Here is a 69,385-nt window from a genome sequence, read left to right as displayed (position 1 = left end):
CGTTGTTCAAAGTTTTTATATCTCTATTGAGAGCTGTTATATTCGTTGTAAAAAGTTTATCGTGTATAGACTGAAAGTTTCTAATATTTCTATTTGATAGTTTTCATATCTCCTGTTCAAAGTTTCATATCCGTTGTTCATAGTTTTCAACATCTCTATTGAAAGTTATTATATTCATTGTTCAAAGTTTTTCATGTATAGGCTGAAAGTTTCAAACATCTCCATTGATAGATAGTTTTTTGAAGGAAATTAATAGTTAGTTTTCATATCTCATGTTCGAAGTTTTCCGTGTTCAGACTGAATGTTTCATATCCATTGTTCAAAGTTTCCAACATCTCTATTGAAAGTTACTATATTCATTGTTCATAGTTTCTCATGTCTAGGCTGAAAGTTTCTGACATCTCCATTGATAGAGTGTTTTCATATCTCATGTGCAAAAAATTTCGTGTACAGACTGAATGTTTCATATCCGCTCCTCAAAGTTTCCAACATCTCTATTGAAAGTTATTATATTCATTGTTCAAAGTTTCTCATGTCTAGGCAGAAAATTTCTGACATCTTCATTGATAGATAGTTTTCACATCTCATGTGCAAAGTTTCTCGTGTATACACCAAATTTAAATTTCAAGTTTTTCAAAAAAATATATTCATAATGGATCTCATATCGTGCAAAAAAATGCCAGCAGTCGATTTTAAGGTGCACGTCTGTGTGAACAGTTATTTAGAAAAAAAGAAATGAAATCACTTGCATGCATGCGTCAGTAGCTTTCTCCATCCCTATGCAGCTTAGATATGGTGCATGCAGAAAAGAGAAGGGGGAGGCGGTGGTCACGTGGGGACAACTACACGCGCTGCTACTAGTAGCAACCCACGCCCGCAGTGCAGTTGCCAGCCTGTTCTCCGCCACCTGCTAGCTAGGCTTGTGCGCCGCTGACGCTCTTCGCTGCCAGCGGACGTAGCGAACACGCGCCAAGCAGCGGCCCCGGCCTAAGTGATACATAATTAATTGACGAGTACATTAGTGAACTTATTTTTACTCCATACATTCATAGATGATAGTCTTATTTCAAAATCTGAAAAATTCAAGATCGAGTCTTATTTGAGCCCGCCCACCCATTGCCTCTCGAGCCCACCCCCTATTAACTGCGTATGACTAAATTCGTGCCTCGAGGAACAATGCAATATTTCGACTTCGCGTACCTGTGGATAAAAACCGGCTGCATGCAGGAGGGGCATTAAAGACGGTTTGTTTTCATGAGGTTTAAGCATTAATACCATCGTTCCTGGTGGGAGTTTTATGGGTATTAAATAGAATATCATGTCAGCAATTTTGATGATGTGACAGTGTATTAATGAAGAGAGAGGTGAAATATGTTTCATGGGGATAAAATCCTATATGTATACTGTTACCTAGGTGAAATAGGTTTCATGGGTCTTGCATGTAATAATCTAGGCCCTGTTTGGATTTTAGGGGTAATGATTTATCCAAAGGTAAATGTTTTACACCTCACATTTTCCCCTAACTAATTTACTCTATGGGATGTTTGAATTTAAGGATAAAAGTGGTTGAAAATAGCAATTAATGCCCCTCGTACCTAGTTTTGCTCCAATTTGACACCCTTCAAGGGTAAAGGGGTAAAGAGGGGGCAAATGGGTAAAGGGGCACATTTGCCCTACATGTTTGGATTTTTAGAGGTAAATGGGAGTCAAATTTACCCCTTTACCCCACCATCCAAACATGGCCCTAGGAAACAGTAAAACTATGCATCCAGGGGAGGCGTTTCATCCTAGTTTTAAATATTTTTAGATGATATGTCACTACAAGTAATCATATTTATGGAACTTTCACTGAAAATGACCTAAGTAATGACATGAAAATGACCTAAGTAATGACAGGATAAGTAGAATTAATAAACAATAATGTTTATTTTCCTTGGTCATTGACCACTCCAAATAACCCTATCACCTGTGAACGGAGGAAGTACGACCTAGCTTAGCCCTGTCTTTTTAAAAACAATACATATGATGAATATGCGCGCGTACATCGTATTACCTTTGAGAGACGAGGGTGCCATATATCGTTTGCACATAGTGCCACAATATTAATACGTGTATCGTGATATTCTGAACTAGTGGCTTCGAAAGTTTAGAGGCCAGATTCAAAAATAGCAAACCTGCTTGTGTGATTATCATTGAAATTGGAACCGACTTATGTTCCCGCTCACCTCAATATATAGGTCCTTCGTTTCAAATTGTAAGTCGTTTTAGCAACTCTAGATATATAATTTTTGCCATGTACCTAGATAAACACTATATCTAGATACATGGTAAAAAAAATGGGAACATATCTGGTGCAAACCACAATTTCGTGAAAACCCGTGCAAACCACGGCAAAAAGGTCGTATAAATTCATCAAATAAAAATCACACATATAGATGATATGATGATATACAATTGTGTAAAATATCTTGTCCAAACTCGACTTTGTTTGTTATTTTTATATCTCACAAACGAAATAGAGTTTGGACAAGATATTTTACAAGGTTGTGTATCATTATATCATCTATATGTGTGATTTTTTTTGATGAATTTAGATGACTTTTTTACCGTGGTTTGCACGGGTTTTCACGAAGGCTGTGGTTTGCACTAGATACATTCCCCAAAAAAATTATGTATCTTGATTTTCAAAATGAACTACAGTTTGAAACATAGAAAAAAGTAGCAAATATGGTAAGGAGCCTTAGCAATTACCACCGCGCTAGATCCATGCGGCTTCACTCGTTTTGTGAAAGTTGAGCTACTTTCCACGAATTTTCCGTTTTCCAAATTACAAAATTTAACATCAGAACTATTGCTTAATGTTCTTACAACCACATGTGACAAGCAACTTTGATCACTAACATATTGATCTGGGCCATGAGATCAACATCCAAGGGTGGGGTGCAGAGAGGTGGGAGGGGGGATTTGCAAAAGTGTCATTATCTAATCCAAGGGCCGGTCCAGATTGTAAAATTAACCAATCCGCCATACCCCTTGGATGTTGATCCAATGACTCAGATTGAAGTTTCCATAGTTTGCACGGAGAGGTTGGTTTGCACCTGATACGTTGCCTTTTTTAGAAGCCATTATTGTGCAATTGTGTATCGCTTTCCATATATCGAAACCAAATACGTATCTCCATAATTTTGCATGTATCCCAACGCGTCACTTTTTTAAGCGCAAGAGGGTAAACAATGGTTCATTACGTTCTTGGCAAGCAAAAATAATTCAACCAAAATACTATTCTACTTTTTGTGATTATTCTAGGCCAATAATGCACTTGAAAAGTTGACATTTGAATCTATCAGACTCTACTGGCTGCAAAGCACGCCACAGGGAATTAAATGGATTATTCCTCCTTCCAATCCGAAGCCGCAAAGCACTTGTTCAATGTGCTTAGTCATCCCAAGTCAGTGGGTACGTGTCAACTGGATGGTTGGAGACTACTGAGTACTGATAATATGTGTTCCAGGACAGTGGTTGCTTTGATAAATGAAATACAAATCAAAAGGCAGCAGCAGAGAGTTGGCTTTTCTTCTTGTCTTAATATACTCACATATACATGTGCATTATATGCTGTGTACGTTTATTCTTCCGATGTATGACGACCTTGCAAAACCAATAAATTCAAAAATCAAAACTGAGCTTATAAACTGCAAGCAGAACAATATATAAGCGCGCTCAAATAAACCTCATGAGCTGTGGCAGCTTATCATCGTGGCACAGTTGCAATAAATTAAAGATCCGATAAGAACACCCCATTGCACATGAATAAACAACATCAACTAACTCTCATGGTTTGGTGGACTTTGGAGACTTCATAGGAGGTGTACGTTTCTTTCACGTTTTTATTTGCCATCTTATGCATGCAGCGCTAGCTAGCTGTCCCATTGACGTCTGTGAACCGAGACTATATTTTGTGTAAGGTGCAGAGTCCAATCTACGCACTTCACCAATGCAATTAACCATGCATATCAAACATTGGATAAAACCACATCTTGGCTTTGCACAAATGAATTTGACCTTGTCAACATTTGACTCGCAAGAGGATGTACACAATTAACCAAGAAAATTAAAATTCAGGACACCGACTTAGCTAGACTTGTCCAAGAGATTCTTGCCGCGACTCCAAATGTTTATCATGTGTTGGGTATTTCAATTCAATGAGTAGAAAGTAGTAAAACTTTGGCAAAGAAGAACCAAATACTTGTTTACCTTTAATAGACTTTTTCTTAAGGGCTCTAGAGAGCTACGGCAAAGGTTACATACCCTCCAACCAAATAACTTCAAATCACTAGGGGTCAAATTACTCCAGTGCTGGAGCATAAACCTTCAGCAAATTTGTCATGGCGATATAGAACAGTGGTCCTGCTTCTTTTTCGAGAAAACAAATCAACCAAACAGAGACCCAAATATGCACATAAGTACAGACCACACAGATGGCTCAATTATGATGGCTCAATTATTTCAGATGAGGATGGAAACTAAACTATATCAATATTGAGTATATGAAATGTTTTTTTCTCAAAAACAAAGAAAATATGAAATGTTTAATACTAGGAAAAAGTCCGAATTACTCCACTCAAGTATGGATAAAGTCCAGATAATCCCCTTAACTATCTTTTGGTTCAATTAGACCCCCTAAACTATTTCATTTAGTTTAATTTACCTTGTAATATAATTTATCATTTTATTTCTCCACATACAAGTGGGCATCACAATGTGTGTAAAAAAATATATTATGAATTTTTCATCATTATTCTTTAAAAATTTTGCACATAAGTGTTACTTTATAAATACACCCTATCAAAATAATGATGAAAAATATTTTTCTAAAATATGTTATGATGTATGATATCCTTGCAAAATTTTAACTTAAAACTTCACTTGGTCATGGATAAATAAAAAGATTAATCTTGTTAAGGGATAGATGAACTAAATGATATAATTTAGGGGGTACATTGAGACAAGAAATAATTTAGGGGTTATCCGGACTTTGACGATACTTGAGGGAGTAATATGGACTTTTTCCAATACAAGAAAAAAAAATAATACTACAGCAAGCATCATCCATTCCTTTCTTTTTTCATTCCCCCTTCCGATCCATACGTCTGACTTTGCAAATATAAACTGAAAGGAAAAAAAAGGCACAACAACCTAATAATAGAGTAGGAAATACGTGCACATACCTATTGGCACAACAACCTAATAATATAATCACGCTTGCGGCTTGCGCACTAGCTAGCTGGCAAGTTAGTTTTGGTCAACTTATATATCCATGTTATAATTAAGAAGAAGTAACACAGGTAAGGCTGCCCTCCATTATTTCTAGAATTTTGATACTATGTACCTAAGATGTGCTTTGCTACAATACTCTATGATGATTATGTTTATTTATATTTTTTTAAATTTTATAAATAGAAAAATAGGAAATATCTTCCTATATATTAGATCTAATAACTTCCATGTATGAATGTGTTAAATCTAACATGGGAAATGACATGGCTATTTCTTCATTTTCCCTAACGTGAAAATGCGTGCATATTAGGAAAATAAAGTGTGAGAGGTGACATATGACCGTTTTTTTTCACTAAAGTGAACGTGACATGGGTGAGACGTGAGATGAAAATACTCCAGCATGATGTTTTTCTCTGCTTGCTACATCATGTTATTAGATATATTATGATCTTATAATGACATGTAATATAAAATTTTTTCTCCTAATGTGACATGGGGTTAGTTGTAACATTATTTTCCCTAGTGTGACATGAGTGAGTTGTAACATTATTTTCCCTGATGTGAAATGGGTGAATTGTAACTTTTTTCCTAACATGAAATGGCATGTATTTAGGATCTCGAAATTGTTTTATCTCTTCTAAAATTTAATAGATCATATTTATTTCTTTTTAGCTCCTAGGAGGTGAGCAAAGTACTGTTGCAAGAGCCAACTAATAAGATTAAATAATATTTCGTAACAGTGCATCAAAATGCCAAGACATAGTCGCAAGACAGAATAAAAGAAAAAATATGTACCATAACTTGAATTTTTTACTTAAATGGTTGGTGGTCAGATTTCTTTTTGATGATAAGGATGAACTGAATGGCAAATTGCCATCGATAATCATCTGATGATATCATAGTCTGTATACTTCCGGCTCCTAATAAAATTATCCAGTGCTGTCTGAGGTTTGACTTTGGAAATAAAACTAAGAAGCAAAACTTAACAACTGGATGACAGATCGATGAGCAGATGAAAGCCAAAGGTTATCTAGAGAGGACTCAGAGGAGCATTGGTTAACCGTGTCAGCTTAATTATATATCAACATGACAAGTAACACACATGTCTGGATTCATGTTATATATAGCATGATTATGACATATATAATACTTAAAAAACATGTAAGAATAAAGGTTAACTAATACATAACTAAATATTTAATACTATACAAATAATATTAAATAATATTTTGTAATACATGCAAGGCGGCGAACTCGCGGCAATCCAGCGCGGGGCGACCAGGCGAGGCAGGCGGTAGCACTGTGCGGGCGGATAGTCCAGGGGTGTGGGGTTTGGGGGGGGAGGGCGAAATTACTACTGTACCCTTCCACACATCAAATTAATTAAATTAATTATTTAGGGGAGGCACCGGGAGGCACCTCCAACCATTGTAAAAGACCTCATATTTAATACTATATAAATAATATTAAATAATATTTTGTAAGAGTGCAATAAGGTTTTTTTTTCTAATTAATCCTCTCGAGATGCCAAGGCATAGTTGCAAGATGAAATGAAGGCTAAAACACCAGAACTTGAAGAAAATTTGACTTTTGTATAGTTGGTCGTTAGGTTTTGTTGATGATAAGCTTTAAGCTAGACTGAACTGAACTGCTAGCTTGTTTACTTCACGTTCAACCGTTCATAATAAAATTGCTTAGTGAGCCTGACGTTGCAAAACCAAAGAATGAAAGAAACAAAATTGAACAAAATCGAGACAGATCGATGAGAAGAACATTATCCCAGTCGTACGACGATAGGAGGTGTACAAATAGTCAGTTCATTATCACATTGTTATTATTGTAGATGTCATTATCTCCTTGGTGCAAACATGGAGATGTATTATCTTTTTGCAGGTTCAGTTGATGTTGTGTCCTTAGGTTGGTGGGTTGAGCGTGTTGTCCTCCTCGTGCTGCTTGCTGCTGCCTGTGTTGTTGGTGTGAGTTTTTTCTGTGTTTGTGCTTTTTTTCACTGTTTCTCTGTTATTAGTCCTTTGTGCTATTGTGTTGGTCAAGCTCTGTTTGGCCGCATTAAGATTGTGTCTGTAACTGTTTTTTCTTAATGAAAAAACATGCTAAGGCATAGTCGCGAAAAAAACATTGTTATTATTGTCACCAGTCGGTCGGTACGGCTGCGTGCATATATAGCATATACACAAGAATATCATGCCACACGGGTTAGGGTTTATAGGACTCAAATCCAACACCCTCCCATACATTGAGTGACATGGTCAATTCGCAAGTCGTACACTTGTATGCGTACGACAGGGCTGGACTTTTTTTGGCGTGCAGCGTGGCGGCGACATCATCCCCCTTCTGACTTTGCCTCCTCAAATCCGACGTGTCTTCTGACCTTTCATCTGCAGACAAGGCGATCTATCAAACCGACGTCAGGTTGTGCATCCTGGATAATTGTTGCTTGACAGAAGGAATTGCTGCTTATTATGATGAGCTAGCGTTGTTCGATCAAGACGATGTCAACCGTCAATGGATCACAACATGTGTCGCTTGGCTCTGTACTTGACCTTTTAACAAGCACACGTGGCCAGGTCTAGTCAAGGTAACCAGATGATCATCGCAAATCAACCGTACGTTTGGGTTGCCAAAAGAATTAGCTACCCATAAGTAAATGCCTTTATCATCTGCCGCCGTATTCTGACTTCCTAACCTCTTCTCAGGCCGTTGCATCATCATAGTACCCTTCTGTTTCTGATCAACAAGCTATCCACTCTTTTCTATTGGATGATGTGTGTATCTGTCCTGCACTTTGTATTTGCTTGCTTCCATCCTTAAGGAAACAAGCAGCCGTTGGATTAAAGAATTTCTCTGAGGTGGAGCATCTGCTCATGTATCATGCATCCTTATTAGTGATGTGTGGCTAATAATAACGAACATGTCTGTTGGTGAGCACAACTTTTGCAGATAAGCATCTGACGTACTGTATACTAGAAAAACAATTAGCACACACTGACAAACGCACCTTTTGCGTTTTGTGCATGGCCATACACAGGTGTGGAACCATGCATCTTCGCATCACCAGATTTCTGAATGTTGAGGACTATACGGAAATGAGTCTCTCCATGGCGTTGCTATATATATATATATATATATATATATATATATATATATATATATATATATATATATATATATATATATATATATATATATATATATATATATATATATGCGGCAACTTCGTCGTAGCCGATGGGATATTGCCAATCCGTTCTCTCTCTCTCTCTCTCTCTCTTTGAAAAGATCCAATCCATTCTCTTGGCTCCGGACGGCCGAGCGAGGTTTTCATGAACGCGCACGCTCGATTACCAATTAAGTAGATCTCAATCAGCTTCGCTGCCGCCGTCCGGCTTAACGTCGGCAGGCCTACGGACAGGATCTCAGGGAAGCTGAACTCGGGGGAAACCAAACCATGGCGGCGCCTGTCCGTGTCCTTGTCTCCTTGATGGGCGCATTAATCTTCGGGTGTTTCGGCGTCGCGCATCTCTACTGCGACGCCGATGGCCACAGGCCACTTGCTCTGAACAAGTCATGGAACGGAGGCATCAAAGTCTGAACAAATACAGGCATATCTCACACCTTGACTCCAACCGATCTGTGCTTGTTTGCCGACTGCACGACTCCCAAAGTCTATGAATTAGATGGGCACTGATTTTTCTTCATTCTACTTGAGCCTGTCGCTGCAAAAGTTCAGTGTCAAACTAGTTCAGTTTACGCAAGGTGACCATCACATTCTTTGTCCTATAAGGCTGTAATGAACGTCTTTCAATCTCTACTGACTAAAGGTTCCAGGCTCAAGACAGGATTTAATTTTCCAAAACATGTGCAGATTCTGGTTTTAAAGAAGAGCTCTTGGAAACAGCTTTGCTGCTTAATGAACTCCGCAGTTGCGTTGTCTGAATCTGTTAGAGTAGGTATGCTCGGTTGGTGTGCTAGCGCTGAGACTCATTTTGCAGATGTCTCTCAATCAGTTGCTGCAATCTTAATCTCAGAGACCAGGCCAATATCGATTATGTTACCTGAAACTCTGTTTTACTGTCACGTTGATGCCCGACATGTAATCCCTGGAAAAGCTACCACCACAGCTTGCGCAATGACCTTTGGTCACCAATCTGAAATCCCTGATCAGTGATCGCCAACATGTAATCTGAATTCTCATATGCAAATACCATGCCTTAGTGTTCAGGTTTGTCTGTGTCAAATTACCTAGTGTTCAACTGACGAAGAAAAGGTAACAAATGCATCTCATCACAGCAACAGGCGTTTCTGATTTGCAGCCATCCAGAATTCCAGACAAGAGCTAATTTCCCACACAAAAGTTACAGATCTCGGTTGAAAAGAGAAAGAAAAACCCCCGTTACCTCTAAAAAAAAGAAAGAAAAAAAAGCCTCTTGGAACAACTTTGCTTCTTCATGAACTCTGTTCTTGTGTACATATAGGCCATAGGCCCAGGGTATCCTAACGGCATACGACAAATGTGATGATTTGCTACTCCAGATGACAAATGTGAATTACTCCAGCTTCCAAGCTAAGCAGTAGTATCAGCCTAAGCATTGAGGTGTGAAGGCAAGAGCATCATGTCAGATGAATCTTGTGCCAAACAAGCTACGGTCTGCAGACTTGTCTCTGGGCCTAAGCACATGCAGCCTCGAGTATAAGCTTGTCGCATTGTTCCACCCCAGCTCCTTGTCCCTGTTCTGCTGCACCCTTTGCCAAGTACCGCCACTCACCGGTACTCGCTGTGCCTTGCGCACACCATCAGTGCCCTGTGTGGTGGCGATGACACTGGCTTTCCTCCCAGCTTGTGCAGCCAATGACGGCCTGATGATCACCTTCGTCTGCAGGCTTTGCCGCAGGATGCTGTTGATCCTCTTGCTCCGGCTTCCCTTATCAATGGAGACAGCCGGAGGAGAGTACAGCGGTGGTGAGGACAAATGCTCCGTGATATTGTCAAGCGGCGGCAGCACCGCTGCTGCATTCTTGGCTGCAGGCAGCGGCATCAGCGAGTTCCACCGCGGAAGTGGTATCAGCGGTGTCCTAGGCGGCGGGTAAGCTCCACCGTTGCACAATGAGACTCGTCTTGCTTTTGCCGTCTGTGGCAGCTGCAGCACCGTTGCTGCATTCTTGGCTGCAGGTAGCGGCATCAGCGAGTTCCGCCGTGGAAGTGGTACCAGCAATGTACTACGCGAAGCTTGGTTCATACCATTGCACAATGAGACTCGTCTCGCTTTTGCCATCTTTGGCAGCTGCCCAGCTTCAGGGTTATTCTCCTTCTCCCCGTTCAAGCTATGCTGCTTCTGCAGATGGTCTCGAGCAATCTTGCTGTCGACATGCTGCCGAGCTCTCTTTTTTTCAAATAGCAGCTCTGATTCCAACTCTTTGATCTGGAAAGAGTTTAGAAGTAACAACAAATATATCAATTATTTATTCTCATTTCAGTTTTCAACACACACATCATTTTTTTCGCGACCGTGCCTGAGCACGTTTTTCATTAAGAGGAGAAGAGAATAAAGTACATCAAGCGAGTTGGCTACAGAGAAAGGAACCAACCCGGCACACACTCACTATGAAAAAGAATAACACCACATTTCACAAATTTTGTGGAGTAATTGAATGAATTTTCCCATCTATGAAAAAAGAATAACAAGTCCTTCGCATTTTTCTTCAGAATAAAAAAACAAGTCCTATGCATAGTAATTTCAAGTTGGCATCCGTCAATATTAGTAATGTTGGGAACCTTCTAGGGTCATCATGGCAGCAAGGTATGGCATAAAAAGATAGGGTCATCATGCCAGCAAGGTATGGCATAAAAATATAGGTCAAAAGTATCACATTCATAGAGGCATTCAGGTACAACATCAAGTTTTATGATACTAAGCAAATTACTACTCTCGAGCAGGTGGTGCAAAAGGAATAAGTTAATGGCATCATTGCATCAAGAAGCACATTCATAGAGGCATTCAGGTACAACATCAATACTAAGCAAATTACTACTCTCGAGCAGGTGGTGCAAAAGGAATAAGTTAATGGCATCATTGCATCAAGAAGCTATGCCTGGGGTACCTTTTCTTGGAGATTCATAGTGAGCAAATCTTTGGCCTTGTTCTGTGCTTCAAGTGATTGGATTGTTTCTTCCATGTTTTTAATCTGAGCATCTTTGTTCCTAATATCCTGCTTGGCTCTCCCATCCTGGCAGAACCAGTAGCTTGTTAGAGTTGAGTAGACTTAAAAAAAGCTTACATAACATGTAGATATTGGCAGAATACTACTGTACCATGAGCTTGTATCTTGACAATTCTCCAACATCAACTTGCTTTCTTGCTTGGCCAAGCTCTATTCCTCGCACTCTGCTAGCGAAGTTGAGTGAGCAAAGAGTTTCACCTACATCATTCTCATTTGGGCTGATTTGAACGAACATCAGGGTTTTGGAATCTCCACCTGTATTTCTAACGCTGAATTATAAAACTAAATAAGAGCAAATGATTCCACCATCCTAATAAAGAAATAGCTTACGTACTTAGTGAGTCTTGAAGCAAGTGTGTCAGCTTCGAATTCCTGAAATTTGAAAAAAAAAACAATCATATAACCAACAATGAAAATTTCAGTTGAAGACTAATTTTAAAAAAGTGCTAAAATTTAAATACCTAAATGGGATATGCCGGGTCTTTTTTGCAAGAGCAGATATGACATCACCAAGTGCAGAAAGTGATTTGTTAATGAAAAGTGCTTCTTGCAACCTTTCTCCTTGCACATCTGTCTTTGCTACCCGCTCACTTCCGGCAAGGTCAATTAGCCATAATTTGCTATTTGTGCATTCTCCATGGATCAAATTTTCTCCTTTGACCATTACACAGTGTATGCTGAAATGCAAAATCAGTTAAGAATTTACGGTAGAATCTACAATCTACAAAATAACAGAAGTGGGTGAAATTTTTTAGTCGCGAACCAGTGTGATCGACTGCTATGTTCATTAGCATTTGTCGAACCAACAACTCTTGCTTTGCTTCCTGTTTGCAGGACCTCCCAAGCCTCATTCATGTTAGTCACCCGTACTTCAACAAGTCCAGGTACATGGTGAACACCTTCTGCAGATTGTCTTATTTCTAGTCTACAAAATAAGGTTTCATGTCATACTAGGATATTTGTTGATACACTAATACGGTTCATGTTCGCGAGTATCATTGTACCATTTACCATTTCTTACTAGGACTTTAGATTTTCGATACAAAAATATAAAACCATTTTACCTTTTGGTTGTTGCGCCTGGTTGAGACCCTGAAAGGAGCAAATCATGGATCTTCTCATTGTACGCCTCCAGAGCACTTGCAGTAACCTCGTACAAGAACATGCCCTCTCTTTCTTTTATTATCCGAAAGAGTTCCTCTAATATTCTGTAGTTGACCCCACGAGTACCTTCAATTCCTTCCATGGTAAATGTTTTACCAGTGCCGGTCTGTCCATAAGCAAAGATGGAAACATTGAATCCATCTAGCACCGAGGTTGCAAATGGTGCAGTTTTCTCAAACACCATTTCTGCACATAGGTTGAATAAGATACATTGTTAGAAGTATGGGATACATTTATACAAAGCATGCAAAGTGAATAATTGCCTTATAAAATGAGTTACCTTGGTCATCTTCAGGGCTGAAGACGGCATCGAATTTGAATACTTTTTCGGAAGATACATGTCCTTTAACAATGAGCTCTCCATCTTTTGCTGACTCAAAATCAATGGCCGTCAAAGCTCCTTCAGCTATTTCTTCTGCAGTCAGTGGTCGGCACCGGAAAAACACTCTTATATTCCCTAAGCAATATGTAATTTTCTGTTAGTTTTGTCCTCACCATATCTTGCCGTGAAAATGTGTACGGATAAAATAATAAGCAACCAACTAACCTTTCAAATCAGTAAGTTTATTGTGCAAGTTCTTGCGTTGCTTTGACTCCTGATTAAACTTTTCTTTGAGTTTTTTAGACTCACATTCCAGAGTTTCATATTTATGCACTGTTTGAAACAATATATTATGTTACAATCATTTCCAGTAGGTGGAAATAAATAAGAAAACTGAAGAATGTAGATAGGACTAACATACCATATTGCTGGATTGTTTTGGACTTTTCAGTAGCATCCAACACACAATTTTTGTATTCGAGTGACTCTTGTCGTAAATTCTGGTTCTCCAACTTCAAGACCTGTAGATGATTGTGATAAATATCATACCATTTATGACATAAAGTTCCAGCCACAGTACTGGTGGTTGTCTACAGTATGCAAGCAGTGTGTTCTTTTAACAGAATACCTTGGATTTTTCATCCAATTCGTTGACAAATTGACACGATCGGCTCCTATCCTTCACTTGTCCTTCAACTGCAGAAGCTGCAGAATCCACAGAAAATTTAAGAAAGCGAAAGCCTAAACTACTTGCATGATCTTTGTGTGATTCAAACTTAGTGAATTGGAACTATGCCTAGTTGCAGAATTATCGATGCAAATTCCGGATGTAGTCTGGCATGGCCCGCAACTGCGCCCCCTCGCACGGGACGGCGCCGGGCGGTGACGGCGATCCCACGCCGCCGGCGTGGTGACCCGGAGCCCGTGCTGCCGCGGAGACCGACGAGCCCGTGGCCGAGCCCCTCCAATACCGCCGCAACGAAAACCAGCCTCGAGCACATCGAGATCCGCGAAGGGGGAGAAGGAGAAGAAGCGCGGGCTGGGCGCGCGGCGCGTACGTACCCTCGGCCTCGGCGACGGCGCAGCAGCCCTCGTGGTCGGCGGCGCGGGAGGGGGTGGTGAAGTTGCGGGCGTCGGACACCCTCGCCGTCTTCCTGGCGGGCACAACCGGCGAGGAGGCGGCGCGAGTATCGGCGCGGCCACGGCCGCCGCCGCGTGCCCCCTCTTCCATCGCGCGGCGTGCCGACCCGCGAGCCCTCGAAAACCCGCGCGGAGGAGGAGGGGTCTTCCTGGCGGGCACAACCGGCGAGGAGGCGGCGGGAGGATCGGCGCTGCCCCGGGCGCCGCCGCTTGCCTCCTCTTCCATCGCGCGGCGTGCCGACCCGCGAGCCCTCGAAAACCCGCGCGGCGGCGGCGGAGGGGCGGATGGGCGGCCGCGTGGTGGTCGACGGGTCGTGGACTGACTCTTCACATTCCTTCTGTCCTATACTGAACATGTCTTTCAATCTCAACTGACCAGGGTTATTTCTGGTCGGTAATCGCATGTGCTCACTGCTTCTGAATAAAGAAAGACTATGGATCGCAGTCGACATGTTTCCAGTGATCAAGACAGGATTTAGTTTTCCACAAACATTTGCAGGTTCTGGTTTGAAGAAAGAGCTCCTGGACACAGCTTTGCTTCTGAATGAACTTTTAAGAAAAAAAACTAGACCTGCGGAGGGAGACCGCCCCCACAGCATTACACTAAGAAGAAGACCTCACGCAAGTCTAGAAAATCCCCGAATCCCTGTCCCACCCATACACAGTGGTCCGTTACCCGTGAGAAAGGCCGGACCTCAACTATGCTTAAGAATAGCAACGGGTCGGGTTCGGATCGGGTGGAGTTTCCGTGCACCCAAAACCGAAACCCGAACCCGAAACTGATTCGGGTGGAAATTCATCACCAAAACCAAACCCGGGAATACCCGAAACCCGAATGGATACCCGAAACCCGCAGATAAATATACACATATTCACATGTATAAACAAGAGGCAACAAATAATAAATATTTTCATGACTCAACTTTCAATAAATTTAATAGTCTAAGTAAACAAATTATCATTAACATATTATAAAACATGAGTTTTAATTCAAAATAATTTATTTCGGATATCCATTGGATATCCACGTGTGGAAACCAAAATCCGAAACCGAACCCAAACCCGAACCTGAAAACCGTGGGCCCGAAACCGAACCCAAACCCGAACTTGAAAACCGTGGGCGAAAAACCAACACCAAACCCGAAACCCGCGGATACCCGCACCGAACCCAATCCACTGCCATCTCTAACTATGCTTTGGATATAGGACAAGCGAGAAGATTTTTTTACAACACGCATAACATACTGCGCCACCTCCGGCTAGAAATTCGCCCCCGTGGGGATTCGAACCCTGCCCGGCAGGGTACCAAGCGCAGCACTCAGACCAGTCGGTCTAGCGCTCGCTGGTGCTTCTGAATGAACTCTGCAGTTGCGTTGTCTGAATCTGTTAGAGCAGGTTGCTCAGTTTGTGTGCTTGTGCTCAGACTCGTTTTGCAGGTGTCTCTCAATCAATTGCTGCAATCTTAATATCAGAGACCAGGCCAATATCGACTATGTTAGCTGAAACTACGCTTTACTTTCACGTTGATGCCCAACATGTAATCCCTGAAAAAGCTACCACCACAGCTCGCACAAGGACCAAGCTGCTGAAATCCCAAACTGAGCTATTCTGAACCTCCTGATTCGTGATAGCAATTCTCAAGCCCCTACCGCAACTGTGCAGCAGGTTGGTTTGTCATGTTGTATCCTTGGATGAGGTGCTAGTATTTGCTGGATACTCGAATGAAATGCTTGTCCTATGAACTACTCGCCGTGCCAGGCAGGTCCACGAACATTGGATTGGGCTTCAGACTTCAGAGATCAGGTTCAGAAGAAGTTGCTCAAATGTTCAGAGAGCAGGAAAAAATGTGAGGAGTGTGATCAAAATCCAACTAGTTCTAGTTTGGATTAGAGATGCTGGGGTTCCTAAAGAATTCTCGTATGCATATACCATGCCTTAATCTTCAGGTTTGTCTGTGTCAAATTACCCAGAGTGCAACTGACGAAGAAAAGATAACAAATGCATCTCATCACAGCGCCATGTTTCTGATTTGCAGACACGAAATAATTTCCCATACAAAGTTACAGATCCTGGTTAAAAGAAAAGCCTCTTGGAACAACTTTGCTTCTTCATAAACTCTGTCCTTGTGTTGTCTAAATCTTTAGAGCAGGTAGTTTTCAAGAATTGTTCAGACTCATCTTGCAGATGCCTCTCAGTCAGTTGGAGCAATCTGAATCTGAGACTAGGCCAACAGCAGCTATGTTATCTGAAAGACCGAAACTCTTCTTTTGCTGTCATGTTGGATGCCCAACATGTAATTCAGGGAGAGAGAGAGAGAAAAAAAAAAAACTAGCCACACGGCTCGCACCAGGACATCACAGTGACCATGGCGCTAATGGCTTCCGCTTCACTGGCCTGCCTCAGCGTCCTCACCAGCTCCAATCCATGCGATGTCCATACCCACGGCGGCGCGGCAGTAGCAACGGCAGCGCCGCGCCGCCTTGTCGGGCTCGCGGCGCGCCTGGCATGCCGCGGCGGCGATGCCTTCGAGCTGGGAGGGGCATGTGCCTGCTGCCCCTGGAGCCGCAGCTGCAGGTACGGGTGGGGAGGCTCTCGATCCCTCTCCATGGCTTCCCCTCGCCGCCTCGCAGCTGGCCGGCAAGCGGCGCTGGCCTCCCCTCGCCACGGCGGCACGGCCAGGGGGTGGACGGTGTCTCGCCCAACCGACCAGGGGTGGACGGTATTTCATTTACCGTCCACCCCGGGTACCTTAAGCCATTCGATCTCCATCCAACGTCTGAGATTAAGCAAGGGAGGCCGATTCCAGGTGGGACTTTGACTGGACCGAGCGCTTAGACGCCGTTTCGTCGTCCCGCCGCGCGCACGCGCTGCTTCGCCGGCGTCTCCATCCGCCGTCGTCCGCCGCCGGCGAGATCCGTAGGGCCGAGCGAGGTTTTCATGAACGCGCACGCTCGATTACCAATTGAGAAGCTCTCGAGCAGCTTCGCTCCGGCCGCCGTCCGGCTTAACGTCGGCAGGTCTACGGACAGGAGCTCAAGGAAGCTGTAACTCGGGAAACCAAACCATGGCTGCGCGTGTCCGTGCCCTTGTCTCCTTGATGGGCACGAATTTAATCTTCGGGTGTTTCGTCGTCACGCATGCATCTCTACCGCGATGCGGATGGCCACTTGCTGTGAAGTCTGAACAAAGCCATGGAACGGAGGCATCGAAGTCTGAACACATATACAGGCATCTCTCACATCCCAACGCATGTCATTCCGCGTTTTCTGGTTCCGTCAGGCCCTGATTGTGCTCCTGCAAATTCTTCTCTTCTATGAATTATATGGGCACTGACTCTTCTACATTCTACAAGGTTACCATCACATTCTTTGCCCCATAGTGAACATGTCTTTCAATCTCTACTGACTAAAGGTTCCAGCCTTATTTCTAGTCGGTAGTCGTCGCAAGCATATGTTTACTGCTCAATAAGACCATGGATCGCAGTTGGCATGTTTCTAGTGATCAAGACAGGGTTTAGTTTTCTACAAACATTTGCAGATTTTGGTTTCAAAAAAGAGCTCTTGCAAACAGCTTTGCTTCTTGATGAACTCCGCAGTTTGCGTTGTCTGAATCTGTTAGAGCAGGCCGTTTTCAGGAATTGTTCAGTTGGTGTGCTTGTAAGGGGAGTCGGGTACTCATTTTTCAGGAATCCCAGGCCCAACATCAACTATGTTATCTGAAACTCCGCTTTACTCTCACGTTGATGCCCAACTTCTAATCCCTGAGGCCACCGGCGACACATACACCAGCTTCAATCCATGCTGCTCGCCTGAGGCCACCACTGCTTGCACAAAGATCCCGGCCATGCGCCAGCGCGGCGACGCCACGCCAACGACGCTGTTCGCTGCACCGCCTCCTACCTCGCTCGCCGCGGCGCGCACCCCCGCCAATACCGCGGCGACGCTGCTTCCGAGCTGCGAGGTGCCTGTCGCCGGCGCCGCTACTGGCAGGGGTGGGGAGGCTCTCTCGGCTCCCCGCCATGGCTTCCCACTCCGCCTCGCAGCTGGCCAGCGGGCGGCGGCGGCGCTCGCCTCGCCGCGACCAAGGCTGGACGGTGGTTCATCCACCGACCGGGGGTGGACGGTATTTCATTTACCGTCCACCCTGGGTGGCTGTGAGCCGTTCGATTCTTAATCGATGGATGAGATTAATAAGCAAGGGACACTCCAGTACAGACGGGACGTTGAGTGACTGGACCGAGGCGCCGAGCGCTCGGACGCCATCTCGTCGTCCTGCTCCGCTGCTTCGCCGGCCTCTCCGCCGCCTCCGGCGAGCACCGATCTCGCCCTAGATTATGTTCAGTGCTAACTGCCGTCATCCTGCCGCTCTGCTTCGCCGCTGTCCGGCGACGGCGGGCTCCGGAGTCCGAGGACGCCACAAAATAAAGCACGGGCACCACGGGCAGCCGACGCCACAAATTAATAATCGGCCGTAGCAAATTCTTCAGAGCTCAAGTGAAAAAGAGTTCATCAGAGTTTCCTCAATGATTCCGTGCTCAAGCATGACAAGAGATGAAGATGATGCAAATGCATCAGAATTTCTTCTATTGCATCGATCAGCGATGATTTGCTACTCCGGATGAAACTCCAGCAACGAAAAGAAATTAAACGAAAACAAATGTGAACAAGCAGTATGAGCTTAAGCATTGAGGTATGAAGGCAAGCGCATCATGTCAGATGAATCCCATGCCAAACAAGCTACGGCCCGAGCCGCCATTGCTGGGCTCCAGGCGTGAAGTCAAGCTCGCCGCCGCTCGCTCCTACCCGCTCGGAGGGCGACGAACCGCGCGGATCATGTCCTCTCCTTTCCTGTACTTGCTGCGGTAAGCAGGGGAGCGGATAGCTGAACATAGGGATGGAACGGGGCATGCAAACTCCACCAGCGAGTATGATGGCGGCGGCGGCGGCGGGCATCGCCGGAACGGGACGAGCCGATTCGCCCCGAACCAGGGGCACTCGGACCAGCCCTGATCGGTCACCACGGCGCGCCTGGCCTGCAGCCACGTTGTTGTCTGATTCCAAAGCTGGGAGGTGCCTCGCAGGCGGCCGGCAGGCGGCGCCGGCCTCCCCTCGCCGCGGCGGCGCGGCCAGGGTGGGACGGTGTCTCGTTCCCCCACAGACCGGGGGTGGACGGTATTTCATTTACCGTCCCCCCCTGGTACCGGTAAGCCGTTCGATTTTCATCCAACTGCCGGAGATTAAGCAAGGGAAACAAGTGGGGCGTTGACTGGGCCGAGCTCTCGCGCTTAGACGTCCTCTCGTCGTCCTGCCGCTCTGCCTCGCCGCCCTTGCTGCCGCCGCTCGCCACCGGCGAGCTCCGGAAGGCCAAGCGAGGTTTGCATGAACGCGCACGCTCTGAGCTCCCGCCGGCGCCCAGGGACGGTGAGGACGCATCGTAGCCGGCGGAGCTCGATGAGCAGCGAGGCCGCGCCTGCGGAATGCAACTGTGCAACAGGTTGTTTTCTTGGATCGGCTGCTAGTACTTCAGAGATGGATGCGTACAGAAGAAGTTCCTCAAATATTCAGACTTGACAATACGAGGCTATGTAAGAGCAGAAAAAAATGTGATCGGGTGCTAGTACTACAGAGATGGAGTTCCTAAAGAATTCTCATATGCAAATGACATGCCTTGCTTTTGCTGCAAGCCAAAGTTTCCGTACTGACTTACTGATGATCAGGAGATGTGTGAAATTCAGGCAACCCTGTGAACCATCAGGTCTGCCAGAGTCAAATTACCAGAGTACAACTGATGAAGTAGAAAAAACAACAAATGGTATCTCATCGCAGCAATTGATGTCACAAACAAGCCACATGCTCTTAGCGAATGACAAATGGAAGTGACGAACGAAAGATATGGTGGTACAATTTTGCACATCTTCCTCACGCTGATATCTTCAGTTCTGAACTTTCTGATATTGGTTGACCTTGTCGGAGATGACTTGGCACATCAGCAAACACTGTTGCAGTTGACTCTGAATAAATTTGAAACCAACATTCGTTAGCAAACGAGGGTTGTGCGGCAAATCGGCAGAGGGTATATTCTTTTTAGAAAAAATTCAATTTTCACCCTCGAACTATTACAAAAGTCTGATGTTCAACCTTTAACTACAAAATCGGACAACATAGGCCATCCAACTGTCAAAACCGGACAAATTTGACCCTTAGGGTGGTTTTGCATTTTCTAAAAAAATTAAATAAATCTAATTAGATCTAAAAAATCAAAACTAATTCACTTTAAATCAGAAAAATATGAAACTAGTACCAAATTTTTTTTTAAAAAAATGTAACCTATCTATTATTGCTTCATTTGAATCTTACTTATTAAAAATAATAGACATAACTGCAAGCAACCAAATATTATAAATATAAAAAAAATTAGATTTGAATAGCTCACAAGTCATGTGACAATAGATATGCTACATTTTTAGAAAACTTTTGATACCCATTTCATAATTTTTTGATTTAAAATGAATTACTTATAAATTTTTTAGTGTAAAATTGAATATTTTAATTCTCACAAAATGGAAAACCATCCCAGAGGCCAAAGTTGCCCGGTTTTGACAGTTGGATGGCCTATGCTGTCCGGTTTCGTAGTTGAAAATTGAACTTTTGCGATAGTTGGAGGGTGTAAACCGGACTTTTGTACAGAGGGGATGCTAGATTGCTAGTGATGACAAGTGAATTTTGTACAGATAATGTCAGAGAAGAATTCGGTAAGATACTGAGAGAACTCATCAGGTAAGAGTGATGCATATGTCAGTATAATATTGTACAGTTTTTTTTAAAGTATAGCATTGTACCTAAGTGATTGCAGTAACTAGTCTTTTTACGGCACAGAGTGTGATAAAATTACGAAGACGGGTGTACTATTATATTACCTAGGCCTTCGTGCAGACTGTCTATCCAACATATAGTGGCCTTAGAAATTGAACCTGGAACTAAAACTAGTTCAGAAAACACTTATAATCTGAGCATGAAAGGATACACCGTGGTATCAACGCCATTTATTTTTGTTGGATTTGAGAGTCAAGCAATAATATGAGTGTTGATACATTAATCTGCGCAGAGCTAACTTTCTAACTTCGACCAATAGCAGTTATATACAGTACTCTTCTATAAGATAAAACTACCAAAAATATTTTCAACGATGAGCATGGATACAAATAAAGGATACACTGATGACAGGATGTATCAGAATCAGAATTCACCAAACTTCATGCAAGTATAGTCTATAAGAAACATTCCCTACTTTCTATAAAAAACATTTCCCAGGTAAAGAGAGGCTATTGTTTTAGAACTCCAGCTCTAGCTTTTCAAGCATGACCAAGCAGCAGACCCATCCAAGCTACTTGCTTGGAATAAAACTTAATATCACAACTCAGTAAGCTAGACATGTGACTTGTCTGTACATGAAAAATACTGAACTGCTTATGGGTTCTAAGATTGTCATGCATGACTTCTTTGCAATATAAATCCAAATTAGCATATATACGTTTCGGAATGACAGTCTGAAATAAAGCTTAAACTTATCAGCAGGATGTCATGTATATACCAGTGACCCATTCTATAGCATTTCACTAGCATGATCTTACCTCCAAGAAATAGTCATAAGAAACGCCAAACTCTGATTTTCACATTTCAGGTCTTCCTTTCCTGCTTGAAGTCCCATAGCTGCAGCCTTGGCTCTGCATTGACCATCGCCGGAGGAGCAGCAGTAAAGAATTGCAGTCCAGCGGCATCAACCGGAGCAGATGTGCTAGTATTTGCTGGATACTCATGTTGTATCCTTGGATGATGTGCTAGTATTTGCTAGATGCTCGAATGAAATGCTTGTCCTATGAACTACTTCGCCGAGTGCTAGGCAGGTGCACGAACATGGGATTGAGCTTCAGACTTCAGAGATCAGGTTCAGAAGAAGTTGCTCAAATAGTCAAATGTTCAGAGTTGAGGATACGAGGCTACGTGAGAGCAGGAAAAAATGTGATGCGTGTGATCAAAATCCAACTAGTTCTAATGCTGGAGTTCCTAAAGAATTCTCATATGCAAATACCATGCCTTAGTGTTCAGGTTTGTCTGCGTCGAATGCAACTGACGAAGAAAAGATAACAAATGCATCTCATCACAGCAACAGATGTTTCTCATTTGCAGTCATCCAGAATTTCCCACACAAAGTTACAGATCCTGGTTGAAAAGAAAAAAAAACTTGAAACAACTTTGCTTCTTCATAAACTCTGTTCTTGTGTTATCTGAATCTTTATTTTTTTGAGACCGTGTCGTCTGAATCTTTAGAGCAGGTAGTTTTCAAGAATTGTTCAGACCATAGTCACCAGAGTTCCCGGAACAATGGAGCGAGGAACGACGAACCCAGAACGAGGAACGGCATTTTGGATGCATTTTTACACTGTGGGAACGAAATCGTTCCCGCGTTCCCGTCCCGGAACGTGGAACGCTGCATCGTTCCCATTCCGCGGTGACTATGGTTCAGACTCATCTTGCAGATGTCTCTCAGTCAGTTGCAGCAATCTGAATCTCAGACTAGGCCAACAGTAGCTATGTTATCTGAAACTCTAAAGACTGAAACTCTGCTTTACTGTCATGTTGGATGCCCAACATGTAATTCAGGGAGGAAAAAAAAAACTAGCCACAGGGCTTGCACCAGGACATCACAGTGACCATGGCGCTAATGGCTTCCACTTCACTGACTGGCAGGCATCAGTGTCCACACCGGTTATAATCCATGGGATGTCCATGTCCACGGCGGCGCGGCAAGCAACCGCCGCGCCAAGCTCGCGGCGCGCCTGGCATGCCGCGGCGGCGATGCCTTCGAGCTGGGAGGCTATTAGAGATATATTGTTGTATTTCCTTGTATTGAGTTTACTTGTACTCCAAGCCATACGGCAATATATAATAGAGGTCACCCCCTCCTTTGGGTGTGTGGTGTTTCCTAATTCTCTACATGGTATCACGAGTCCGGGCCAAACCCTAGGCCGGCCGTGCCCCTCTCCCCCTCCGCTGCCCTAACTCGCGCGGCAAACCCTGCCTGCGTGCCCACCCACCACCTGCCGCCGCCAACCCTAGGCTGCGGCACCTCCTCCTCACCCCTGCGCTGCCTCCCTGGTCGGCCCCTCCTCCCTGCGCCACCTCCCTGGTCGCTCCTCCTCCCTGCGCCCTCCCTGGTCGGCTGCAGCAGCATCAACAGATTGCATCTGCAACAATCTGTTGATGTCCTGTGTCACCAACGACGGTGACACCCTCGACGACGGTGACTCTCTCCTCGACGGCATCTCCTCCCTCTTCGTCAACGACACCCAGCCGCCACCGATCCCCATGGCTGCGTACGCTGCCGTCTCCGTCCAGGCGCACGTCCCGATCAAGCTGGAACTCCGCTCCTCCAATTACACCAAGTGGAGCAGCTTCTTCGAGGCCATGTGCGGCAAGTTCGGCCTCCTCAGCCACATCAACAGCGCCCTCCCCCTGATCCGCGCACTGATGCATGGAACGAGGCCGACTGTGCCGTCCGCAGCTGGCTCTATGGCTCCGTCATCGAGGACGTCCTCGACTTCACCATGGCCGCCAACCAGACAGCACGGGACCTTTGGGTCGCCATCTCCAACCACTTCCAGACGAACAAGGCTCCTCGTGCCATCTTCTTGAGTCATGCGTTCCACGCGATAACTCAAGGAGATATGTCTGTCCACGAGTATGCCCAAGCCCTCAAAAAGGCCGCTGATGCTCTTCGCGACGTCGACAAGCCTGTTGCCGATTCTGAGATGGTTCTCGCCCTTCTCGCTGGGGCTGATTCTCGCTACAGCACCACTGGAGAGATCATCGCAGGAGACGCGACCATGACCTTCTCCAGGGCTGTAGATCGGCTTGCCCTCCAGGAGCTCCGCCTAGCAAATCAGTCAAAGGTGGCTGCCTCCTCCGCCATGATCGCCTCCTCCTCGGCTGGATGCGGCTCCTCCTGCCAATCTGCATCATCTTCGACCTCCGTCACGCAGCAGCAGCAGCAGCGCCCACCTCAGCAGGGCGGTAAGCAGCAGCAGCGTCGCAGGAGGGGCAGACGCTCCAACGGCGTCCAGCAGCAGCAGCAGTCGCCTCGCACACCTAACCCTAGCGGTCCTTGGGTCTGCATCAACCCATGGGCTGCTTTCCAGGGTGCGCAAGGTAGCAGCAATGGCGCACAATTCTAGCGCGGCGGTCAAGGCATTCTGGGTACCCCTCCTCAGGCTCACGCGGCAATCACCTCCCCTCAGGCGCCAACTCAGTCCCCTTCGTGGGATCAGGCTGGCCTGATCGCTGCCCTCCAGCAGTTGGCGCTCGAAGGCAATGCATGGGTGATGGATACTGGAGCTTCTACTCACACGCACTCCTCAGAAGGTATACTTCTCTCTCGCCTCCCAGCTGCTTCCTCTTCGATTACCGTAGGCAATGGTGCACATATCCCTGTCACGTCCCGAGGTTCTTCCGTTCTAGCCACAGATACGTCTAGATTCATTCTGAACAACGTGCTTATCGTTCCATCCATTATTCGCAACTTACTTTCTGTTCGCCAATTCACTCGCGATAATCGTTGTTCCATTGAATTTGACGCCTCTGGTTTTTCTGTTAAGGACATCCGGACGGGACGAGTGATCCTTCGTTGCGATAGTGCAGGCGACCTCTACACCATCCCATCAGTCGCCCCCGCAGCCGCAAAAGCCATGCTTGCCGCCTCATCATCCTTGTGGCATCGTCGCCTTGGTCATCCTGGTCCAGCAGTCTTAGCTACTTTAAAACAGAACAATTTAGTTTCATGTAATAAAGTAGATCGCTCGCTTTGTCATGCATGTCAGCTTGGCAAGCACGCACGTCTTCCGTTTGCTACTTCTACTTCTCAAACTACTTCACCTTTTGAGATAGTTCACTATGATGTCTGGACCTCGCCGGTTGCTAGTATTTCTAGTTGTTCCTACTACTTGGTTTTATTGGATGATTTTTCGCACTATTGTTGGACGTTCCCGCTTAAGCACAAATCCGATGTACATCAGCATATCGTTGATTTTATTGCTTATGCTCGCACTCAGTTCGGCCTTCCCGTTAAGTGCTTTCAAGCCGATAATGGGACTGAGTTTGTTAACCATGTCATGCACACCACCGTGCGCGCAAATGGTGTTATCTTTCACCTCTCATGCCCTTACACCTCTCCACAGAATGGCAAGGCCGAACGCATCCTTCGAACACTTAACAATTCAGTGCGAACCCTCCTCATCCATGCCTCTATGCCGCCCAAGTATTGGGCTGAGGCGCTAGCAGCAGCCACCTATCTGCTTAACCGGCGCCCCTCCTCCTCCATTAGTAACGTGATTCCCTATTTTCGCCTATATAATGCTTATCCCTCTTATGATCACTTGCGTGTCTTTGGTTGCTTGTGTTATCCTAACCTACAGGCCACCTCTTCACACAAGCTCGCTCCACGCTCGACCGCATGTGTCTTTTTGGGATATCCGCCTGATCATAAGGGTTATCGCTGTTTTGATCTTACAACGCGTTGCATCATTATATCTAGACACGTTGTGTTTGATGAGTCCACCTTTCCTTTCGCTCATGAGACTCATCCACCCACCACCTGCTCCTTTGATTTCTTACTCGGTCGCGACTTGGATATTGCACCTTTGTTTACTAATCATGCAGCTGGTGGCTCTCCTACGGCTGCTCCGTCTTCCATAGACATTGAGCAACCATGCTCGGCACCTGGTGGGAGTGGTGTTCAACCCCCACTAGGGCCCTCGGCGTCTTCTTCTCCGGGCGGGTGTGGTTTTGTGCCCCCGTCCGGTCCTTCGGCGTCTTCCTCTACGGGCGGGACGGATTCCAGCCCACTTCCTGCGCCAGCAACAGCAGCTGCTCTACCTGCGCCTCCTGGAGCGCCTGGTGCTGCTTCTGGTGCGCCTGCTGGTGCTTCTTCTGGGATGCCTGGAGCACCTGGTGCTGCTATTCCTGCTCCTGGAGTGCCTCCTGGTGGTGTTGTACCTAGCGGGCGCTTCGGTCAAGTCTACACTCGCCGACCAGCTGCTGCTCCTACTACTACATCTGTTTCTGGACGCTTCAGTCAAGTGTACAGCCGCCGACCAGCTGCTGCTACGGTGCCCTCTTTGCAGCCTGGTCGCCCTCTTCGCGAGCTCCCTCTACTGCAGCTGCAGGGCCACTACCTAGGCCCTCTTCCGGCGCGGTCTTCAGAAGCTCCTCCTAGAGAGCTTTCTCTACTTGAGCCTCCCCGACGTCCGATGAGTGGTTCTCCTCCACCGCCGGTCCTTCGCCGCATTACTCGACTCAAGTCTGGTACAATTCAGCCAGTTAGTTATAAGAATTTGTCTGCTGATCATGTTGTTGCTTCTCCCGTTCCGGCCAATTATCGCAGTGCACTTGCGGATCCTAATTGGCGAGCAACTATGGCAGATCAGTTTCAGGCTCTGGTTGATAATGGTACTTGGCGCCTTGTTCCTCAGCCTCCTGGAGCTAATGTGGTTACTGGCAAGTGGATTTTCAAGCATAAATTTCATTCAGATGGTTCTCTTGCACGTCATAAAGCTAGATGGGTTGTCCGTGGATTTTCTCAGCAGCATGGCATAGATTATGATGAGACTTTCAGTCCTGTGGTCAAGCCTGCCACCATTCGTACTGTTCTTAGCCTTGCTGTATCTCGTCATTGGCCTATTCGTCAGCTCGATGTGAAGAATGCCTTTCTGCATGGACATCTAGATGAGACAGTGTACTGCCAGCAGCCTCCTGGTTTTGCTGATCCTTCACATCCAGATTATGTTTGTCTTCTGCAAAAGTCGCTTTATGGGTTGAAGCAGGCTCCTCGGGCATGGTACCAGCGATTCGCTACATATATTCGTCAGTTGGGGTTTGTTTCGTCAGTCTCCGACACTTCCTCATTTGTTTACAAGGATGGCGCCAGCACTGCTTACCTGCTTCTCTATGTCGATGACATTGTTCTCACTGCTTCGTCGACATATTTGCTTCTCTCCATTATTGGTCGCCTTCAGGCAGAGTTTGCTATGACTGATCTGGGTGATCTACATCACTTTCTGGGGATTTCTGTCACCCGTACTTCAGAGGGTTTATTCTTGTCCCAGCGACAGTACGCCTCGGATCTGCTACAGCGCGCCGGTATGAGCGAGTGTCACTCTACCTTGACGCCAGTTGATAGCAAATCCAAGCTGTCTGCTACAGATGGTCCTCCGGTTGCGAATCCTTCAGAGTACAGGAGTATTGTTGGTGCACTGCAGTATCTCACTTTGACTCGTCCTGATTTGGCCTATGCTGTTCAGCAAGTCTGCTTGTTTATGCATGATCCGAGGGAACCACATCTTGCACTAGTCAAGCGGATTTTGCGTTATGTCAAGGGCACTCTGGACGCTGGTCTTTCTTTGGGAGTTGGCTCTGTCGACACACTCACCGCATATTCTGATGCTGATTGGGCTGGATGTCCTGATTCCCGACGATCCACCTCAGGCTACTGTGTATATCTTGGAGATAACCTGGTGTCTTGGTCCTCTAAACGCCAGACTATAGTTTCTCGTTCCAGTGCTGAGGCTGAGTACCGGGTAGTGGCGCACGTTGTTGCTGAGTGTTGTTGGCTCCGACAGTTGCTTCAGGAGCTTCATGTTCCCCTCGCCAAGGCTACCGTTGTTTATTGCGACAACGTTAGTGCTGTATATATGACTTCTAATCCCGTCCATCATCGTCGCACAAAGCACATAGAGATTGATATTCATTTTGTTCGCGAGAAGGTGGCTTTGGGAGAGATTCGGGTCTTGCATGTCCCGTCTTCTCATCAGTATGCTGGCATCATGACTAAAGGACTTCCTGTCCAGTTGTACACTGATTTTAGGACTAGTCTTGGTCTTCGTTTAGCTCCGCCTATGACTACGGGCGGGTATTAGAGATATATTGTTGTATTTCCTTGTATTGAGTTTACTTGTACTCCAAGCCATACGGCAATATATAATAGAGGTCACCCCCCCCCTTTGGGTGTGTGGTGTTTCCCAATTCTCTACAGAGGCGCATGTGCCTGCTGCTTGTTGGGATCTTTGCTTCTTAGATGCCCAAACAAGGAGCATGAACAGTATGAAAATGTCAATGAAAGTAGGCAATTAATTCTTCAGTAATAATCAGAAAATTCAACCATTTACACTGTGGCGATGGGGGCTATTTATACCCCTGGCCCTCGGCCAGACATCCCCGAATTGCCCTTCTCCAACTCATTTACAACTCACTTGCAGATGGTTTTAGGGTAAAATTACAAGGTGAGAGGTGCACAAATTCGACCTTCTCACGTATTCACGTTTCACACGCGCGCCTACTCCCGACGAAGGTTCTGAAGACCTTCGTCTGTGTTGCATTCCGCACTCAATAACCTTCGGGTCTCGAGAGCCTTCACAGGTTCTGGCCTTCAGGCTTGTGCTCCTTCGCGATCAATCGTCACCTTCAGCCTCCCGAAGGTGATCCCCTCGATGCTTCGCAGGTTGTGGTCTTCAGGCTTGTGCTCCTGAGCTATCATTCATCACCTTCGGCCTCCCGAAGGTGAACCCCTCGATGCTTCGCAGGTTGTGGTCTTCAGGCTTGTGCTTCTGAGTGATCGGCCCTCACCTTTGGTACCGAAGGTGGGCTTCCCGGTCCTTGGTGTCTTGGTTGGTATCGAGCACCCTTCGGGCGCTCTTGTTACCCAACACCGGGGCCCTGCAGACAGGTTAGGAGATGTTTTCGAGGCTGGGATTAACCTCCGGGCGCATTCCCGAAGGTCCAATCCCCAACAGTAGCCCCTCGAGGGCGAGGTCCGAAGCCGACGGTCCGAACCCGCGTTAATGAAGAGGATTGCGCGTAACCTTCGGGAAGCTCCCGAGGAAAAACGTCTCCCGAACTATCGGCTGCAACGGTCGATTTTGGTTGTGTACGTGTCAGGCTCCGATTGCGTCGCTTGGGCGGCCGACTCCTCGATTTTACCGTTGGCACTGTTGCTTTCCCCTGCCTATATAAGCTTAGGGGGGGTAAAACTTGTGCCCTCTTGAGCTTTGCTTACCTTCGACTCATTTTGCTATAAAGCGCTTCTTCCGAAGGTTCCGCTTCGTGCGAGATCAATCTGCTCATTTTTCTCGGTGTAAGTAGATTAGCGGTTCATGGCTCGCACTAGGCAAATAGCGAGGTTAATCGAAGGTTCGAATGAACCCTTTTTCTAATTTGCCTTTCTTCGCTTTTATGTAGATATGGCATTCATTAAGAGGGCGGTTCTTCGTGCAGACTCTTATCCCGTTGAACACCCCGAAGGGTCCGAGGCCTCGCGTTCGCCAGCCCAACAAGAATAGGCTAGCGGCAGTCTTTCAGGGGTTTCAGCGAGTGTTTCTGACCTAATGGCTCCTGAGAAGCGTAAGACTTTGCTCTTCGAGCCATCTGTTGTCTCTCAGAGTACAATCGATTTATATGTTTCAAAAGGATATTTTCCCGAAGGTGTGTGTCACCCTCCTGGCCCGGAGGTTTTCCCGGTGCCTCGGTCTGGAGAGGTGGTGGTGTTTAAGGATTTTTTTACTGCTGGGTTGCGCATTCTGATGGATCCAGTAGCTCCGAAGCTGCTGGAGCTGTTCAATGTGAAGCTTCATCATTTTACCCCGAATGGGATAGCAGCATTGTCCAAATTTTTGTGGGTTGCGAGGACGTTCGGAGGTGAGGTGTCCATTGATGCCTTTTGTAGGCTCTTTCAGTTGCACTGTCAGCATCGGAAGGTTTTTGTGGATGATGATGATGAAGAGAGTGAGGTGCAGAATGGGTGTTGCACATTCGTCCCTCACAAGTCCAACAAGAAGGCAGGCTTGACGAAGGTTGTGCTTGCCGCAGCCCAGAAAAACAAATGGGAGGGGAATTGGCTGGGGTACTGGTTTTATGCCAAGATCGGTTTTCCGGATCCCGAGGGCTCGAGCGAGGAGAGGTTTTTGTTAGCTTCGGATATCGGGGCGTTCGATCACACTTATCAACCTGCGTACAACAAGCGTGCACCGGGCTTTAAGCCGTGTGTGGAAGCCTTCATGACAACTTGCCAGGTTTGTGGCGGTAGAGATGTTGTGGAAGAGTTTTTGGCCGCGGGGATTTGGCCTTTGTCCGCTGGTTGGGATCCTCGAGGGTTCGAGCGAAAGCATTTTGCTGGGATGGAGTATGACTTGACCTCTCCAGTTTTTGGGCTTCGGAGGCCCTAAGGTTCGAGCGATGAGGTGATTGTTGCCGAGTTGGAGCGGGAGGCCTCGGAAATCTTGGGGCCTTGGAACAGGAAGGAATATCTTTTCTTGGTCGAGGTTTGCAAGAGGAACCTTCGTTTGAACAGATGTTTGGCGGAGATGGGCGTGGAGTACGGCCTTCGGCCGGTGCCTGCGGGTACGGTTCTGAGGATGACGCCTTCGGGCAATGTTGGCTCCGAGGTGGCGTCGAAGAAGTCCAAGAGCAAGGCTAAAAAAGAGGAGGTGGGGACTTCTGGCGAAGGTGGCGGGGGTGGTGGTCGGGGTCGCGGAAGGGGGAGGAAACCTTCGAGCTCGAAGGCTTCGGTTGCGAGGGCCGAGAGCGCTAAGAGGAAGGCGCGGAACGAGGAGGTTTCTACGGGAGATAGTGGTATGCCCTCATTTATGGAAGAGCTCATGGGGACGGTGGGCGGGGAGATCGTAGTTCCCGAAGGGAGGCTTTTTAGATCCCGATATGATCTTAGCGATGAGTACGGGACCATACTTTTTGGTTCTGGCCGTGGGGTTGAGGTGGCGAAGGCACTGATTAACCTTTATTATTCCCCCGAAGGTATAACGAAATGCCGGAGGATTCAGAGTCTTGTTAAGACTGGCGCTAAGCCTTCGGACATTCTGAAGCCGCCTGAGCCGAGAAGGGGAAGTGCGTTAAGTTGGAGACGACGGCGAAGGACAACGAGAAGGTGCTAGAAAGCCTTCGAAAGGCGGTGGAGGTGGACGCGAATGAAAAAGCCGCTCTTAAGGGGAAGATCACAGAGCTGGAGAAGGTTCATTCCAAGATGGATGAGCTCGAGCAGGTCTTTACGGAGGTCGCTGGTCGGGCCGAAGGGGTGTACCAGGAGTACAAGAGGGCTCTTGCTGCGCTTGGAGCGGAGCCTTTGCCCTTGCCTGAACTGGCCAAAGGTTCTCAAGTAATCTTTCAGTTGTTGGATTGGATGGTGTCTGAATTTGAAGGACTCGGAGAGGTGATGAGTGTTGCAAATGACAACGCTACTTCCGTCTCCTTCAAGGGGCTTGTTGGCAATCTCCTTCGCGCTTGTTCGATTGACCTCGCCAAGCTGCAGGAGGGGTTCTGGTATGTCCCCTACGAAGGTTTATCTGAGGAAGTGGCCAGGATCCAGGATGTGAAAGTTGCATTTTTCGAGAGGTTCTGGGAGCCTTCGGGCAAGGATGCCGTTCGAACTCTTGCAGTCGCAGCTACTGAGGTGGGGTTTTTTTTCATGTGACCTCTCTCTCTCTCTCTTTGCTTGCTTCTGACAAAGTTTTCTTGTTTGCACAGGAGATGGTTCCTGATGAACCTTCGGAAGGAGACCGAGGGCCCGGGGCTAGGAGGTCTCCTTCGGGACGCAATGCCAGCGGATCACCGAGGGCTCAGGTCTAAAGATTAGCTTGTAGGGATTTGTTTTGGGGACTTTAGATTTTGTTTGTAAATATTCCCATGCTGCAGGATGTGAACATCTTGTTCGTCCCGGATGCAGCGTGGCAGAATACTAATGCTGGTCCGGTCGTAAATCTTTGTAATCATGTTTGTTTTGGTGACTTAATTTGACCTTCGCGATGTTCTACGAAGTGCATCCTTCGAGGTGCTTTTGTTCGCATCCTTCGAGATGTTTTATTGTGTGCATCCTTCGAGGTGCTTTGTTATGTGCATCCTTCGAGATGCTTTGTTGTGTGCGAAGGAAAAACATCTCCTGTATACTTCGGGTTCATGAGTAGAGTTGGGTCTCGATGAGCGGTGTGCGAGGGAAATGTTAGGAAAAAACGTCTCCCCCCTTTCTCGCACATGGCTCATCGGAACTCTTCGTCTGAAGCCTTTTAGGGTGCTTCGGGTGTTATGTGTTTGAATGCTTAAGAAAAGCGTCTCCCGCTTTCTTGTTGATTTTGGCAAGGGTAAGTACCTTCGCATGAAGATTTGTCGGGCTTAAGAAAAACGTCTCCACGTTACGTTAGGTGTTGGCTGTATGCTTCGGGTAGTGAGTTGTTGCCATCGAAAGTAACGAGCGTTAGGGTTATATTTTTTGGAGAAAAACATCTCCCCTACTTCCTAACGGCCCGTTGCTTGAGGGTTACCGGTGTTGGTGGCAGTTCGGGAGAGAAAGGTTCCCTTCTTTCTGTTGGCATTCGAGGGGTAGTTTGTTCACTGACGAGGCAACGTGCGCAAATTTTGTGTTTTGGAAAAAACATCTCCCCCCTTGGTTGTTGTTTCGAGGGGTTATTTTCTTCTATGTATTTGCTTCGGTGGGGTCGAATGATGGATACCGAGGGTTCGGATAGAAAAACATCTCCCCCCTTTCTGGTTTCCATCTTTCGATTCTTCCGAGGGTATCTTTGATTCGCGTCTTCAGGAAATTGAGGTTTCTTGGCGCTTGGTGCACTTTTTCCTTCGTTTAGAGCCGAAGGTTTTTGATTTGTTTGGCAGTTATTGTGTTTTTGTGCCGAAGGTTTTGATTTGTGCCTTTTAAAAAAGGCCGGAGCCCCTTGGTCTTTGACTTGTTGTACCTTTTGTGCCGAAGGTTTTTTGGTTCGGACCTTTTGAAAGGTCGAAGCCCCTTGGCATTTGGTTTGCACTTGTTGTGCCTTTTGGTGCCGAAGGTTTTTTTGGTTCGGACCTTTTGAAAGATCGAAGCCCCTTGGCGTTTGGTTTGCACTTTGGTGCCGAAGGTTTTTCGGTTTGGACCTTTTGAAAGGTCGAAGCCCCTTGGCGTTTGGTTAGCAAGCACTTATTGTGCCTTTGGGTGCCGAAAGTTTTTTGGTTCGGACCTTTTAATAGGTTGAAGCCCCTTGGCGTTTATTTAGCAAGCACTTATTGTGCCTTTGGGTGCCGAAGGTTTTTTGGTTCAGACCTTTTTATAGGTCGAAGCCTCTTGGCGTTTGGTTTGCACTTGTTGTGCCTTTTGGTGCCGAAGGTTTTTTGGTTCGGACCTTTTGAAAGGTCGAAGCCCCTTGGCGTTTATTTAGCAAGCACTTATTGTGCCTTTGGGTGCCGAAGGTTTTTTGGTTTGTACCTTTTGATAGGTCGAAACCCCTTGGCGTTTGGTTAGATAAGTATGCAAAGTTTGCGGATTCTGCATACTTTGCTAACTTACTGTTTTGAGGAGCATGTAGATGCTTGCCGAAGCTTGCCATTTGGGCTGCTTAGGCGAATGAGACACTTTTCTTGGGGGAAATTCATTATATTGAATTAGCTTACAACGGGTCCGCCTCGTTAAAAACCTCACCTCTGGTATGGAGCTTCCCCCTGTGAGGAAAAGAGTACGGCCCTTTACAATGTAAAAAGAAATGAAAACAGTTACGAAGGTCCGCAATCGCTTATAGTCTTGCGATGCGGCCTTTTTACATGCTCATATGTAGTACTTTTTGAGGCTGTCAGCATTCCACGGATGCTGCAGTTCGTTGCCTTCGGCGTCAGACAGGTGGCAATCACTAGGAAAGGCCCTTCCCACTTTGAGTTAAGCTTGCCGGAGGTTTTGGCGTTTAGTTTTCTTTTTAGGACCCAGTCCCCGACTATGATGTTCTTTTTTACGACCTTTTTGTCTCTCCACTTCGTGGTTTCTTGTTGATACTTCTCAAGGTTTTTCGAAGCTTGAAGGATATCTAGTTCCATAAGATCCTTGTCGCTCGATGGTGTGGCCTCGACTTGGTGAGTCACCCTTAGGCTTCAGTTTTTAAGCTCTTCTGGTGTCATTGCTTCGACACCATAGAGTAGCCTGAATGGGGTGAACTTCTTTGTTCTTGATTCTGAGGTGTTGTAGGACCAAATGACTTTCGGCAGTTCATCCGCCCATTTGCCTTTTTTCTGGTCAAACAGGCATTTTTTGATGCTGCCGAAGATGATGCTGTTGGCTTTTTCGAGGGCCCCATTAGATTGCGGGTGGTAAACCGAAGCAAAGATTGCCTTCGTGCCCACACTGTAACAGATTTCTCTGAAGAGTTGTGAATCAAACTGTTTGCCATTATCAACGGTAATTTCTCATGGGACCCCGAATCTGCAGATGATGTTCTGCCAGAAGAATTTTCTAATTATTTCTGATGTGATGTTGATGAGGGGCTTGGCTTCGATCCATTTTGTGAAGTACTCGACAGCAACTGCTGCGTACTTGTAATTGTCTTGAGAAGTGGGTATGGGTCCAACCAGGTCAATTCCCCATCTTTGCAGGGGCCAGGTCGGAGGTATTAGCTGGGTTGGCTCCGAATGTTTTGAGGACTTCGGGCCCATCATTTGGCATGCTTGGCATGTCTTGACTATGTGCTGGGCGTCCTTTAGCGCCATGGGCCAGAAAAATCCTTGCCTGAAGGCTTTGGAGATGAGTTGTCTGAAGCCAATGTGGGATCCACAGAACCCGGAGTGTATTTCTTTGAGGAGCTCAATGCCTTCAGCTATGGAGATGCATTTTAGCCATAGGCTGGTGACGCCTGACTTGTACAGCTCACCCTCGGAGATTATGTAGCCCCTTGCTCTTTGGAACATTTTTTTCTCCTCTTTCTCATTTGCTAATTCAATGTTTCCCCGAAGGTACTCCATTATATGTGTTCTCCAGTCTTCAGCTAAGATGACTGAGACCTGCTTTTCTTTCCTTGGTTTGACCGAAGGTTCTGTGATCTCTTCGAAGAATACATCCGAAGGTAACTGCTCTTTTCTTGATGCTGCCTTTGCCAGCTTGTCAGCTTCATCGTTCATGTGTCTCGGGATATGGACGATATCGAAGCCCTTGAAATACTTCTCTATGGATCTCAAGGCATCAAGGTACTCGATGAGCTCTGGTTTTCTTGCCTCTGAGTCCTTTTCAATGTGGTCTCTGACAACCTTCGAATCTGTTCTGACTATGAAGTTTTGATGGCCAAGGACTTTCATTTTGCGAAGGCCCAGGAGCAAGGCTTCGTACTCAGTGGTGTTGTTGGTTGATGATTAGAGGTTGCCGAAGCTTAGACGTGCTGCGTATTTTGTTTTTGCTCCCGAAGGAGACTCTATGATTGCAGCAATACCCGCTCCTTCGTTGCACCAGGTCCCATCGCAGTGCACGATCCAGGTTTCAGTCAAAGGTTCATCCTTGAAGGTTGGGGATGTCCAATCGGCAATGACGTCTGCCAATACTTGTGATTTGATGGCTGTTCTTCTCTCGAAGTCTATGTAGAACTCAGAGAGTCTCGAAGCTCATTTGGCAATTCTGACTGAGGCCCCTCTGTTACTGAACAAATCATGCAGAGGTTGATCTGTGACTACGATTATCTTGTGAACAAATCATGCAACTTTCTCTAGCTCTGAGTACAGGAGCTTCGATCCTGCAAGAGCTTCGAATACAAAGTAGACAGGTAGCTGCTTCTTTTTTTCCTCAACTTCTCTCTCGAGGACGAGCACTGCACTGACAGCAGAGTAGGATGCTGCGATGTACAGGAGCAACACATCCTTCGGGTCAGGTGAGGTCATTTTGACAATGTTCTAGAGATGATTTTTGAGTGCCCAAAGGGCTTCGCTTTGCTCGAGGCCCCCACTCGAATTTGTTCGCATTGCGAAGGACCTTGAAGAATGGTAGGCTTCGGTCAGCGGAGCGAGGGATAAATCTGTTTAGTGCTGCTATCCTCCCTGTGAGTTTTTGAACGTCCCTGATGGACCTGGGCTACTCCATGTTCCAGAGAGCTTTTATTTTATCAGGATTTGCTTCGATGGCCTTTGTGGACACGAGGCATCTTAGCACTTTCCCCTGTGAACTCCAAAGATACACTTGTTGGGGTTTAAGGATAACCCTGCTTTTCTTAGGCTGGCGAAGGTTTCAGCCAAATCTGCCATATGGTTGCTCCTTATTGAGCTGGTCACAACAATATCATCAACATAAGACAAGCCATTTCTTCTGAGTTGGTGCTCTAAAACCACCGAAGACATTCTTGAAAAAGACTGTCCTGCATTCTTCAATCCTTCGGGCATCCTCACGAAGCAGTAGGTGCCGAATGGTGTTATGAAGCTTGTTTTCTCTTCATCTTCTTTTCTCATCCATATCTGATGGTATCCGGAGAAGCAAACCAGCAGAGACATCAGTTGACTGTTTGCCGCATCATCATCGACTCTGTCAATTCTTGGCAGCGGAAAGCCATCCTTCGGGCAGGCTTTATTGAGGTCAGTGAAATCGATGCACATGCGTCACTTGCCATTCTTCTTTTTGACCGGCACGGTGTTTCCAGCCATGTTGGGTACTTGACTTCTCGAATAACATTTGCATCTAACAGTCTCTGGACTTCGGCTTTGATTGCCGCAACTTTCTCATCTGCCATTTTGTGAAGTTTCTGCTTCTTCGGCTTGATGTTGGGGTTGATATCCAAGCGATGCTCAATGATATCTCTGCTGACACCCCGAAGGTCACTGGCGGACCATGCAAAAACATCTTGATTTTTGCGTAGGAATTCGAGAAGCTCTTTTTCTTCCTCGGGCTCGAGGATTGCATTGATAGTTACCATTTTGTAAGGAAGGTGCTCGTCTAGGGGGATTTTCTTGACTTCGCAATCTTCTTCGAAGGTTGCTTTTTCTTTGTCTTTCTGCTGCTTTTTGAAGGTATGGGACTTGGATTCGGTCCGAAGGTTGTGGATATTTTTCTGGCCTGGGGTGTAGCCCCGCTCTATGTCTCTTGCAAGCTGCTGGTCTCCACGGACAGTGATGACTCCCGCAGGTGCTGGAATCTTCATGCATAAGTATAGTTGGTGAATAATAGCTTCAAACTTGTTGATGGTCCCCCTTCCTAGGATTGCTCGATAGGGATAGGGCATCTCTACCACATTGAAGATGATATGTTCTGTTCTTGCTTTGGCTGTGTCACCGAAGGACACAGAGAGTGATAGTTTGCCGATTGCATTCACTATTTTTCCTCCGAATCCCATTAAAGGGATTTCCGAAGGCTGAAGCAGGCTTCGGTCGATGCCCATTTTGTTGAAGGTGTCAGAAAAGATGATATCTGCAGAACTACCAGTGTCAACTAGTATTCTACCAATCCTCCAGCCCTGAATATTTGTCTCGATGACAAGAGCATCTGTGTGTGGCTAGCTGATGAGGTTGATATCTTCTTCAGAGAAGGTGATCGGAGAGTGTGACAACTGGGTTCTCTTGGTTGGACCTTCGGAGATGATGCAATGGACTTGACTGAAGTAGTCTCTACGCTGTCTCTTGTTTTCGAAGTCCAGGGTGGAACCTCCGGAGATGGGCATGATCATCCCGAAGGTTGGTAGTGCCGCAGGTTGGCTATTTGTGGTTTGGTTTTCTTGTTTTGGTGGGTGGATTGGGGGTGGTGGTAGCTGCTCTTGTGTTGGCTGAGCTTGGGTGGTGGGTTGACTGGGTTGTGTTTGAGGGTTTGGATGCGGCTGCCAGTTGTGGTTGTAGTTGTAGTTGAACATGGGTGGGCGGTATGCTTGGGTAAATGGGGGGTGGAACGAACGAAGGTTGTTGTCGGTAGCCTGCAATTGGGGTACCCACTCCTACTATGCCAAGACTCGCGTAATTATCCGTAACTACGCCCTAAGGAGCTGAGCAGCCGGACCCTTGGGGTCCGGCTCCATCTCACCGGACCAACGGTCCCGGCCCCGCTTCCCGCTCGGGGACGGGTCCAGTGTCACCACGTGTCCCAGAGGTGGAAATGCTCAGCACCTGTGGCCGCGGACCCAGACCCCCGCATGTGGGTTCGGGACCTCCACGTGCCTATCTGGACCCCCGTGAGCTCTCGGCTCACGCAGACGCGGGCGCGGGCGCAAGCCTTCCGCTGGAAGTTCCCTCACCCACCCACATTAAGTGCGAGTGGTTGAGGTGTGCTCTGCTGCCGCTGGGCACGGGGCAGCTTTTGTCAGTCCACACTGTGGATCACCAGCCCTCCTGCCACATTAAATGATGGTGGTTGGGGCATGCGCTGCCAGAGCAGGGCATCGGATACCCACTCACGGGTTGCACAGGTGTGACATGACAACACGGTAAGCCCGCCTGTTTCCAAGGCGGCTCGTCAGTTACCAAGGCAAGTATTAAAAACTCAGCGCCGCGCGGATGGGCAACGAGTCATGATGACCAGCTACTAACTGGAGCAACAGTGCACACTGCTATAGCGGACTGAGTCAGTAGTTCGGCGCTTCATCATGACCTCGACGCGCGGCTCCAGAGGCTAGACTCTACTCCAACAGGACAGCTCAAGACCATCCCTGGTCAGAAGCTACGCACGAAAACCGACGACAAGGTCTCCGGATCTGAGGCATTGAAAGCCAAAGTGTAGTTTATAATACATCACCGGGCCCACCTGTCGGGGCCCCGCTCAGTGTATGTGCTCCCCTTGGACACATAAAAGGAAGAGCACTCCTGCTAGAACACAGGTTCACACGGACACGAGGTTCCACAAGTTTTCACACATGCAGAGACGGGCATAGCTCCTCCTCCTGCTTGCACACAAGCTCAGGCAATACATCACATAGTGGACGTAGGGTATTACGCTCCGGCGGCCCGAACCACTGTAAATCTTTGTGTGCTTCCGTGTTCTTACGCCTCTAGATCGAGCATTCCTTGACTGCCCCCAAGCACATTCTACACTTAAGATTAGGCAGGTGCACTACGCCACCCGTCTGTGGTTTTCCACACCACGACATTTGGCGCCCCAGGTAGGGGTTGCTTGGCTTTCGCTTGATCATCGGCTCGGCATCACCATGTTTCAGGTGGCGAGCGCCCGGGGCCAGAACTCGCGCCGCAAGCGCCCACGTCAGCAGGACGACGACAGCGGGTCATGCTCTCCCAGCTCGTCAACAAGCAGATCTGGGGGGAGCACAGCTTCAACAAATCCCAGCTCGCAGCATACCTCACTCATGTGAGGAAGCCCGCTCCGGCGGAAAGCCGACTCCGGTCGCACGCCCGCTCCGGCGGAAAGCCGACTCCGGTCGCACCAAGCCCGCTCCGGCGGAAGGCCGACTCTGATCGCACCAAGCCTGCTCCGGCGGAAAGCCCACTCCGGTCGCACTAAGCCAACTCTGGTGGCTTTCTCCGATGTTAAGCCAACTCTGGTCGCACCCCCGACTCTACATCTCTGTAAGTCCTACCCTTAGAGGCCCAGCAGGGAATAAAACCTTTTTCTTTGTAACTAGGTAGTACTTCCGTGTGGTCCAGTCCGGTGAGCCTCCCCTGTGGAGGGATCCGGACCTCTGCGAACCAGCTTCAGGGAAGCGTACTCACCCTCCGGGGAGGTCCGGAGCCATGTAGCCGCTTAGCCTGGTTCCGTACCCTAAGCCTGCATGCTCTACCTCCCTAGGGCGAGTACCGTAGTACCTAAGACTGGGGGCCCGGAGGTCCGGACAGCTCCGGCCTCATAAACCCGTATTCTGGCTTACATCGCACATCTCATGTATATCTAGTTATAAAGAAAAAGTTTATTCTCAGTTCGCCTCTAAGGATGTTACATTCCAATTTCAATCTACGCATTCTGTTTGCGCTAACCCCCACGTGGCTTCTTACTCTTGTGCGGTGATTGTGGTCCGAATTGAGTTGGCTAGCTAGTGACTTAGCTCGAGACCCCTCATGGAAGAGAGGGGTTCTAACCCCTGGGAACCTGCAGGTTCAGGGAAGCGCACTCATTCTCCGGGGAGGTCCGGAGCCGTGTAGCCGCTTAGCCTGGTTCCGTACCCTAAGCCTGCACGCACTACCTCCTGTGAATGAGTGCCGTAGTATCTAGGACTGGGAACCTGGAGGTCCGGACTTTCTCTTAACCTAAAGGCCGGCCTCTTGAGCTCCGTTCACTGAGCCTAGCTGTCTATTTCAAAGGATCACAACCAATAGGATTTGGGACCCGTGGGCACGCTACTAAGCATCTACCTTGAGTCATGTGCAGGTCCAAACGTGATGACGCAGCAGGTGACCCAAAGAATGGACGACGCAGGACAAGACCCTTGCGACGCGCACCGCTGGGCGCCAGAAGCAGCCAAGTTGCTCACAATAGTGACCCCACCTGCAGGTTCGTTGTCTCTCCCGAGGCGGGCCTGGGGGCCTCTGTCGGTACCTTGCAACTGGGGTACCCACTCCTACTGTGCCAAGACTCGCGTAGTTATCCATAACTACGCCCTGGGGTCTGGCTCCATCTCACCGGACTAACGGTCCCGGACCCGCTTCCCGCTCGGGGACGGGTCCGGTGTCACCATGTGTCCCAGAGTGGAAATACTCAGCACCTGTGGCCGCGGACCCGGACCCCCGTAGGTGGGTTCGGGACCTCCACGTGCCTATCCGGACCCCGGTGAGCTCTCGGCTCAGCTAGCTGCTCGGGAGGGGTCCGGAGCCGCCACATGTCACGCAGACGCGGGTGTGGGAGCAAGCCTTCCGCTGGAAGCTCCCTCACCCACCCGCATCAAGTGCGAGCGATTGAGGTGTGTTCTGCTGCCGCTGGGCATGGGGCAGTTTTTGTCAGTCCACACTGTGGATCGCCAGCCCTCCTGCCGCATTAAATGCTGGTGGTTGGGGCGTGCGCTGCCAGAGCAGGGCATCGGATACCCACTCACGGGTTGGACAGGCGTGACATGACAACACGGTAAGCCCGCCTGTTTCCAAGGCAGCTCGTCGGTTACCAAGGCAAGCATTCAAGACTCAGCGCCGCACGGATAGGCAACGAGTCATGATGACCAGCTACTAACTGGAGCAACAGTGCATGCTGCTACAGCGGACTGAGTCAGTAGTTCGGCGCTTCATCATGACCTCGACGCGCGGCTCCAGAGGCCAGACTTTACTCCGACAGGACAGCTCAAGACCATCCCTGGTCAGAAGCTACGCACGAAAGCCGACGATAAGATCTCCGGATCTGAGGCATTGAAGACCAAAGTGTAGTTTATAATATATCACCGGGCCCACCTGTCGGGGCCCCACTCAGTGTATGTGCTCCCCTTGGACATATAAAAGGGAGAGCACGCCCGCTAGACACATAGGTTTACACGGACACGAGGTTCCACAAGTTTTCACACATGCAGAGACGGGCATAGCTCCTCCCCCAGCTTGGACACAAGCTCAGGCAATACATCACACAGTGGACGTAGAGTATTATGCTCCGCCGGCCCGAACCACTCTAAATCTTTGTGTGCTTCCGTGTTCTTATGCCTCTAGATCGAGCATTTCTTGACTGCCCCCAAGCACATCCTACACTTAGTATTAGGCGGGTACACTACGCCACCCGGCTGTGGTTTTCCACACCACGATAGTTGTGTATACTGTATTTGTTGAGGTTGAGTTTGTGGAGTCTGAGGCCATGTAGTATACCCAACTAACTTGTCTTTTTTCTCGGACTCCATTCTCTCAAGGGTCTTCTTCTTCTCCTGTCACTGGTTTGTTCTATGATCAGAGTCAGACCCGTGAAAGTCACAGAAGAATTTTTTGGGCTCACGCGAAGTTCCGCGACCTCGGCCTCTTCCTCTGCCGCGACCTCTGTCCCGTGCTCCAGACGAAGGTTGCTTGTTATTTGTGTGTTGTGGTTCCGACTCTGGTGGTATCATGAAGGGATCAAAGGTTAACTGTTCCTCATCATCTTGTGAGGGTTCCACAGGTAAAATGAGCTGCTGAGCTGGCTGCTTCTCTTGCTGCCATGTTTGCTGATTGTATTTTTCTGCCTGACGCATAATTTTTCTTTGCTCTACCCTTCTGCGGTGGTCGGCATCTGACTTCGCGTACTTCTCTGCTTCTGTATAGAGCTCCTCCAGAGTCCTCGGGGGCTCTCTTGTGAGATGAGAAGCAAGCTGACCAGGCAGGAGACCTTCGATGCATTTCTCAATCGCATCTTTCTCTGGGAAGTTTGGGATTTGAGCCTTCTTCTGAACGAACCTCCGGAAATAGTCATAGAGAGGCTCGCGGTCATGCTGTGGGCACTTGAAGTCTTTCACAGTGTCGGTGTTTAGCCTTCTGAAACCCTGGAAGTCCTGGAGGAGCCTTCCTTTCAGCTGGTACCAATTATTGATTGATTGTTGGGGAATGTATGAGTACCAGTTGGCCACAGAACCTTCGCAAGACATGACGAAGGACTTGGTCATGGTTGAGTCATCACCACCGGCCAAAGCAATGGTTGCTTCGTAGGCCATGAGGAATTGGGTTGGATCAGTTATAGCATTGTACTTGGGGAGTTGTCTGGGCTTGTAGCCGAGCGGCCATGAAGTTCGCTGCAGAGCGACTAAGAGTGGCGAGGTCGGGTCAAGTGGGAGGTTGACCGGTGGTGGCCTTCGGTCTTCATTGTGAGCGAAGGTTGTCTGGTGGATGACGCGGTTTTCTTGTTGAGCAGAACCTTCGGGCATTTCTTGGTATGTTCTCTGCAGATTCTCAACTTCTGCCTCCATTTCTGCTAGTTTACGCCTGGCCCCAGCTAGCTTGTTTGTCTGGTCCAGTGCCCTCTTTTTTGTGGCGAGCTGAGCTTCGATGTTTCTTTTCCTCATTTCAAGGGCCTTGAGCTGGAGTGCTGCTTCTGTGAGCTCCGCGGATTGGGTATGATGAGCTTCGGTGTCTTTGTTGTCTTCAATCGGATCTCTATGAAGACCAGCTTTGGTGATGATGTCTTCAATTCGTGGGTTGGATTCTTCGTGTTGCGGTGGAGAGCCGTCGAGGACAGGGCCAGGCTGAGTGGAGTTGCTAGTGGTGCCGGCAGGGGTTTTTCTCTTTGCTGGGGCCATCGAATGTTGTTTTTCGAGCTGGAACGGTGGGCGTTGCTGTTGGGATCTTTGCTTCTTAGATGCCCAAACAGGAAGCATGAACGGTATGAAAATAGCAATGAAAGTAGGCACTTAATTCTCCAGTAATAACCAGAAAATTCAACCATTTACACTGTGGCGATGGGGGGCTATTTATACCCCTAGCTCTCGGCCAGACATCCCCGAATTGCCCTTCTACATCTCATTTACAGCTCACTTACAAATAGTTTTAGGGTAAAATTATAAGGTGAGAGGTGCACAAATTCGACCTTCTCACGTATTCACATTTCACACGCACGCCTACTCCCGATGAAGGTTCTGAAGACCTTCGTCTGGGTTGCATTCCGCACTCAATATCCTTCGGGCCTCGAGAGCCTTCACAGGTTCTGGCCTTCATGCTTGTGCTCCTGTGCGATCAATCATCACCTTCAGCCTCCTGAAGGTGATCCCCTCGATGCTTTGCAGGTTGTGGTCTTCAGGATTATGCTCCTGAGCGATCATTCGTCACTTTCGGCCTCTCGAAGGTGAACTCCTCGATGCTTCGCAGGTTGTGGTCTTCAGTCTTGTGTTTCTGATCGATCGGCCCTCACCTTTGGTACCGAAGGTGGGCTTCCTGGTCCTTGGTGTTTTGGTTGTCATCGAGCACTCTTCGGGCGCTCTTGTTACTCAACATCGGCCCCCTGCAGACATATTAGGAGATGTATTCGAGACTGGGATTAACCTCCGGACGCATTCGCGAAGGTCCAATCCCCAACACTGCCCCTGGAGCCGCAGCTGCTGGTATGGGTGGGGAGGCTCTCGAGCCCTCTCCATGGCTTCCCTCGCCGCCTCGAAGCTGGCCGGCAGGCGGCGCTGGCCTCCCCTCGCCATGGCGGCTCGGCCAGGGGTGGACGGTGTCTCGCACACCGACCAGGGTGGACGGTACCCATAAGCCGTTCGATCTTCAACTAACGGCTGAGATTAAGCAAGGGAGGCCAAGTACAAGCGGGACGTTGACTGGACCGAGCATTTGGATGCTCGCTCGTCGTCCCGCCGCGCGCCCGCGCTGCTTCGCCAGCGTCTCCATCCGCCGCCGTCCACCGCCGGCGAGCTCCGGAGGGCCGAGCGAGGTTTGCATGAACGCGCACGCTCTGAGATCCCGCCGGCGCCCAGAGACTGTGAGGACGCATCGTAGCCGGCGGAGCTCGACGAGCAGCGAGGCCGCGCCTGCGGAATGCATCTGTCGCACGGTGACCTTCACCATTCTGAAGCTCAAACCGACTGTTCTGATCACAAACCCCCTACTGCAATTGTACAACATGTTTTTTCTTGGATCAGGTGATAGTACTTCGATGGATACTTGGACGAGATGCTTGTCCTATGAACTACTCGCCGAGTACCAGGTAGGTGTGTGAACATGAGTTCGTGTTTCAGACTTCAGAGATGGATGTGTACAGAAGAAGTTCCTCAAATATTCAGAGTTGAGAATGCGAGGCTATGTAAGAGCAGGAAAAAATGTGATTCGTGTGATCGACATTCAGATACTCTAGTTTAGATTAGAGATGAGGGAGTTCCTAAAGAATTTTGCTGCAAGCCAAAGTTTCCGGTACCAACTTACTGATGATCAGCAGATGTGTGAAATTCAGGGAACCATGCGAACCATCAGGTCTGCCAGTGTCAAATTACCAGAGTACAACAGACGAATTAGAAAAGATAACAAATGGTATCTCATCACAGATTCACAGCAACAGATGTCGCAAACAAGCCACATTCTCTAAGCCAATGACAAATGGAAGTGATGAATGAAAGATATGGTAGTACATCTTTGCATATCTTCCTCACGCTGATATCTTCAGCTCTGAACTTTCTGATCTTGGTTAACCTTGTCAGAGATGACTTGGCACATCAGCAAACACTGTTGCCGTCGACTCTGAATAAATTTGAAACAAATAATCCGTTAGCAAATGAGGGTTGTGCGGCAAGTCGGCAGAGGGTATATTCTTTTTATGGTCAGGAGAGGGAATACTAGTGATGACAAGTGAATTTTGTACAGATAATTTCAGAGAAGACTTCGGTAACATAATGAGAGAACTCATCAGGTAAGAGTGATGTATATGTCAGTATAACATTGTACAGTTTTTTTTTAAAAAAAAGTATAGCATTGTACCTAAGTGATTGCAGTAACTAGTCTTTTTACGGCACAGAGTGTGATAAAATTATGAAGACTAAAACTTTTGGGGGTGCACTAATATATTACCTAGGCCTTCCTGCAGACTGTCTACCCAACATATAGTAGCCTTAGAAATTGAACCTAGAACTAAAACTAGTTCAGAAAACACTTATAATCTGAGCATGAAAGGATACACCGTGGTATCAACGCCATTTATTTTTGTTGGATTTGAGAGTCAAGCAATAATATGAGTGTTGATACATTAATCTGCGCAGAGCTAACTTTCTAACTTCGACCAATAGCAGTTATATACAGTACTCTTCTATAAGATAAAACTACCAAAAATATTTTCAACGATGAGCATGGATACGAATAAAGGATACACTGATGACAGGATGTATGAGAATCAGAATTCACCAAACTTCACGCAAGTATACTCTATAAGAAACATTCCCTACTTTCTAATAAAAACATTTCCCAGGCAAAGAGAGACTATTGTTTTAGAACTCCAGCTCTAGCTTTTCAAGCATGACCAAGCAGACCCATCCAAGCTAATTGCTTCGAATAACACTTAATATCACAACTCAGTAAGGTAGACATGAAACTTGTTTGTACATGAAAAAACTGAACTTCTTATGGGTTCTAAGACTGTCATGATTTCTTTGCAGTATAATCCAAATTAACATATATAAGTTTCGGAATGACAGTCTGAAATAGAGCATAATCTTATCAGCAGGATGTCATGTATATATCAGTGACCCGTTCTATAGCATTTCACTAGCATGATCGTAAGTGTTTATTCAATGCATGCAGCTGAAAAAATGTATGCTTTTGTGGCCAGCTGATCCTAAGAGTATCAATAGACACCTTAGTGATGAATTATCATTCTGTACAATCTTAATTCCCTCCTCCAGCCGAGTTTTTTATTTACAAATTCCATATCGTAGCGAGGCAGTGTATTATTTTTGTTTCCACTCTTATAACTTCAAATGTTATGAACATGCAGTTGGACCTTTATCTCATATATCAAACAACATTTCTGCAAGATTACTAATGCCACCGTCCACAAAACCATTCTAAAAATTCAAACTTCAAACTCACTATCCTGGTCACAAACTTTTAAATGATAGCAACTGGTTTTTGTTTGGGAAAAGTCCATATTTCAACCTCCAACTATCACCTTCGTCCGATTTTCAACCTCAAACTGCAAAACCAGACATCTTACACCATTGAATTGTTAAAACCGGACGAAATACCCCCTTAACCCAAACCACCTGGTTTTGATCCGCCTGCAGCGCGAGAAGGCCGATTTCACCTCCCATGGCCGAGCCTCGCTTCACTGGAGAAATTCGACGCCGATGAAGCATCTCCATCCAATTCCTTGCGCCACCAGCTCCCTTGGGTAGCCACGGATCCATTTGTGCCGTTCCTGAGCTAAATCAGTCACCGGAGCCCCGAGTTCTCGGTCATCTCCTTCATCAGCCCGCCGCCGCGCAGAAAGGGGCAGACTGCCGGTGAGCCATGCCTTCCCCGGGTTCCGGGCCATCACTTGTTGGTTTGTGGGGTTCAGTAGAGCGCGTGGGTGGTGTAGAAGCCTCCTGTCGGCCTGTTCCGTGCCCCGGGTGGCCGGAACGCGAGTGCCGCCACGCTCGCGGGCCGCGGCCATTGACGCCGCCTTGGAGCTTGGTGCTCCGGCCATCTAGGGACCCGGCCAGGGTGTGCAGCGTGATCAGTGGGTCGTGACGGAGCTGTAGGTGTTGCATGTCATCGTCGGGAGGGCCTGTAGCTCCGAGTCGTCTCGAGCCGAGCTTTGGCTGACCGCCGGCGATGGTGCGCGCAGCACTAAGGTGGCGCGGTGAGGGAGACAGGTAGCCAGTGAGGTTCTAGAGTGGTGTGAAGGAGCTTGCAGAGGGGTTGCTGGCGCCGGTTTCGCCGTAGCTCGGCATGGCGTCGTAGCCCGTACGTCGCCGGTGATGGTGCCGCCGCGGAAGAGACAGAGAGTGTTGACTGGGCAAGTAGCGCCACGTGGACGGGTGACGTGGCCTAAAACCGGAGTGAATTCGGCTTAGGGGTGTCTTGTCCGGTTTTGACAGTTCAGTGATGCAGAATGTATGGTTTTACAGTTCGAGATTGAAAATCGGACAAACGTGATAGTTGAGGGTTGAAATATGGACTTTTTTCTTTTTTGTTTTTGTTGCAGTTACTTCCATTTTCTCATAATAATAAGAAGCTGTTTACTCTTGTGGTTTCTCTAAAATAAAAGCTGGTGCCCAGGGCTGCTCCGAATGAATTGTGTAAATTTCGGGAGGAAATCAAACTCTTACCTCCACGAAATAGTCATATGAAACACCAAACTCTGGTTGTCACATCTCAGGTCTTCCTTTCCTGCTTGAAGTCCCAGAGCTGCAGCCTCGGCTCTGCATTGACCGTCACCGGAGGAGGAGCAGTGCCGCCTCCTAGAAAGAATTGCAGTCCAGCGGCATCAACCGGAGCAGCGGCGAACCTCTGCAGGAAGCACGCCTGCTGAGATGGCGGCCACAGCGGCGCAGCGACGGTGACATTGGACTGAAGTGTGCCCCGGTCGAAGCCGACCGCGGGGTGCGGCTGCTCCTGGAGGAAGGCGAGCTGGGGCATCGTCTCGAAGGACATGGCCGGCGCGGCGTGGGAGCTCGGAAGCTGCGCGGCGTAGTAGGCGAGCGTCGGCTGCTGCTGCTGCTGCATTGGCTTGCTGTCGTTGGCGGAGCAGTGCAGGAGCTCAGCGAATGAGCCGCCGTTGTAGGCGTGGTTGACTTGGTGAGCAGCGGTGGTGGCGTTGTCGGTCGGGCCGTTGGCGAGCGAGAGCACGGAGCTCTTGCTGGTCTCGGAGGTGCTGACCTCGGCGTCGTCTCCGGCGGCCGGCGGGGAGGAGGAGGCGCCGGCGGGGAGGGCGAAGGAGCAGTCCAGCGAGGGAAGCTCGTCGATGGCGCCGGCGGCGGCGCGGATGAGCCACTCGATGGCCTTGCTGGGCTGGTCGACGCCGAGGCGGTCCTGGATGTCGTAGAACTGGATGGCCGTGGGCATCGAGAGCCGGACGCGCCGGTCGCGGAGCCCCCGCGCCGTCACGACCTTGCTGTGCCGGTCCTTGCCGCCGGCGGCCGCGCGCGCCACCCGGCACGTCCGCCACGCCGCCGCGGCCGCCGTGCCGCCGTCCAGCGCGGCGCGAGGGCGCTTGCAGGCGGTGCGCTCCAGCTCCATGCCTACCTCCTCCATGCCTCGCTAGCTCATCCCCAACTCTGAATGTACGGCTGTGCCTGCTCAATCTGCAGGTGGGAATGGGATTTCAGAAAAAGCTTGAGTCTTCGGCACCAATCTAGCAAACAGATTGATTCTTTTTTCTGGAGGGGAATCGTGCAAATCTGGCAGAATGATGTGATTGCCAAGAGTTCAAGCGCTGCAAAAAATCTCCACAAAAAAAATAAAATTCTCCAACAACTTGATAGCCCATTTGCTCATCTGCTGCCCATGAGCAATTGCAAATTTGCAATCAGTGAAAAGGCAGCAGCTTTGTAAACGGAATCTACTGAAAGCATCGGGAATCTGGATGTTCTTGAATAAATTCATAAAACGCCCTTTTCCAGCTGTATAACTTTACAGCAACCATCGGTTTATAATCCAACAACTGCTAGAAAAAAGTGTGCAAAAAGATGCAAGATTCCACACTAGCCAGTAAACATCTCATCGTCAAATTTGGCAAGCTGAAGAGAGTGCTTTACCGCAAAGCTTTTTTGCAGAGTTGTTGGGGGCAAATTAAGTAACTCTGGACTGAAAGCGCAAGAACCTCTAACTACTCCTGTTCTATATGTACTACTACCAACCAAAGACACCAAATCTGGGAATTAAAATCAGTCAAAATTTGCAAGGAACAAGATCGAATCATAGAAGCAAAAAAAAAAAAGTTACTGCTCACTAAACAATACCGGGGGCGAATTCAGGAGTGGAATGCTAGCTGATAATAAATTGCTCTATCCAATCCAAGACCTTGTTCACTAAACAATACCTTGTTGCGCGGAGACGGACGATTTTACTGCATGTGGTGAGCCAGGCCCGAAGAAGCTTTTTGCACCGGACCAGCCATCCTCCAATGCTAGTTCAACTGCACTGCACCCCCGCGGGCCAAGTTTAGGCTGTGTTGTTTAGATCCGTAAAAAGTGGTAAAAAGAGTCACATCGGATACTATAGCACACTGTCGTACTTTTCGTTTATTTGTGGTAATTATTGTCCTACCCTGACCTAACTAGACTCAAAAGATTCGTCTCGTCGTGTACATTAAAACTATGCAATTAGTTTTTTTTATTTATCTATATTTAATGCTCCATGCACGAGGCAAAAAATTTAATGTGATAGATAAATAGTGAAGTTTGAAGAGAGAAATTTTGGAACTAAACACAGTCTTAGTTGCATGCAGCTAACCAACAACTTTAGCCAGGTGCATAGTTTTTTGCATACAGAGGGAACAGATAGAGAGAGAGTAGCAGGTAGGTCCTGCACTGTATGTACGACGATACTGTATCGGAGGGGCCGCCAGAGGTGAGACTGGACGCTGAGAGAGTGAGGGGCACCGATCAGCATTAAGGTTAGTACAATACAAGAAAACACCACTGACTCGTTTCTTTAGTTTTTTGTTTTGTTAAAAAAAGAGTGACCCGCTTCTTAGTTGATTTGCTGGTGGTGCAAAGATTGTCATACTTCGTTCTTGTGTGTTGGTTCTCGTAAGACTTGTTTTTCTTTTCTTCCTTTTGAGATGAATCTATCCGTGCTCTCCTCACCGTTAGATGAAGCCGGGGAATGAGTTTGCAGGCAACCGGCATCCGGTAGGCCGTGAGCGTCGAATTTTATACTATATTTTTTGAAATAAAAAAAACAGCAACCAGTACACCGAGAATCCTAATAAAGAGACCTATCGCGCCCCAGTTGCAAGCAAGCCACGCAACTTGGCCTCGCGCGCGCGTGCAGGCAGGCGAGCGGATCGCGAAAGCTAGCTAGCCAAGCTAGCAGCAGCGCTGATAATTCGGGCAAGTGCGCGCGTGCTTCCCGGATCCCGACGGCCGCATTGACCCCTCCTCCGTTTTCCTCTCTCCGAAAGGGGCAAGGCAGGCGGAGCAGGAGCACCACCAGTCCACCACCGTCGGGAGCAGCGATCGAGATGAGCTGCCGGCAGGGCCGCCATGGCCGAGGGATCGAGAAAGCAAGAGAACCGGCGTCAGGCTGCTGCGGCGGCGATCGAGAGGCCGAGACGACCTTCGCTATTGGCGGCGATCCTGCGCGGCACGGTGGCCGGCCGGCCGGGCAGGTGCGCCGCATCATCGTCCGCCGTCGTCCGCCGCGCCTCGCCGGACTAAACAAAGGAGAGCCGCAGAGCGAGCCCGCTTGGCTGCCGCGCGGGGGGCAGGGGGCACTTGTCCACCTCCCGCTGGCCGCTCGCCGGGACACGTGTCGACACCTCAACCAAGCGCCCTACTCGGCTGACTGGTGGCCCCTCCCCACCCCGTCGACTCGCTCAGGCTCAGCTCGGTTCCACGGCCCATATAGGGGGCACAGTGCATCCAGGCCCAGTTTGGATCGTAAGGCCCAACTGTTAAAACACACGGGCACAGCCCACCTCTCTTTCCCCCACAACCCACCCACACATCGCTCGCTGCGCGCTCTCTCTCTCTCGCCGCCGCCGCGCCGCCGTCTCGCCCGCGCCCGTTCTAGAAGGTGAGATCCCCGTCTCTCTCTCTCTCTCTTTCTCTCTCGGACTCCTTGCGCCGCCGCCCCTTTCGCCGGCGGCTGGGAGCGAGCACCTCCGCCTGGATCTACAACTGCCGGCCGCCGCCCAGGGGAATCCCAGGTAACTTGCCATCTCAACTCCCTGACTTCCCTGTGCGAGAGGTAGATAAATGGATTTGAGTTGTTCATGTCTCGCGTTTCGTTGTAGATAATAATACGTAACAAGCATGGCTAGTTCAAGTGCAAGTGGAAGTTCACTTTCTCCGTCACCTCCCGCTGGGCGATCCTGCGCGGCACGGTGGCCGGCCGGCCGGGCAGGTGCGCCGCATCATCGTCCGCCGCGCCTCGCCGGACTAAACAAAGGAGAGCCGCAGAGCGAGCCCGCTTGGCTGCCGCGCGGGTGGCAGGGGGCACTTGTCCACCTCCCGCTGGCCGCTCGCCGGGACACGTGTCGACACCTCAACCAAGCGCCCTACTCGGCTGACTGGTGGCCCCTCCCCACCCCGTCGACTCGCTCAGGCTCAGCTCGGTTCCACGGCCCAGTCTGATGTGCTCTGTTTTATTTATATATATTTGACGTATCGGCGTATCCTGGTTTTTGGAGATTTGCCTACCCGTATCGCGTATTGGTGAAACATAACTCTCGAGTGGGTTTCCACGGATTTCCGTGCGACGTTTCATGCACCCTGAATTTGCAGGCTTGAATTTGCTGGGCTTGTTGCGATTGCCGAGTCCTCTGATGTGCTCTGTTTTAACGCATCGCTTTCCACTTGCAGGAAAGCTCAGGTGAGGAGCAGGGTACCACGAAATGGCGGCGTTTCTGAGGTCAAAGTGTTCATCAGGTATTAGCTTCATCACCTCGGAAGTTTCAATTTTACAATGGGAAGGGGACATAGCGATAGCATCTGCCTTCAGATACTAAAAGTGATTCAGTTTAAGTAAGATTAGATTTAAGAAACACGCTTCTCTGCTTGTTTTATATACGTCTTTTCACTCTTTAGAAGATCAGAGTTGCTCATGTGCACTGTGGTTGTTTTGATGATGTCAGTATGAGAAAAATTGTGCCTGATATTGTGTATCCTAACCTTGGTAAAATAAATGAATAAAAAAGAATCATGACAACTAGTACAACCTTACCTGGTTCAAGTTCTGGCAATGCGTTGTGCTTGCCTTGTAACCAATTATTGCAAGCTGAATAGACATGATCTAGTGGTGAATGATGATCTGATCATATTGTTGAAATGCCTACAAAACTAGAACCACTGATTCTGTGCAGCTGCAGCCGATGTCTAGCTCTAAGAAACTGTCTAGTGTTGAGACCTTAGAAAATTTTGTGATAATGTTTGAATCACTGTGATATGACGCTGTTCTAATCCAAATTGTCGGAATGCTTCTTGATCTATATAGTTGGACGTACTCTGATTGGAAGCCTTGGAAATAATTTGTATGGAGCCACCAACTCATCTGTGGAGGCAGTGACAAGACCTTCTCATTGTGATGCTATCAGCCAGGTGAACTGAATCTACCATGCAGAAACATTTTATTGTCCTTAAACATATATATTCATTGTTTTGAATAAGCTTCTGGAAGGCAAACTGCTGTTTTCTTCTTCTTCTTTAAAGTCATATGATAACTTGCACTGAAATTGTTAATTTGATTAAGGAACAATTGTGTGTCTTTCAATTTTCTCATGATATCCATTATCCAGCATGTTTGTTTGATTATCGGTGGTTCAGCTCCATACAGCTGAATACTTGATTAACTTGTATTAATACCTGAGCCTTTTTTCATTGCACACTCTTCATGAGTGTGTTTCATTGATCAGCCTGATGGAAACCAGCTAAATCTCTGGAAGGATTTTCTGGGGGTTTTTTTTTGCCTATGAAGCTGACACAGGATAATTTCTGGAATATAAAGTTCTCTTGAAGAGTGTTTTGGAATATAAAGCTGACACCACTGACTTTCCTATTAACATAGGCCTACATCAGGGGTCGGCATTGAGCCCTTATTTATTTGCTTTGGTGATGGATGAGGTCACAAGGGACATACAAGGTGATATCCCTTGGTGTATACTCTTTGCTGATGATGTGGTGCTAGTGGATGAGAGTAGAGAAGGGGTAAATAGGAAGTTAGAGCTGTGGAGACACACGTTAGAGTCAAAAGGGTTCATACTTAGTAGGACCAAGACCGAGTACATGATGTGCGATTTTAGCGCATCTAGGCATGAGGGTGGTGACGTTAGTCTCGATGGGCAAGTGGGGTGGCCCATAAGGACACTTTTCGGTATTTATGTTCGATCCTACAAAAGGATGGCGACATTGATGAAGATGTTAGGCATAGAATCTCAGCTGGCTGGTGCCACAAAAGCTAAAAGGTAAGTTCTATAGGACAGCGATTCGCCCGGCGATGTTATACGGTGCTGAATGTTGGCCTACAAAAAGGCGACATGTCTAGCAACTGAGTGTAGCAGAGATGCGGATGTTACGGTGGTTTTGCGGGCACACAAGGAGGGATAGAGTCCGGAACGAAGCTATTCGGGAAAGGGTAGGGGTGGCACCAATTGAGGAGAAGCTTACTCAACATCGGTTGAGATGGTTTGGACATGTCCAACGGAGGCATCCGGAGGCGCCGGTGCGTAGTGGGGTGCTAAAGTGTGTTGATAAGGTAAAGAGGAGTAGAGGTAGACCTAAACTGACTTGGGAGGAGTCGGTTAAGAGAGATCTTAAAGATTAAGATATCTCTGAGGAATTAGATTTGGATAGGAGCGCTTGGAGACTAGCTGTCAACGTGCCTGAAGCATGACCTTTGTGTCTTTTGGGTTTCATCTCTAGCCTACCCCAACTCGCTTGGGACAAAAGGCTATGTTGTTGTTTGTTGTTGATAAAGTTCTCTTGAAATGCTTGCATATCTCAGCACTGATGTTTTCAAAGAAGAAAAAGAAACATTTCTTGATTTCAGACATGTCACATTGTTCCAATTAACTGCTGGTCAGCAAATCAATTTGTTGTTTCTCTTAATCCATATTGGTAGCTTACACCGACATTCTAAGTTTTGATTTATGATCAATGGTTCGTATTTCAATTCTCCCCATGATATCCAATCCAGTATGTTATTTGGCTGTCTGTAAATTTGCATCATATATCTTGATACTTCAATAACTTTCTTACTACCTGAGCCCTCTTTAGGTTCCTTTTTTTTCATTTTAATTACCTGTATTAGGATTATAAATAGTTCCTAGGACAAACTATATTGCTTTATGAGGCACTCTTTCATATACTCTTCTTGAGAACATTCAGTTTGATGGAAACCATCTGAGATAAAGTAATTAAAAAGCTTTACTGAATGGGAAAGAAGGTTCTCTGTAAGCTGCTATATAGTGTGAAGCTAACAAAATAATTACTGGAATATTGGCTTCTCTTAAAATGATTACACATCTCAGTTTCGGTATTTTCCAAGAACAAAAAATAGAATGATAACATAAGTTCTTATCCCATTTTCAGCAAATCAGAACATTCATCCAGATGAGAACCAACCTCAAGGTCGTGGACAACTCTGGAGCAAAGCGGGTTATGTGCATTCAGGCCAAGAGGGGCAAGTATGGAGCAAGGCTTGGGGACACGATCATCGGATCTGTCAAGGAAGCACAACCTCGTGGCAAGGTCAAGAAAGGAGACGTTGTGTACGGAGTGGTCGTCCGTGCTGCCATGAAGAAAGGGCGCAGCGATGGCAGTGAGGTCCAGTTCGATGACAACGCGATAGTCCTCGTAAACAACAAGGGCGAGCTGATCGGCACTCGCGTCTTTGGTCCGGTGCCTCATGAGCTTAGGAAGAAGAAGCACCTCAAGATCCTGGCATTGGCTGAGCACATTGTTTGAGATGTCTTCCTGCTTTGGTATCTGCCTGATAGTTCAGCAGAGTGAAATGAATGTGGTGTTTCCCTTAAAGAATGTTTCTAGGGATGTTTTTGTTCTCTGTTGAATCGTGATATTAGTATATTTCACTGTTGGGTTTGGCCGTTTGTATTCTCAATAATGTATCTTGAAAAAAAAGTTTGAACTATGGTGAGTCCTGATTGATCACGTTTTTTTTTTTTTGATAGGAGATTGATCACGATTTGGACTTCCATTGGACATGAATACTAGTGTCCCATTTTCATGACCAACACATGCGTATGTATCATGCTGTTCTCATAATACGTACTCCGTTCTTGTTTGTAAGGCATGCGCCAGTTTTCTGCTTTTACATATATGTAAGGCACGGCGTCTCGGTACCCAGCCTCATTAATTCGCGAAATTGATCGGCTGTTTGGTGGACGGGATGAGAAACCAAGCGACAACGACATTAGGGAATCTATCGATGAAGCGTTTAAAGCTAGCGCATGCTGCAGATTTCTTCTTGGTCTCTGCACTCCACGACCGTGCGCCTTAGAATCGAAAACGGAGGGAGTATGAGCTTGAGCACTTCGTATGTTGTTATCAGGATTCACTACCCATGATTGATTGTGGGGTTTCTTGTTGCTGCCAATTATTGGAGAAAACTTTTCTCATGCAGATCTTCCCTTGTAAATTACTCTAGTTTTTAATGACCTTGCAGGTCAGCAGCAAATGCTCATGAGCTCAGCTCTATTAGCCTTTCTGCTGATCCAAATCTGAAGGCATCTGGTGTTGCCCTTCAAGAATGTTTCCCGGAACGGTCTTCTTGTCTGTTTGAACTTTGAATAATGTATTCTGAAATGATATAAGGGACTGTTTGAACTGTTGTGAGTCCTGACAGAAAAAAATCATATTTTTTTAGTTCCATTTAACATTGATGTCCCGTTTTGATGGCCAACATTTGGCACTTTGTTCTGTGAGTTCTTTTTTTTTTGCAGATTTTTTTTCCCTCTGCAGATCTTCGCCGGAGAGGGCAGGAGTGCTGGGTACGAGGAGGAGAGGCGGGGGTAGGAGAGCAGGGACCGGGAGGAATCGCCCGCGGGGGCGCCGTGGGCGACGCCGCCGAGAGCGCCGTGGGCTTTCATTCCTGATCAACAATGAATGTCTGTCAATATTGATGTCCCGTTTTGATGGCCAACATTTGGCAATTTGTCACTAGCCATGATTGATTCTGTGAGTTCTTTTTTTTTGGCAGAAAATTTTCCCCTATGCGGATCTTCCCTTGCCAATGATTGTTTTTAGTTGTCTTGCTGATTAGTTCCACTGTAGCTGAGCTGTGGTGTATTTGCCACTTGCCAGTTTGCCACGCTGTTGATACTGACCTTAAGGCATGGCATGCAGTGTCTTTTATGATGAAATGCTATGTCTGGCCAGGTCAGGGTTAGGACATGGATCCTAGAATCAAGCAGAGCCGGTGAGAGGGAGATGCTCACCGGTAATGCCGATGCATGGTCGCCTTGCGTCTCTCCTCACCTAAACAAAAACAAGGAAGAAGCGCGCCAGGTTCCATTTCCGCAGGAAGCGAGCGGTCTCGTGTCGTTGCATGGTCGCCGGCGACGACGATGGAAGCAGCCGACGCGTCGGCGCTGGAGGTGTCGCCGCGGGTCGGGAGCTGGCGGCGGTCGCGGCCGTGGAGCCGGAGCAGCAGTATCGGGCGTAGCGGCAGCAGCTGCGTCGAGTACACGAGCCTCCGCGACGTGATGGAGGAGGAGTGCGGCGGCGGCGGCGGAGGCGGCGACCACCACCACCTGTACAGCCCGTGGCGCGGCGGCGGGGGCAGCGGGTGGGGCGAGTACTCGTTCCACGACATCCCCGACTTCGACGCGTCCACCATCGGGATCCGGAACCAGCTGCTGAAGCACGCGGCGTCGGCGTACCTGCAGTCGGCGGTGGTGATGGCGGCGGGGCGCGACGAGGGGTGCTGCCTGGCCCGGCTCTGGCGCCGCTGTGGCTTCGGCGGCGGCGCGCGGCGCGGCGGGGGAGGAGGAGGCCGGCGCGGGCGCGTGCTGATGCGCGCGTGCTCGTGGCAGGGGTGCGTGGACGACCCCGCCGAGGCCTGCGCCGCGTTCGTGGCGCGCTCCGCCCGCCGCGTCGCCGCCTTCGTCGCCGGCCGCGTCCACGCCGTCTGGAACTCGTCGCTCAGAGCGGTCCCCGCGGTGTACCACCACGCCGACGACTAGCGTCAGGACTCGCCGTCGTCGTGCTCGGCGGCGCGTTAGGAATGGTCCACCGGATCGTAGCACATTCTCCTCGATCGCGTGCGCATACTGACATACTGTTGAGATGCAATCGTGTCATCTCAGATGTAAATGGAAACTGCAAAGTGTTTGTGCTCACTGACAGCAGCTCATCGATCCATACCTACTAACCGCAAGCCTATTGCCCTATACTGGCTACAGCCTACAGCAGCACGTGCGGGGCCCGCTGCGCCGGGACAAAAATACCCTTTCCGTGGCCGGCGACGGGACACTGACAGCGGGCCTAGCCTCTGTTCGCCGGGGCAAAGCGGGGCTTCAGCCATCCCGCCGCCACCTGGAGGGCACGCGTTTCGAATTCGTTCGAAAATTCCTCCCTCCCGGCCCAACGGTCACCTCCTTCCTTTCTCGCTTCCCCGTTCCCCTAATCCAATCCTCCCCCATCCTCGGATCTTCCCGCCCGCCCCCAACGGATCGCGCATCATTGGCGGATCGATTCCTCCGCCGCCGCTTTCCCCTTCCGGCCTTTCCCTCCGCCTCAAATTCGAACCCCCTCCCTGCCCCGCGGCCGCCGCCTCCACCACGAGAGCGGCGTGATCGATCGCTCCAGTCCACCACCAGTCCACGACCACCACGCGGCCGCCCACCCGCCCCTCCTCCTCATCCTCGCCGTCGCCGCGCGGGTTTTCGAGGGCTCGCGGGTCGGCACGCCGCGCGATGGAAGAGGAGGCAAGCGGCGGCGGCGGCCGGGCCCGCGCCGACCCCCCCGCCGCCTCCTCGCCGGTTGTGGCCGCCAGGAAGACGGTGAGGGTGTCCGACGCCCGCGACTTCATCATCCCCTCCCGCGCCGCCGACCACCAGGGCCGCCCCGCCGCCGCCGAGGCCGAGGGTACGTACGCGCCGCTCGCGCCCAGTCCGCGCCTCCTCTCTTTCTTCCCACCCCTCGCGGATCTCGATGCGCTCGGTTTCTCATCGAGGCTGGTTTTCGTTGCGGCGGTTCAGAGGGCTCGTCGCCGTCCCCGCCCGCCGCCGTCCCGTGCGAGGGGGCGCTGCAGGACACGCCGGACTACATCCGGAGGGGCGCCGCGCGGCACCGGGTCGCGCCCCTCGAGCTCTTCTCCGCCGTGACCTCGCCGCCGCCGCAGGATGCGGCCAGCGCGGAGAGCCGTGGCGGGTCCAGGGAAGGCGGAGCGCGCCAGGCTGAGACCGTGGATGGTGCTCCAAGCGGGCTAGAGACGCTGCAAGTGGAAGAGGTTATCCACATTCCACTGCACCAAAACATCTGAGCATTTGAAATTGGTTGTTTTCTATGTGCCTCAACAAACATGTGGTGTCTCCTGCAGGGCGAACCCGGTTGCTGTGGCCAGCTGAAACAGCAGTACGGTTTACTCCTGCGGGAGAAGGAGGAATGCAGGAGGCTTCTGGAGGACCTGATGAGGGAGAACGTGCTCAAGACCAGAGAATGCCGTGAAGCACAGGAGTCGCTTCGTCATCTGCAGATGGAGCTCATGAGGAAGTCAATGTACGTTGGCTCCTTAGGTAAGAGCTTCTAATAACGTAGATCCACTGTGGCCGTTTGGTGTTTGATTGCAGCGGAAAATTAAGTTCATTTGTGTGGTTGGAGGAAAAAAAAGAGAGAGAGATCAGCATTTGTACTGGCTGATTTCGAGGAATTTGGTAATTCTGCAAGTAGTCACACTTCCAGTTCAATAAGTTTGAATCACATAAGGATCATGTTGTTTTGATATTCAGAGTGGTTTAGGCTTTCTTGTCCTATCGGGAGCCCTTTCCTAATTTTTTTGTGCATTCTGCAGCCTCTGCAGTTGAAGGGCAAGTGAAGGAGAAGAGTCGATTGTGTCAATTTGTCAACGAATTGAGTGAAAAATTCAAGGTATTCTGTTGAAAGAACACACTGTTTGCAAAATACAGACAACCACCAGTGCTGTACCTGGAACTTTATGTCATAAATATTTATTACAATCATCTACAGGCGTTGAAGTTGGAGCACCAGAATTTACGACAAGAGTCACTAGAATACAAAAACTGTGTGTTGGATGCTACACAAATGTCCAAAACAATTCAGCAATATGGTATGTTGTTCTATCGACATTCTTCAGTCATCTTATTTGTTTCCACCGGCCTAGAAATGATTGTAACATGATATATTTTTTCAAACAGTGAATCAATATGCAATTCTGGAATGTGAGTTTAAAGACCTCAAAGAAAAGTTTAGTGAGGAGTCAAAGGAGCGGAAGGATTTATACAACAAGCTTATAGAGTTGAAGGGTTAGTTATTTATTTATTCTTTTATCAGTACACATTTTCACGGCAATATATGGTGAAGACAAAACTAACAGTAACTTATATACTGCTTAGGTAATATAAGAGTGTTTTGTCGGTGCCGACCACTTAATGCAGAAGAAATGGCTGAAGGAGCTTCAACGGCCATTGATTTTGAGTCAGCAAAAGATGGAGAACTTGTTGTTAAAGGCCACGTATCTTCCAAAAAAGTATTCAAATTCGATTCCGTCTTCAGCCCTGAAGACGACCAAGGTAACTCATTTTATAGGACAATTCTTCACTTTGCATGCATTGTATCCCATACTTCTAACAATGTATCTTATTCAACCTATGTGCAGAAAAGGTGTTTGAGAAAACTGCACCATTCGCAACCTCGGTATTAGATGGATTCAATGTTTGCATCTTTGCTTATGGACAGACCGGCACTGGTAAAACATTTACCATGGAAGGAATTGATGGTGCTCGAGGGGTCAACTACCGAACTTTGGAGGAACTCTTTCGGATAATAAAAGAAAGAGAGGGCATTTTCTTGTACGAGGTTACTGTCAGTGTCTTGGAGGTGTATAATGAGCAGATCCATGATTTGCTCCTGACAGGGTCTCAACCAGGCGCAACAACCAAAAGGTAAAATAGTACTCGTGATTTATATTTTGTATTGACAATCTAAAATCCTAGTAAGAAATGATAAATGCTACAATGATACCCGTGAACATGAACTGTATTATGTATCAACAAATATCCTAGTATGACATGAAACCTTATTTTGTAGACTAGAAGTAAGACAAGTTGCAGAAGGGGTTCACCATGTACCTGGACTTGTTGAAGCACGGGTGACTAACATGAATGAGGCTTGGGAGGTCCTGCAAACAGGAAGCAAAGCAAGAGTTGTTGGTTCGACAAATGCTAATGAACATAGCAGTCGATCACACTGGTTCGTGAAAAAAAGAATTTCATTCAGTTCTGTTATTTTGTAGATTCTATCCTAAATTCTTAACTGATTTTGCATTTCAGCATACACTGTGTAATGGTCAAAGGAGAAAACTTGATCGATGGAGAATGCACAAAGAGCAAATTATGGCTGATTGACCTTGCCGGAAGTGAGAGGGTAGCAAAGACAGATGCTCAAGGAGAAAGGTTGAAAGAAGCACAGAACATTAATAAATCTCTCTCTGCACTTGGTGATGTCATATCTGCTCTTGCAACAAAAACCCCACATATCCCTTTTAGGTATTCAAATTTTAGCTTTTCTTTTTAAAATTAGTCTTCGACTGAAAATTTCATTGTTGGTTATATGATTGTTTTTTTTTCAAATTTCAGGAATTCGAAGCTGACACACTTGCTTCAAGACTCACTAAGTACGTAAGCTATTTCTTTATTAGGATGGTGGAATCATTTGCTCTTATTTAGTTTTATAATTCAGCGTAAGCAATACAGGTGGAGATTCCAAGACCTTGATGTTCGTTCAAATCAGCCCAAATGAGAATGACGTAGGTGAAACTCTTTGCTCACTGAACTTCGCTAGCAGAGTGCGAGGAATAGAGCTTGGACAAGCAAGAAAGCAAGTTGATGTTGGAGAATTGTCAAGATACAAGCTCATGGTAAAGTAGTATTCTGCCAATATCTGCATGGTATGTAAGCTTTTTTAAGTCTATTCAACTCTAACAAGCTACTGGTTCTGCCAGGTTGGGAGAGCCAAGCAGGATATTAGGAACAAAGATGCTCAGATTAAAAGCATGGAAGAAACAATCCAATCACTTGAAGCAAAGAACAAGGCCAAAGATTTGTTCACTATGAATCTCCAAGAAAAGGTACATCAGGCATAGCTTCTTGATGCAATTATGCCATTAACTTATTCCTTTTGCACCACCTGCTCGAGAGTACTAATTTGCTTAGTATCATAAAACTTGATGTTGTACCTGAATGCCTCTATGAATGTGATACTTTTGACCTATCTTTTTATGCCATACTCACTGCCATGATGACCCTAGAAGGTTCCCAACATTTCTAATATTGATGGATATCAACTTGAAATTACTATGCATAGGACTTGTTTTTTTATTTTGAAGAAAAATGCATGGGACTTGTTATTCTTTTTCATAGATGATGAAAAATCATTCAATTACTTCACAAAATTTGTGAAATGTCGTGTTGTTTTTTAATATGTGTATTGAAAACTGAAATGAGAATAAGAATTAATATATTTGTTGTTACTTTTAAACTTTCCAGATCAAAGAGTTGGAATCACAGCTGCTAGTTGAACGAAAGATAGCTCGGCAGCATGTCGACAACAAGATTGCTCAAGACCATCTGCAGAAGCAGCAAAGCTTGAAGGAAGAGGGGTTGTCCATGAGAAGCCCAATGGCCGAGAGGAACCTCAACTCCACAGCAGAGAAGCCATCAGCAGCACGCAAAGACTTTGGGATCGCGAAGCAGATGTTCTCTGACAGCAACACTGACACTTACAGCTTCAAGCAGCTGATGTCTCTCGGGGAGGAGAAGGAAAATAACCCTGAAGCTGGGCAGCTGCCACAGATGGCAAAAGCGAGACGAGTCTCATTGTGCAACGGTGGAGCTTACCCGCAGCCAATGAGCCAAGCCTCACGTAGAACATCACTGATACCACTTCCGCGGCGGAACTCGCTGATGCCGCTGCCTGCAGCCAAGAATGCAGCAGCGATGCCGCCGCCGCTTGAAAATATCACGGAGCATTTGTCCCCACCACCGCTGTCCTCTCCCCCGGTTGTCTCCAATGACAAGGGAAGCCGAAGCAAGAGGATCAACAGCATCCTGCGTCGGAGCCTGCAGAAGAAGGTGATCATCAGGCCGTCAATGGCTGCACAAGTGGGGAGGAAAGCTAGTGTCATCTCCACCACACAGGGCACTGATGGTGCTCGCAAGGCGGCGCGGCGAGTACCGGTGGGCGGCGGTGCTGGGCCGAGGGTGCAGCAGAACAGGGACAAGGAGCGGGGGTGGAACAACGCGACAAGCCTCAGGAACAATTTCTGAAGACTCGAGGCTGCATCAGCTCAGACCGAGAGAAGTCTGAAGTCTGTAGATTGGTAGGAAGTTTAGGTGTTTATATTTATAGAGGTTGGTTCAGTTTGTGAGTTCTCGCGTACTGGGAGAACTCTGAATTTCTTTTTTTTAGATTACTCTGAATTTCTTACGTACTGGGAGAACTCTCAATTTTTTAGTGGTTGATGGTGCTAGATCTGACTGTCAGACAGACCTGGCTGCTCAAAATCAGATTTACGAATTCACGATGTCTTGCGTTGATTTCAATCTTCAGAGGATTCCTATGGTCACTGAAAATTTCACCTACAGGATTAATAAAGATTACAGTGGCATGTCAAATTTTAACCTTTTTCTAAGCTAATCGTATATGCAAGGAGAGAGATGGACATCTAGGGCTATGATTCTACGTTAGGAAAATAGCGAAAACTGTTCAGCGAAGGCAACACGATGATGTGATCATGCGAATTGCCTAGTTAACATTTGAAATGGTCATTACTGCAAAACTTGTGGTACAATCAAATCATGCAATCACATTGAGTTGCAAAACTTTGTTATGTATAATCGACGACTATCATACATTCCAAATGCATCCAGCTAATGTTTGCGTGCCAGATCTCCAGCTTCAATCCTTCTTTCACACCCAGTTCTCTCATACCAAATCCGTTATAGGGACTAAACTAAACGTTACAAAGATAAGCACAGCGGCTCTTCAAAGATTTGCTTCATCATTCGCTCTTCACTTGAACTCTGCTACTCCTGCAAAACAACAGAGCCACAGGTAACATTATATGCAATCAACAGATTATATTTCACAAACGGGAATTAAAACAAAAGAGAATTAACAAACATTTACTTGTAGAAGTTGAATAAAATGCATAAGATATCGTGTATCTTATTGATTTCATATAGGGCACCAATCATAAATGGAAACCTCTACCACTCTTTTTTATTAAAAAAACTAGCACTGTGGGGGGGAGTTTTACCTAAATTTATTTTAAACAACCAAATACAACATTTAATTAAAAGGGGAATAAATATATTGTCCTAAGAAACATAAGTGGAAGACTAAGCTAATACATGTGAAACCACAGCCTCTAACAGATAAAAAAGGATCGTCCATTCAAACTGCATACTATTTATTCTGAAGAAAATAATTGATTAAGACAGGTGATTTCATATCTTTCTAGCAAGCACAGGAATTATTGCTAACATAATAGAAAGAATAACAGTCAGTGAATGACAAAAAGGAATAAACTGACAGAATAACAGGAATGTGTTTCCTCAGTAGAGATCTGAATATGAAAATCCAGATTAACATCGTCCTATAGTTTGGCTGTGTATCTAACTCAAGGCATGCCCCATACAACATGATTATTTGTATCTTCTCGCTACAAACTTGAAAAGGTATGCCCCATACAACATGTTTATTTGTATCTTCTCGCTACAAACTTGAACAGGTTGAATATGAAGCTTTTAGTACTTACATTTCAATGATGTCCCGGCAAGACAGGTTAGCCTTGCTTTTGTGTTAGCCTCTGCCAATGGGGTAGGCTTTGCATTCCCAATTGTCCGAACATCCCATACCCTTATGACACCATCGGATGAAGCAGAAGCAATTAGATTGCAGAGCTCTGACCCATCCTTCCGAGTATCGAAAACAATAACCCCTTTTACACGAGTTGCATGAGCACCCTCAATGCATGAGGAGACCTTGCCGCTGGACAAATCCCAAGCAGTGATACCACGGTCCTCTCCTCCAGTGTAAAGGACTCCATTCTGAAAAATACCCAAGAACATGTTAGCAATGTGCAAAAAGTAACTGGGTTTCAGTGGAAGACAATAAGCCAATGGAGGTAAATCCAAAGACAAAGAGCTAAGATATGGGCACACAGAGCATCTGAGCTGAAATTCAAGCTTACATATCAATCTGGAAATAGTGAGTGTCTAAAATCCTAGCATGAAGCCACATGAGATGTCAATTGACCATATTATGGACAATCAAAAAGCTGAATTTGCATTCACAAGATGTTAAATTTCACCAAATTTTCAGCCCTTACACACTAATCCACTCGTTATAGCTCAATCCTCAGCATTCATATGACCAACTCAAAAGGATGCAGTGCGATGACAGGCAATGGCAGTAATAGTACCTTGGCAGGCGCCATGGCGAGCACCCTCTTGCTGCAGTCCATCTCATGAATAATCCTTGCATCCTCGGAGTCGTGCACGGTCACCTTCTCCTCGGCGGCCATGACGAAGCGATCCCCGCCATCCTTGTCCTCCGCGTACGAGACCACCGACGCGGGGCGCTCGAGGCGGCACGTGAAGCTGCGGCGCCCCCGGACGAGGTTGACCATCGCGAGCGCCCCGGCGCGGCCGACGGCGAGCGCTACCCGGCCCGACGGGTGCACGGCGAGGCCCTCGGCGGCCTCGTGGCGCGGGAACGCGCGGAGCGTGGCGAGGAGCGCGAAGCCGTCGGCGTCGTAGAGGTGGAGCGCGCCGTCGTCGCAGGCGGCGAGGAGGTTCCGCGGCACGGGGCCCCGGGAGTAGAAGGCGAGCGCGGAGACGGCGGCGGACGGGTCGAGGAGCGGGCCGAGGTCGGCGGCGGTGGGGAGGTCGTAGAGGCGGACGGAGTCGTCGGCGCCGCCGGAGGCCGCGAGCCCCGCACGCGGCGCCGCGGCCACGCAGCGGACCGGGCCCGTGTGGGCCGGGTAGGAGAAGAGCGGCGCGAGGGTGAGGGTTCCGGACGACGAGTCGGTGGCGGCGGCCGGCGAGGTCAGGGTCTTGAGGGAGAATCCCCAGATGAAGCGCTCGTAGGAGCCGGCGACGAGAGCCATCGGAGCAAGGCAGCAAGCAAAGCCCGCGCGCCGCCGCCGCCGCCGGTGTGTAGGGTTTGGTTGGGGAAGAGAAGAGGGGAGGAGGGTTTTGGCCTTTTGGGTTGGAGACTTGGGTAGCTTTGTGACGCCGACTTGTGGGGCCCACGACACTACGGTTGGCGCCGCACGAATCTTGACGAGCTCTTTCGCGTGCTGGTAAGCGGGCCCCACAGACCAGCGGCCGACGGTTCATTCGCTGGGCGTGGAGCACGAGAAGGTGGGCGCGCGGCCGCCGTGTTTAGTTCGTTAGGCTGTAAGTTTCGAATTTTTCCAATTTGAAGTACTAAATGAAGTCTATTTATAAAATTTTTTTATAGATGGATTGCAAATCGCGAGACGAATCTAATGATACTAATTAATCCATGATTAATCAATAATTAGCGGATGGTTACTGTAGCATCACTGTTGCAAATCATGGATTAATTAGGCTCATTAGATTCGTCTCGCGATTTACAGCCCATTCATACAAAAAGTTTTATAAATAAACTTCATTTAGTACTTCAAATTAGCAAAATTCTTTTTCACTTTAATGCATTTACGGTTTTTTTTGCGTTTACGAGTAGAACTAAACACACCCTCGAGCCCGCCCGGCACCTGGCACTGGAGCTAGCAGAAGCGGATCGGCGTGGCACCCGCCGCAGGCTCCTCCCGGTCTGCTGCGGCCACCGCTGGGCTCGGTCCCCCCGGTTCCCGTCCTCGGCGCTCCATCTCCCCCGAGGCCTCTCTTTCTCGCGCGCGTCGTCTCGCACGGACGCACCATCGCTCGCCACGCCGCCGTGCCGGAGGAGGCGAGGACGGGGAGAAAGCAAGCAGGAAGCAGGCGAGCATCTTGCCAGGTAGATTTTCTTGGTGTCCTAGAAATCAACTGTAGTCATGTACGGTTATTTTTCAAGCATTCAACAGAAGGTAGCGCGTTGGTTTAGAGAACCACTACTATTTTCAATTAATAAGAACCGATACATTCAGATCATAATTAGTTTTGGTTTTGTGTCCCTATTTTCCCCACATTTACAGATTGCCCACGTCGAGGTTCTGTTGTATTGTTGATGGAGATGAAGATGGGAGCTTAGAATGTGCCAAATGCTCACTAATTAGGCAGATTCATCCCTGAGCTACCTCTGGCCACCACTGTCAGAGCAGTTACCGACTCCGGTCCAATTGTAACAGCCATGTCAGCGCCGTCCAGCAACACCCCGCTCACTGCGGCCAACAACATCCAGCCATTTCTTGTCCTTTCACAAGGCTGCTGCATCCTCGCAGCCATCTTCCCGTGCTCGACGCCGGATTCAAACCTCAGAGCCATCCTCCCCCAACCCCTATTTGGCAGACAGATGCCATGATGCAGCCAGTGTGCATTGCGAGGATGAAGGGGATCTGGATCTGTATGAGCAGCTCCGCCTTGAGGCCTTCCACCAAACCTGGTCCAAGATTCAGTCTACGATAGATGAGGTCCTCAAGGGCATTAACCTCAAGCTGTTTGACCAGGTGCTGCAGTGGGTGAAGGAGTCCTTCTCTTTGGTCCGTGGCTCCGTGCCATTGGAAGACCACACCACGCTGAAGTCCAGCTGTCGTACCCTCTCCTGACTGATGTGATCTGCAAAAGGATCTCCACAGCGTTCATTCTCACCAAGAATGCAGAGTTTGTTGATGACATCACGACATTTCGGGATCTTGCGGGGCATCTGGAGTCCAATGGATGTCACCTAGCCAAGCTGTCAGCAACTGAATTATCAGCAAAACATGGAGTTGGTGGTTGCTTTAGGAGCCTGTTGAGGCAGCTATTATCCGATGTTCCAGATGTTGCTGGTGTATCTGCGCTGGTATCTTGGTATTGTGAAGCTGAGAACTATGACCAGCCTGTCATTGTTACAATTGATGATTTAGAGCAATGTTCTGGTGATGTGCTGGGAGAGCTTGTGATGATGCTGAGTGAATGGGTAATTAAAATTCCAATCTTCTTTGTAATGGGGATAGCAACTACCCTTGATGCACCAAAGAAGCTTCTCTCATCAGAGGCTCTTCAACGATTAGAGTCCTGTAAACTTACCTTGGGGTCTCCATCGGATAGAATGAATGCACTTGTTGAGGCCATCCTTGTTAAACCATGCACTGGATTCTGCATCGGCTATGAAGTCGCGAAGTTCCTCAGGAATTACTTTTTTAGGCATGATGGAACAATAACTTCTTTTATTAGCGCTCTCAAGCTTGCGTGTAGTAAGCACTTCTCCTTGGAACCCCTGAGCTTTCTGTGCGTTGGAATGCTTGAGGAAGATTGTGAGGAATTTTGGCGTGATAAGTTTGAAACACTTCCCCAGCAGATACGGAAATATGCTTTTGGTTTTCCCTCATGTGCAAGTGCAAAGATCTCAAGCAATTCTAGCAACAATATTGTAGGAGGACTCTCTAAGCTGTTGAAATTGCAAAACGATTGGGGCTCTGTTCTCTTGTGCCTATATGAAGCTGGAAGACATGACAAAGTTCAGTTTTTGGATATATTCTGCGAGGCGGTCAACCCAGATCTGCAAACTGAAAATGTCCTATTTGTCTCTGAAGTGACTTGTGAAAACTTGTCAGGATTAAAGTCAGGATGTGGTAAAGGATCTATAGCCCAAGTAATGAATACAATAAGGCACCTGCCAATGGAAACTTTATTACATGTCCTTGAAGTTTGGAGCAACCATTTAAAAGGGATGAGTGAAATCAACGACAAAGTGAAAGAGCTTCAGTCAACCACAATCGGTGCAGATAGTTTGAGGCCGGCAAAGGAAAAGTGGGCTAGGAGAACAGCAGCCAGTACTGGAAATGGTATAGTTCCACTGAATGAGAAAGCCGCTGTTCTATTACAGAATGTTACTAGTAAATATTTGGTGCCTGTTGAGTGTTTACCTTTTCATGAAATCATCTGCTTCAAGAATGTTGACATTCTCCAATCTGCACTAATTGGAAATCCAAGAAGAATGGTTCAACTTGATCTGCTGAAGTCACAGAGCCATCTGAAATGCTCTTGTTGCAGGAGTGGAACTGCTGTATCAGGATCCTTGCATGACACATCAATTATGTGCAATCTAGCCCAAGAATATGGGGACGTAATTAACCTTCATGATTGGTACATGACCTTTGAAGGAATTATCAACAGCAAAAATTCAAAAACCAAACGGAAATCCTACAGTTCTCCCTCGAAGAAGAAATCAAAACCCTCGTCTCCGGAGGGTAGAGCTATGATCCAAGCAAGGTTCTGTAGGGCTGTTACTGAGATGCAAATCACTGGCCTTGTACGGATGCCAAGCAAGAGAAGGCCTGATCTTGTTCAGAGAATCGTATTTGGTCCTTGATGGTTCTGTGATGACGAGGTCCTTGGTCTAGTTTAGGCCTCGGCGCTTGAGAGATAGTTTTTCTAATTCTTTGAGTAAGAGTTTTTTCGTGCAGGTTTTGCCCAAAACTAAAACCTGTGCTTTAACTTTGGGTTCTTTACACCCTTTTCTTCTTAATATATTGATATGCAGCTCTCCTGCGTGTTCGAGAAAAAAATTGGTTCAAAATGGTTCTGTGACGACATGCTGCTGTACAGGTGAAACAATTCTCTACATGTCAGGATTGGAGTGGTCAAATCAAATCCAACCAAGATAGATTAGCTACAAACTTGAGTTTTGTGGCTCTTAGGTGGTTTTATTGTTGATGGATCTGCAGGCTCATGACAATGTCATGTGCAGATGTGGAAGTTTCGTGCACTTGTATTGGTGCATGTAAAGAATGTAAGTTGGCTGATAATTGGGCAGATCGGCTAAGTTGTGTCGTTGTTTTCCTTGCATAGCAGTATTTAACATGTTTTTGTTGCTTAACTAACACGTTTTCCTTGGATAGCAGATCGGCTAAGTATCTAACATGTTTTCCTTGCATAACAGTTTTAGACATATTTTTCTATAATTAATTTATAGCTATAGTTTTTGTGGTCCAATTGTGATGAAATATTTATGGTAGGCTTATCATTATATGCTTGAGCTGAAGTATGCATTCAGCAATGGCCAAATTCTAATTTCAGACCCTGGTTATGCTATATTTTGTGAAACTGCTATTTGTC

General features: G+C 47.7%; 5 protein-coding genes and 2 pseudogenes across 8 annotated transcripts; 4 read left to right on the top strand and 3 right to left on the bottom strand.

Moving 5' to 3' along the window:
• Positions 1 to 9,576: 9,576 nt before the first annotated feature.
• On the bottom strand, positions 9,577 to 14,438 carry LOC120700147 (annotated as a pseudogene).
• Positions 14,439 to 44,670: 30,232 nt separating this feature from the next.
• LOC120700146 (transcription factor PCF8-like) lies at positions 44,671 to 49,364 on the bottom strand. 2 transcript variants are annotated; one of them, XM_039984347.1, is made up of 3 exons: positions 49,277 to 49,364; positions 47,565 to 48,539; positions 44,671 to 45,000 (listed from the first exon to the last, which is right to left on the bottom strand). In XM_039984347.1, exon 2 carries the CDS (start codon positions 48,487 to 48,489, stop codon positions 47,611 to 47,613), a length of 879 nt encoding a protein of 292 aa, XP_039840281.1. In that variant the 5' UTR covers positions 48,490 to 48,539; positions 49,277 to 49,364; the 3' UTR covers positions 44,671 to 45,000; positions 47,565 to 47,610. The 2 variants fall into 2 exon arrangements, with proteins under 2 accessions (XP_039840281.1, XP_039840280.1); XM_039984346.1 differs by lacking the exon at positions 49,277 to 49,364 and having other exon boundaries at positions 47,565 to 49,121.
• Positions 49,365 to 50,915: 1,551 nt separating this feature from the next.
• On the top strand, positions 50,916 to 55,077 carry LOC120700145 (50S ribosomal protein HLP, mitochondrial-like). Of its 3 annotated transcripts, none has more exons than XM_039984344.1 (4): positions 50,916 to 50,976; positions 51,765 to 51,830; positions 52,396 to 52,499; positions 54,489 to 55,077. In XM_039984344.1, exons 2-4 carry the CDS (start codon positions 51,797 to 51,799, stop codon positions 54,861 to 54,863), a joined length of 513 nt encoding a protein of 170 aa, XP_039840278.1. In that variant the 5' UTR covers positions 50,916 to 50,976; positions 51,765 to 51,796; the 3' UTR covers positions 54,864 to 55,077. The 3 variants fall into 3 exon arrangements, with proteins under 3 accessions (XP_039840278.1, XP_039840277.1, XP_039840279.1); XM_039984343.1 differs by having other exon boundaries at positions 50,973 to 51,109; XM_039984345.1 differs by lacking the exon at positions 50,916 to 50,976 and adding an exon at positions 51,667 to 51,690.
• A 1,336-nt stretch (positions 55,078 to 56,413) lies between these two features.
• LOC120701147 lies at positions 56,414 to 57,100 on the top strand. Its single transcript, XM_039985291.1, has 2 exons — positions 56,414 to 56,864; positions 56,910 to 57,100. The coding sequence occupies exons 1-2, from the start codon at positions 56,483 to 56,485 to the stop codon at positions 57,098 to 57,100; spliced, it is 573 nt and encodes a 190-aa protein (XP_039841225.1). The 5' UTR covers positions 56,414 to 56,482.
• Positions 57,101 to 57,528: 428 nt separating this feature from the next.
• Positions 57,529 to 62,609, top strand: LOC120700143 (kinesin-like protein KIN-14R). Its single transcript, XM_039984341.1, has 14 exons — positions 57,529 to 58,004; positions 58,118 to 58,368; positions 58,459 to 58,654; positions 58,930 to 59,006; positions 59,106 to 59,205; positions 59,294 to 59,401; positions 59,492 to 59,668; positions 59,755 to 60,040; positions 60,186 to 60,347; positions 60,428 to 60,643; positions 60,734 to 60,771; positions 60,851 to 61,014; positions 61,099 to 61,224; positions 61,643 to 62,609. Exons 1-14 carry the CDS (start codon positions 57,833 to 57,835, stop codon positions 62,420 to 62,422), a joined length of 2,853 nt encoding a protein of 950 aa, XP_039840275.1. The 5' UTR covers positions 57,529 to 57,832; the 3' UTR covers positions 62,423 to 62,609.
• A 275-nt stretch (positions 62,610 to 62,884) lies between these two features.
• Positions 62,885 to 65,353, bottom strand: LOC120700144 (p21-activated protein kinase-interacting protein 1-like). Its single transcript, XM_039984342.1, has 3 exons — positions 64,582 to 65,353; positions 63,916 to 64,207; positions 62,885 to 63,187 (listed from the first exon to the last, which is right to left on the bottom strand). Coding segments are annotated over exons 1-3 (981 nt in total). The 5' UTR covers positions 65,269 to 65,353; the 3' UTR covers positions 62,885 to 63,185.
• Positions 65,354 to 65,903: 550 nt separating this feature from the next.
• Positions 65,904 to 69,100, top strand: LOC120700142 (annotated as a pseudogene).
• The last annotated feature ends 285 nt before the right edge of the window (positions 69,101 to 69,385 follow it).

This window comes from Panicum virgatum, chromosome 3K (assembly GCF_016808335.1).
Source record: "Panicum virgatum strain AP13 chromosome 3K, P.virgatum_v5, whole genome shotgun sequence".
In the NCBI taxonomy this organism is placed as follows: Eukaryota; Viridiplantae; Streptophyta; class Magnoliopsida; order Poales; family Poaceae; genus Panicum; species Panicum virgatum.
Note: the sequence above shows the minus strand (reverse complement) of the source record. Positions and strands in the feature narration are given on the sequence as shown.

Coding starts and splice junctions, on each gene's coding strand:
- LOC120700146 (XM_039984347.1), bottom strand. CDS start 48,489: ATGGAGGAGGTAGGCATGGAGCTGGAGCGCACCGCCTGCAAGCGCCCT.
- LOC120700145 (XM_039984344.1), top strand. CDS start 51,797: ATGGCGGCGTTTCTGAGGTCAAAGTGTTCATCAG. Junction 51,831..52,395: donor GAGGTCAAAGTGTTCATCAG/GTATTAGCTTCA, acceptor TGATCTATATAG/TTGGACGTACTCTGATTGGA. Junction 52,500..54,488: donor ATTGTGATGCTATCAGCCAG/GTGAACTGAATC, acceptor TCCCATTTTCAG/CAAATCAGAACATTCATCCA.
- LOC120701147 (XM_039985291.1), top strand. CDS start 56,483: ATGGAAGCAGCCGACGCGTCGGCGCTGGAGGTGTCGCCGCGGGTCGGG. Junction 56,865..56,909: donor CCTGGCCCGGCTCTGGCGCC/GCTGTGGCTTCG, acceptor GGGGAGGAGGAG/GCCGGCGCGGGCGCGTGCTG.
- LOC120700143 (XM_039984341.1), top strand. CDS start 57,833: ATGGAAGAGGAGGCAAGCGGCGGCGGCGGCCGGGCCCGCGCCGACCCC. Junction 59,402..59,491: donor CAAGCTTATAGAGTTGAAGG/GTTAGTTATTTA, acceptor TATACTGCTTAG/GTAATATAAGAGTGTTTTGT. Junction 61,225..61,642: donor CTATGAATCTCCAAGAAAAG/GTACATCAGGCA, acceptor TAAACTTTCCAG/ATCAAAGAGTTGGAATCACA.
- LOC120700144 (XM_039984342.1), bottom strand. CDS start 65,268: ATGGCTCTCGTCGCCGGCTCCTACGAGCGCTTCATCTGGGGATTCTCC. Junction 64,208..64,581: donor TCGCCATGGCGCCTGCCAAG/GTACTATTACTG, acceptor GGTATTTTTCAG/AATGGAGTCCTTTACACTGG.